Below are 72,089 nucleotides of genomic sequence, written 5' to 3'. Positions count from 1 at the left end.
ACAAATATATGTACCAAAATATAATTTTAAATATATGCACCTAGTCTTGAGATAAATAGAAGAAAATGAAGCAGAAAACAGAACTGAGATTTAAATGTACCATTTAACTTATTTAAATTTCTACATTTAATTGAAGCCAAAGTTTTAGAAAAATAGTTTTAAAGAATAATAAATATTTGTTGACTATTGTAAGCTAATATATTACAGAAATCCCTATTCCCAAGGTTTTTGGAAAATACATTATTATTGATTTTATCTGGAACTTTAGTTCACTGTCTAAGAGGTGTTGATTGAGTGTTAATTCTGCATAACAAATTCCTGTGTATATGTCAGTTTACTGCACTACAATATTGTCTGACACTCTGTGAGTCTACTCTCTATAATAAAATTGAATCTTCTCTTCAGAACCAGGACATTCTCTCATTTTTTCTCACTGAGACTTCCTAAACAACATCTGTCTTTCTGCTTTCCTTCTCTACTTGACCTTCTTTAAGCCGTTTTCTACAATGTAAAACGTGATCATTCTTTAAATACTCAGTTGATCAAAATGCTCCCCTGCACAAAACTCAAATGGCTTATCATTAGTTACAGTGTAAATTCATTCTCCTATGAGCAGGCTATAAATTCAAGTGGGAAAATGTCTTGTTATCTCTCATTATTTCATTTTAACTCGTGGAAAAATATAGATACATACATACACAAATATACTTACATACATACATACATATGCATGTGCATAGGTATGTATATATCCTTATTTTCATTTCTGCATTGCAGACACATGAATTACTTAAAAAGACCCCCTCCCATCTCCTATGAACTTTTTTTTTTTTTTTTTGAGACAGGGTCTTGCTCTTTCACCCAGGCTGGTGTGCAATGGCAAGATCTTGGCTCACTGCAACTTCCGCCTCCCAGGTTCAAGCGATTCTCCTGCCTCAGCCTCCAGAGTAGCTGGGACTACAGGTGTATGCCACCATGCCCAGCTAATTTTTGTATTTTCAATAGAGGTGGGGTTTCACCATGTTGGCCAGGCTGGTCTCAAACTCCTGACCTTGTGATTCGCCCCCCTCAGCCTCTCAAAGTGCTGGGATTACAGGCGTGAGCCACCGCGCCTGGCTGAACTTTTTTATACCTTTGTTCATTCCACAGGTTTTTTTGGTCGTTTCTTATATTTTTATCCCTCTAATTTGACAGATACGTAGTTTAAATATTACTTCTATATAAAATTCATGTCTTGTGTCCCTTTAGATAACTGTACAAGGATTCGTATAAGATGCTACTATAATTATTAATTTTATTATTTTTAATTTCAACGTACTATGAAATTCTAATGGGAAATATTCTTAGTCTTATTTGGAATATTGATATTAAGCAAGCTTTATAAAGTTTAGGATGTTGAAATCAGTGCAAATAAAAGACAAATTATAAATAGATCTCAAGTTTTCAATGCTAATCAAAGAAATAAATGTTTAAAAAACTTAATCAAGAAACATTATGCAATCTTATTAAAATCAATGTAAAAATGAAGCATCTGAAAAATTATTTTTATAATAAATATGTACTATAAGGCTCATTATTTTTATTGTAACCATAAGTTCCTACGGTTGCCTAAACATTGAATAAATAAATACAAAAGTTTAATACAAACCAAATAGATTGTACCTGAGATTTTTCAAATTGCTTTCAAAATTAAACAAAGTTGCTTCTCAAGAGGTTGGACTGCTATTCACTTTGCCTTTTTATTGAAAAATACATTATGATGTTTTTTGTAAAACATGAAATTGCATGTGATTGATTTATTATGTTTTCTATTCAGCTAAATTGAGGCTAAATAGTTAGCAGTAGTCTTTCTTGATGGTACCGTGCAAATAATATTATCCTACATTTCTTACAGTAAATGAATAATTTGTAGTAAATTGGATTATTCACAAATTTGTATGTAAGGGAGTTGGGTTATAATATGGAATGAATTATCATTGTGCTTTGAGGAAGTCTGAGTAAATTATAGGGACTTTTAGTGATATTGTAAGATACAAAAATAGGTTTAAATACATTAAATTTAAGAGTAGTGCATAAGATTGCAATAAGAAAAGAAAGTCATATCCATAAGAGGAATATATAAATTACCAAAGGAAAACTATGCCATTTGATATAGTATAATACCAAATATTTTATTTTAAATAGTGAACTCTAAATAAAATAAGTAGATGCAATTTAATGATTGACTTGAAGGTAGACTTCATTACTGATGGTGTGTCAAATTGGTAACACATTCACCAAGTGACTAACAACAGTAACCAACCAAGAATGATTGCCATCATCTCAGTGACCTGAATCTTCTATTTTGCCTTGTAATAACTGGTTAAGAACTAAAGATCACTTAAGAGTGATCTTTAAGTATTTAAGTATTCTTACTTCACATAATCTACTGAGATTTGAAAATATTATTTGTGTGGAATTTAGATACTGATATGATTATCTGAAATTGTTTCTCGGTCAAATACACCAGGGAATTGATGCTGTGTTTAAACAGGTGACTTTTTTTTAATCCTCAGCTGTACATTAGAGAGTTGACATTTGAAAGTGAGAGAAAGCAAGCAGCTTTACAAGGTAGGGCTTTAGGGAAATGAGGCAGAGTTTTCCAGGAAACAATGATCAGAAAACATTTTGTTTACCTCTAAACCCATTAGGTTTATATGATACTTTACTTCACAGCTACAGAAATAACATATTAGTCTTCATAAGAAAAGGGGCATTTGGTATTTCTTTGAGGTAAACCAATCGAGACACAATTCTAAGAAGTCATGGTTTGTGAAGCTTTTTAAATGTAGCTATTAACATGTGCAATAATAACGGCATATGTACCATACCTAGTGTATGGGAAGTAGAGGATGATTTACTCGGTCTTTAAAGCTTGAACTTTAATAAGCGTCATTAGAAAGGACGAAAACTTGCTCTACTCAGCATACCAACTTTGCTTTTTCAAAGAATAACCACACTAGCTTAAAGCAGATGAAGTATAAAATCAGACAGCACAGCAGAAAATACTATATAAACAGTAATATGTCAAGAGTGGCATTGAATTGGTATGCAGAAACTGGCTAACAAAGTCTCGATAATTGGGAAATTAAAGGACTACCAATACCAGTCACAGAAGGGAATAGGAGTCAATAACAGAACTTCATTTTAGTCATAAAAATATTATTTTATTAATTATTTAATTTTGCTGTAAGAAAATGTATTTACATAACCAAGTTATTGTTTGCAAGTAGAGGAGAAAGAGAGAAAATTACAGCATTTAATACCCCTTTTGTTTTTCTAAAGTCGCAAAGGATTAAAAAAAAATCACGTATTTGGCAAAGAGAGATATTGGAGCCAAGTAAATAAAACATTTGAAATCTAAATTCTTTTTTTTTTAAGTATACTTTAAGTTTTAGGGTACATGTGCACACTGTGCAGGTTAGTTACATATGTATACATGTGCCATGCTGGTGCGCTGCACCCACTAACTCGTCATCTAGCGTTAGGTATATCTAATCTAAATTCTTTTGTCCAGAAAAAAATAGGTGAGAGAAGCATAATGCCTTATTGGATGGTTGCAGAACAGTGATTATCTATATCTTATTTTGCGTTTCTTAACATCAGGCATTGCACCACATTTTCTATCAAATGCAAAAACTAATTGGAAGTGGCCGGGCGCAGTGGCTCACGCTTGCAATTCCAGCACTTTGGGAGGCCGAGGCAGACAGATCACCTAAGATCAGGAGTTCGAGACTAGCCTGGCCAACATGGTGAAACCCCCGTCTCTGCTAGAAATACAAAAATTTTCCTGGTATGGTGGCAGGTGCCTGTAATTCCAGCTACTAGGGAGGCTGAGGCAGGAGAATCGCTTGAATCCAGGAGGCAGAGGTTGCAGTGAGCCGAGATAACACCACTGCACTCCAACCTGGGCAACAAGAGAAAAGCTCCATCTCAAAAAACAACAACAAAACTAATTGGAAACAGTTTCAGCCTTCAGTGTTTGTATAATTATGTAGAAGATATAAAACAGGTCACAGAAAAATAACATAGAATCTGATCAGTGAATGAGAGATTACAAATATTTTATGACATTCTGTCTTGTGTAAGGCAACCAGAAATATTTTACAGCATGAAAAGACATTCAAATTAAGCTTTGAATTGAGTCTAGGATTTCAAGCATTAGACAAGAGGAAGGGGCAAATAACAAAGAATGGAAATCAGAGTATTACCAATATTTCTGCAAAGGTAGCTTAGAGTCAGGAGAGGCCTTGCATTTCAGACCAACACTTGGCCTGTGTTCAACAAGCAAGCAAGAGCTAGTGACATTGAGACTGGGTGTGGTGGCTCCCGCCTGTAATCCCAGCACCTTGGGCTTTGGGAGGTGGAGACAGGCAGATCACTTGACGTCAGGAGTTTGAGACCAGCCGTGCCAACATGATGAATCCCCATCTCTACTAAAAATATAAAAATTAGTCGAGTGTGGTGGCACATGTTTGTAATTCCAGCTACTCCGGAGGCTGAGGCAGGAAAATCTCTTGAACTTGGGAAATGGGGTGTGCAGTGAGTCGAGATCACGCCACTGCACTTCAGCCTGAGCAACAGAGCAAGACTAGGTCTCAAATAATAATAATAATAATAATAATAATAATAATAATAATAATAATAAATAGGAGGTAGCGACTGATGAGTGAAACTCGTTTCTATGATCAGAAGTCAAGTATATTAAACGTATGACATCCATAGTCTTAAGAACCCATGACTTATGGACAAAAGATTGTATAAAATCATTCAAGTGAAACATGGTAAAGATTTGTAATAAAACAGTGGAAGAGGATATGTAGAAGATGAAACAAATGTAATAAAGAAGAGGGAAGAGTTCATAGTATTCGATCACTTACTGAATGTGGGCAAAATAAAGGGATTGGAATATAAAGAAGGGATAAAGGTGGCTGAAATTTGAGTCCATTGCCTGGGCACTAAGATGGTAAAATAAATTGTGTTCAGAATACACCATGATGGATTTTATTGCTAGGAAATATTTGTTGTTACTCATGGCTGTATCTCTAGTATATACTAAAATATACCTATAAATACATAATGTATAAAGCAATATCTAGTTACAAAATAGTATAGCATTGAGGGTGTTAATACTGCAATTATGTTGTTTTATTTTATTTAGTAATTTTTATTATTTTGCTTTATTTTACATACAAACTGTCATTTTATATAACAAATAATATTTAACATTTGAAATTAAGATATTAATATTTTCACCTCTCTTCATTGTATTCCTAGAAGTAATATGAAAATTAACTAAGAAGTAGTGAAATAATTGCTATGTAACTTTCTACGTAAATGAGTGCAATAACATAGATCCCTAGAGTGCATGTGATAAGCAAAGAAATCTGGGTGCTTTGGTTACAAGATTCTAGTAGATTAATGTCTGGCAAATGGAATGCACACAGTAAAATTTTAGCTGTTTTCTGGCCTACAAGACAATATATGTTTTTGCAGATAATCATATCTGCTCTAATTTATATGAAATTGTTTTCTGGAATATTTCAATTAACTTTCTATACCATGCTTGTGAATATGTACACAGTTAAAATATCATTTCATTTTACTAATATAGTATGGCATCAGTTAATATCTACCCAATAGTTAAATATGATTAATAATATTTACCTTTAAATAATATGTGGGCTATTTTGAAGCATTCATTTTGTTGATTTACATATCCTGTTAATATTTTGAAATTAATAACTACTACCAAAGTTAATGAAAAATGTATGCATTAATTCATATAGATATATATACTCAATACAAAAAAGGGAATTCATTTCATTAATATTAGATTTCTTTTTGTTTTCTGCCTCTTGAAACAAAACTCTTGACACTTCTAGAGAAACAGACTAACCAATTTTCTAGACTTTTAATCTCAAATACAAATCGATAATGTTTACCTTTTAGTTGGTTAATTGTGTAATTAATTATTGCAACAATAAAAGTATTGTGATTCTTCTACAGAAATATATTATTTGACAAATCTGAAAGATATTACCGAATCATAATGTATTTATTGCATACTGTACACGAGGTACAAAGAAGAAACCATGTCAAGGACAGGTGTTATATATTGGATAGTTATCACATGTTAAACTAATGTTAAGGGTAAAATAAAATTGGAGAAGTTGTAATGAAAAAATCAGAATAAAAACATAGCTTTTTCTTTTTTCATGGCAATGAGAAAACGCGGCTCCAAACATGTAGATGATTCCTTGTGTAGAAACATGGGATATCTATAAATTATAACTAATGTTTGATAAAATAATAAGCTCAAAGACATAAACATACATAACAGATAATGGAAAGATGGATAATATGGAGACTGATTTTTAGTGAGAGCTTTATTTAGAAGCCATTTTAAATAAAATATGATATGAATTGTTTTGAAAAATATGCAGATTTAAATGAGAAAACCATTCTTGTTGTAATGTAGTCTTGGTGCAGAAATAAAATGAGACAATTTAAAGAGTTTTAGGAATTGATCTTGTCTAGAACAGCTGTTTCTAAAGCTGTGAGATTATCGGAATCACTTGTGATAATATTTAGAATAATGATTCCCAGGCACTAAATCAAATCTGCTAAATAATAATCCCCAGTGTTGGGTGGAAGAAAATTGAGTGTGGAAGAATTGGTTGTTTAGTATTGTATAGTTACTGAGATTATTTCATTTAACTGAATGAGTAAGTTACAAAATGTTAGTATAAAAATTACCATATAAAAATTTTATATTATACAAATAATTCTGATTAAAATGTATATAACTTATGGAGAAGTGAATAAGTGAAGGGAATATAATTGACCTATCATTAATAGAAAGTTATTATATTTAGGTTGGTGCAAAAGTAATTGCGGTTTGGGCCATTAAAAGTAGTGGCAAAAATCTCAATTATTTTGCACCAACCTAATAATTGCATGGTTGAACGATAGCAAATGATGATACAGTATATTTAGTCACTGAAATAACTGAAATAAAGAGATGGCAAACATCTTGGCATTAATATCAGCAAAATATGGTACCTAGCTAGTTCAGGAGAAACAGAAAAATTTTTTAAATGATGTCAAAGTAAATTTTTTCTATAATTTTAATTTATTTATTTTAAATTGATAAATAAAAATTGTTTATATTTATGGTGTACAACTTGATGTTTTGTTATATGCAGACAGCGTGGAATTACTAAATCAGGCTAATTCACACTCCCATTACCTCATGTACTTATCATTTTTAAGGTGAGAATAATTAAGCCCTGTTATAAGCAATGTATCAGGTATCTAATACATTGTTATTAAAAATAATTATCATATAAAATAGATCTTAATGTATTTCTTTTACTGAAAATGTTGTCTCCTTTGATCCACCTGTCCCCATTCCTCTCCCCCAACTCCTGATAACCATCATTCAGCCTTAAAGAAGAAGGAATTTCTATCATTTGTGACAGCACAGATGAACCTGGAGGACATTATGTTAAGTAAAATAAGCCAGGCACAGAAAGACAAGTACCACATAATCTCACTTATCTGTGAAATCTGAAAGTCAAACTCATAAAAACACAGAATAGAATAGTGGTTACCAAGTGTAATGTTAATTTGATTCTGAAACAAGGGCAACGGGCGAAAATTATATTTAAAGTTTCTAGTAATATAGTTGGTAATGATCTGAACACGCTCATTGCTGAATACCTTCCAAAATGCACGTAGAGATTCTATTCAGTCATTGAGGATTATCAGAAGATCAGGGACTAACTCAGGGTAAGCTTAAGGAGAAATAGTTTGGAGCAGCTGAATTTTAAAATGCAGAAGCTGAAGATATGTCTATATATAAGTACCATTTTATTTTTAAAATAGTAGTTTAATAGAGAAAATAAAATCATGTGAAGTTGATATATTTTCTAGTTTACAAATCTATCCACAAGAGATATGTTCTAAGGATGGAAATAGGCAATAAACCATTTAAAAATAAATGAAAAGTTAAAATAAATATAGCAATAAATTGTTAGTTAGAAGGTAACCAGAATGGAGAAATAATAACTTTAGTTATCTCAGCTGAAGTATGTAGGTTATGATGTGCTTGGGGAACAACTTTTCAGTCTAAAACAACAACAACAACAACAACAACAAAATAGGTGGTGCAACTACCTAAAGAAAAGATAGGCTGGGTGTGTCTAAAGAAAATGTGGCTCTGCTGTAATGAACAAGGTGAAGAACACTAATATACTCAGAATAAAATAAAGGAAATTACCAGCAGCCAAAACCAGAGGTAGTCAAGAACCTGATAGTTAAGCATGCCTTAAATGTAATGGGTTTCTGGGAACTTGACATTTATTGAGGTGTCTCTAGATCTTCCGATAATAGAATTAGCAGAATTATGGTATAAAGTAATGCTTATTCTCAAACACATGAAACACAGCTGTCAATGCCAAGTAAAGAGTTGATTAGGTTAATTTGGATGTTAGGAAACGTGTGTGTGTATGTGTATGTGTGTGTGTGTGTTTGCTTGGTTTGTGCAGGCACATGTATGTATGTGTATCCAGATGTTAAAGTTCTAGGTTCACATGTTAACTCATTGTTACTAAAATTATATATATATATATATATATAACAGAGGCCCAGAAAATAACTACAAATTACTCCAGAATTCTAGAAACTAGAATGAAAAAGAGGAGACAAAAATAAGGCAAATTAAATAGCAAGTGAGAAATAGAGAAAAACAGGGGAGTATAATGTCAGGGAAATGGAGACAGAGTGCTTAAAGAGAGGTAATGTAGAAATGCTGGCCAGTGTCAGATGCACATTTGAGGCTTGAGGTCACAGTTCTTTGGAAAAATGAATTAATATTGGGTGATTTTTCTACAACAATATTGAGTTATTTAGGTGAAAATATGAACTTGTTTTGTTTTATTTGATTTTTTTTTATTTTTTTCCGGTTAGCTATAACTTTTATGGCTTTTTTCCGAGATGGATAGTGAATGTTAGAATAAAATAGATGAGCATTTATTTTATACTGATCATAGGGCATTGTTATGCCAAACTGTGGAATCTAATTTGAAAAAGAGAGGGTTTGCTCTAGCATAGAATAAAACTATACTACAAGGCTACAATAACCAAAACAGCATGGTACTGGTACCAAAACAGAGATATAGACCAATGGAACAAGAGCAGAGCCCTCGGAAATAATACTACACATTTACAACCATCTGATATTTGGCAAACATGATAAAAACAAGAAATGGGGAAAGGATTCCCTATTTAAAAAATGGTGCTGGGAAAACTGGCTAGCCATGTGTAGAAAGCTGAAACTGGATCCCTTCCTTACACCTTATACAAAAATTAATTCAAGATGTATTAAATACTTAACTGTTAGACTTAAAACCGTAAAAACCCTAGTAGAAAACCTAGGCAATACCATTCAGAACATAGGCATGGGCAAGGACTTCATGACTAAAACACCAAAAGCAATGGCAACAAAAGCCAAAATTGACAAATGCGATCTAATTAAACTAAAGAGCTTCTGCACAGCAAAAGAAACTACCATCACAGTGAACAGGCAACATACAGAATGGGAGAAAATTTTTACAATCTATCCATCTGACAAAGGGCTAATATCCAGAATCTACAAAGAACTTAAACAAATTTACAAGAAAAAAATCAAACAACTCCATCAAAAAGTGGGATAAGAATATGAACAGACACTTCTCAAAAGAAGACATTTATGCAGCTAACAGACACATGAAAAAAATGCTCACCATCACTGGCCATCAGAGAAATGCAAATCAAAACCACAGTGAGATACCATCTCACAGCAGTTAGAATGGCGATCACTAAAAAGTCAGGAAACAACAGGTGCTGGAGAGGATGTGGAGAAATAGGAACACTTTTACACTGATGGTGGGAGTGTAAACTAGTTCAACCATTGTAGAAGACAGTGTGGCGATTCCTCAAGGATCTAGAACTAGAAATACCATTTGACCCAGCCATCCCATTACTGGGTATATACCCAAAGGAATATAAATCACAAGAACAAAAAACCAAACACCGCATGTTCCCACTCATAGGTGGGAATTGAACAATGAGAACACCTGGACACAGGGTAGGGAACATTACACACCGGGGCCTATCACGGAGTGTGGGGAGCATGGAGGGATAGCATTAGGAGGTATATCTAATGTAAATGATGAGTTAATGGGTGCAGCAAACTAGCACAGCACATATATACATATGTAACAAACATGCACGTTGTGCACATGTACCCTAGAACTTAAAGTATAATTAAAAAAAAAAAAGAAAAAATGAACTGGAAATTTCCACATAATTAAAAAAATTAGTGAGTAAGAAGCAAAGATAGAAAATGTTAGGCACAAAAAGGGTGGTAGTTTAAATCGGCACTTCATATATAATTCTGTAATCAGTAATAAAATGTTCAAGAAATAATCAGTGATGTGGGGTAATGAAGAATAATGGAAGAAAATGTTTTCGTGAGTTGGGGTTAAGAATTTGGCAAATGTATCTGTTGATTGGTCATCTAAAATGGTGATAATAGATGCTATGGTAAAACATATCACAAGTTAACATGTGTAAAGACATTAATCCATATAGTAAATTCCATAATGTGAGGGGATGTGATTGAAAACTCAGTAATTGAAAGTGAGAAGGCATGGTAATACCATAGCCATACAGTATGGAGTCCTCTTCGATGAAACTCAACCTTGTAAATTGAGAAGGAAATCTAGTGTTCTGGATAGAGAAAAGGAGAGCTCTCCTTTTAGGCTACCATACCTAAGGTATGGATAATGGGGGAGATAAAATATTCTCTGCTTGAAAAATTTCTATGTTTTACAGTGTTGTCATGGATATTTTATCTAATTTCCTTCTATTAAATTGACATTTATTCACTTATATTTATTTATTAAATGGATATTTTGTTCTATTAAAGCTTCTACCTTTATCAAAGTACAGTCTATTCTTTCTTTATCCTGGAACCTGGTCATCTTTTATCTTCTCAAGGATTAATCTCTTAAATATCACTTTTATATTTTACTTTAAATATCTCATCTAAACATTAGATAAAGACAAGAAGAAACTTAAAGGAACATTATGGAAATGGTTTAAGACATGAGGAATTTTACTAACCGTAAATGTAATGTTATACAGAGCTGTGAAGATGGAGGAATTCCATGACATTAGTAATTACACAGTAATATGGGCATGGGAATCATGGTCATAGTGGTGGTATGGGAGGACTAGCTTTTTAAGATGTTGGAAACAAACATGAATATTAAGCCTAATGGGAATAATGTTTCTTCTATAAGAAAAAGCATGCCAATCTGTTCAAATTATGAAACTGGGAACATGGCCTGGGGTGAAGTGTTGTCTCGAACTACCTGGGAGAGAATGGTGCAGAGTTTATGTGTGTGTGTGTGTACATGCATGTGTGTGATGTGTGCAATTTTCTGCATGTTTGGACAACTTACTAACCTTTTTGGCTCTAATAAGTAATGTAATAGGACTAGAAAAATATAAAAATCAAGGTTGTACTAATTTAATTTTCTCAATTAAATTTTAAAAAGGATATCAACTAGCAGCCCATCTCTTATATGAACAGATCAAAAAAAAATCACAAAAAAACCCTTCACAAAAAACCCTACACAAAAAGAGGAAAAATTAATCATTAAGAGCCATAATTGCAAAAAGTCTTAAATGTTAATGAGTGTCATAAAATATTTATGAGTCAGATTCAAAAGGCATGCAGATTAAGACTAGAGGTCACAAAAGCCAATTAAGTAATTAAGAAATATCGCTGCAGAATACATTATATAATGTATCAAATGTTGTTATCATCAAAATGGTCCTCATAAAAAGTATGTGATTTGGGTTATAAATATTAATTACTTTTATACAAATATGATAAAAATTTAAAAGTAAGAGAAAAGTCTGCCTACTTTTAAAATAGAAACAAATATTTGATTTGCAAGAAATTCAGAGAGTTTAAAAAATAAACAGCTAGGACATACCAGGAAATGAATAAATGCCAGTACCTAACTCAAATATAAATAGAAAATTAATATAAAAATAAGCTTATTGAGTCAGAAAGATGGCCTTCTTTCCTGTCCTTAATTTTCTCTTTTAGAATATAAATTTCCTTTTTGGAATATAAATCACAGCTTTATATTCTGTGATTTTGCCCTATGCCCACAGCACGTTCAAGAATTGCCAGGCCCTCCCAATGTCAATGAAAAAATATGTGCAAAATCACATTTGTTGTTCTCATAGTGTTATTTCTCATACCCCCAAAAGGAATGTATTAGTCATTGGGAATGCTATACATATAAAGTAAATAAAATAATGAATAAATTTTGCTTTAGATGTATAAAGTTGTAGATATGGAGTATCCATATTTCTGCAACTTTATGAAACAATTTGCATAATTTTTGTAAATATTAAAGTCTTTTCAAATAAGGGGATGCAAATTATTGTTTATCCAATTATATTTCACAGGTTAGGATAATTCCTTAAGAAACTGGCTTATGACGTGTTACCCAGTAGTCTATAATATTTTACAGATAATTTATTATTGAAGAAGTTTCCGATATGTTTAAATTTTCTAATTCTGCACATTTGTCTGTATGTCTTATATGCTGGTTTAGTTACACATCACTCATATGTAGTTAATTCCCTTTTTTATTTCTCAGCATTTGCCATACATGTGTAGAAGCAGAGCAAATACTTTTCAGCTAATGATAATTATGTCAATTGTTCAGCTACTGATACTTAAACAGCAGTACATCATTATGCATATTAAGCCACACATCATTATATCTGTTAGGATTGTAAAGCTGAAAATTTACTAAAAAACAACTAAAAAGTAGCTTGCCAATAAGATAGTCATTTACTCAAGTAACAAGTTTTATGGAAATAGGGTCAGTCCAAGTTTGGATAACTTAGAAAAACAGCAACATTTCAACCTTCTTTCTTTATCACTTTGCTGTGCAATCCTCAGAATGCCCTTCCAGTCTGTTTTTAATATGGTAGCGTGTATATTTTGGGCATAGTGAAAATATGAAAATATCTAAGAAAGAGAAGAGAATATTCCTGGTGAGTTCTACTTTTTTATCAGCAAAGAAATAAGTAATTTTCTAGGACTCTTCCAGTATACTTTCAGGTTTTTAGCAAGAAGGGTCGCTGACGTGGGGAGAAAAATAAAATAACAAAGGAACAGAAAAATCATCATTGTCCTAAGCAAATTATTTTGCAATCTTGATCTTAAAAAAGGGTCTTTCTTCTACAGCACACAGCCACTGACAATGAACTTTCATGAAAAATCATAGCTATGTCAATAAGGACAGGATGAAGGGATAGAATAGAAAAGCAACCTCATTGGGTCATTAAAAATAAGCTATGTGTTTGTTATTGTTGTTTTTTAAAGGATCACTATTTTGGCTTGTATGGTCTAACCCAACTTGGCAGTTATCCCACTTACTTGCTTCTCACATTCTAAGAAACATTGTCTGATCACAGTTCTTGGAGGCTCTGGGTGATATTCATTGCCTTCACAGATTTTTACTTTGTTGGGTTCTAAATTGGAGAAAATGTTATAGCCTTCCATATCCCTACCAAATTTAGAATTGAGGTCAAAATTACACTTACTGCCTAGCAATTCATACTTAAAAAGATTCAAAATTGAAGGGTCTTCCTCAAGAAAAAGAGAGGCTCGTTGAACTTACCCCACTCCATGATGGCAAAAAAGGAATAGGAAAATCACTTCGTTTTCATCATCATCAAGTACCGTTCATGATCCAGCAGGAAACAGTGGCCTTTGGTGTTGAGAAGAGCAATTTATAAATTGTAGACCATCTCAAAAAAATACTCCTTTTAGAAATGTGACAAGTTGATATTGTTTTCTCATTAGTTTTTCCAACTGTATTTATCACTTGTCTTTTGTGAAGATTTTATGGTGAGCAGATTGGTGAGAGGTACCGAAAAATGCTACCAGAGCATTGCTCCATCCTGAGTAGTAAAGAGATAGATCTTTATGTAAACATGAGAACAAAGCAAAATGATTCATCATCATAAATGATATAATTTTTACTTGCTATTTTCAACCAGCTAATTGAAATTAATTTTATATTCCTTCCAAAATGCCCCCATTCATGCCATTTGTCCTTTTACATTTATTTCTGATTTATGAACACATTGTAAAAACAGATTTCTTAAGCTATAATTTAAAGCATACAATTTTGTGTTTTTGGCATATGTATAAAACTATAAAATTATTTCCACCATCAAAATGAAGCACATATCCATTATTCCCAAAAGCTACAACTGTGTTTGATTTTTTTCTAATTTGATTGTCTCCATAGGGCCATTTGTTTTCTACCCTATAACACCTTAACTCATTAATGTTAAATATCTTCTCAAATTTTATTGAGTCTCAGAATCCTTCTGCAAAATATGCCACCCTGTATATAACAGTTACTCATTTGCTAAAGATGCATGAAACTAAGGTAGTTGATTCTCATTATTCACAATAGTAATGCTCTATAATAATGTTCTATACAGTTACCACAAACACTTAAATAAAAAATACTAAACTCTTGTTCCTAGAGGAAATATATATACACATATATGCATACAAATATTTAAATAACTCACATAGATTATAACCTTGTCCTAAAAACAACTCTTTCCTGTAGAGTCTAATTTCTCTATTTGAAAAAAAGAGAAATGAACAAAATTTCAGTTAGATAAAAGACATAAATTCAAGCAATCTTTTCCACAATATGATGACTATAGTTAATAACATACTGAAGCCTTGAAAAAAATGCCAAGACAGGATGGGTGAGGTGGCTCATGTCTGTAATCCCAGCACTTTGGAGAGTTGAAGCAGGTGGATCACTTGAGGTCGGGAGTTCCAGACCAGCCTGGCCAATATGGTGAAACTCCATCTCCACTAAAAATACAAAAATTATCCAGGCATGATGGTGCATGTCTGTAATCCCAGCTACTCGGGAGGCTGAGGCATGAGAATCACTTGACCCTGGGAGGTGTAGGTTGCAGTGAGCTGAGATCATGCCATTGCACTGCAGTCTGGGCAACAGAGAAAGACTGTCTAAAAAATTTAAAAAAAAATTAAAAAAAGAAAATATGCTAAGACAATTATACAAAATGTTCTCCCCCAAAAATGATAACTATGTGGGGTAATGCATATGTTAGTTAGAATTAGTCATTCCGCAATGTATAAGTACTTCAAAATATCATGTTGTCCATGAAGAAAACATACAATTTTATCCATCTATTAAAATATTTTTAAAGAGATATGAGATTCACAAATTTTAGTGAGTAAGTGAATACACAAACATTACTTCATAAATAAGGAAGATAAACTGTGGTGTATTGAGGGGTCTATAAAATGCCACTAATAAAAAGCCATGTTTTAAGTAAAATGGCCAAAATCCATGGCAGTAACCCTATTTATATCACAACTGCTATACCACTTTCTATCTCTAGGATGATTACATAGCATCTCTTAGTGTATTACAGCTATCCCTATTGATCTTGAGTTTGTCACAGTCTTCACATTTTATGATTGACTTTATTGAGGCCAGACCCATTGCTAAGTATAGTGCCCAACCTAGAGCCTGCTTTTGTCCTTTGTTATAACTACTATTTATGATTAAGCCCATGGATTACACAAGATGGTGGTCAAGATTATGATGATGATGATGATGTCATTTTTAAAAAGCATAGCAAATTAAATATTGATTATATTCTAGAATAGAAGCAAATGTTTCTTGGATAATTTCCTAATTAAATTAATTTTATATGGCCACATGAAAATTAATAGATACTTTTTTATTCAATATCTTTTCTTGAATTGTATATAAGCAAAAATGTACAAAATTAATGAGTCCATGCTGCTGAATTCATGAAAGTTTTTCTATAGATTTCAGTTCACCCTAAGGCTGTGGAAAAGAACAGTTAATCACTTATATGAAAGCTTATTTTTGATATAAATTGATATAATATTTTTCTACTTTATTAAACAGGAAAGTCATGGGACATTCCTATTTCTAAATAGAAATTAGGAGATAATAACTACATTTAACTTAGTATATTTCAGTGTGAACACCATTTTCATTTACACCACAAGCTATTATGACAACAAGTACAACCACCACAAAGGTGCAAAAGACTGCTTGTATATTTAGATAGTCCCGGGAGACTGGCGCCTTTTGTTGAGAACCACCATTCTGGACAAATTTATTTTTTACTTTTCTGTTCTTACATTTCTTGATCTCCCATCAGTACTGACAGAGTAAAACACTCAATTTTTGTAACTTTTTTCTGTCTCTCAGGAAATTGCATGTATTATTTCTCTTTTAATTTTCTTCTAACTCCCAATCATGGAATAACCTAAGGCCCTATTCTGATCCTTTTGTTCTTCATCTAAACAGTGTTCTTAATTGATTTATTCTGTTGCATTTTAAATGGTAATTATATACTGATGATTCTTGTATTTATTTAGAGCAGAGCTTAAACCACTTCAGTAAAGAGACTGTAAAATAAAGTTGTTAAAGTAAAAGTGTATTTTTTAATCACCAAAAGTAGTTGAAACCGGATAGAGAGCTCTGATGGTTAAGAAAATCCAGGTCCCAGGCAAGCAGAAGGGTGCACTTTCTAACTTTTGCCATGCGGCCTGTTTTACCATGCTATCAAGCCAGACAAAGATTTCATTGAAAAATGAAACTACAGACTAATATTCCTGTGACTGTAGATGCAAAACTTTTGAACAAAATACTAGAATCTCAATCCAACAACATATAAAAATAGTTGTGTACCATGATTATGTTAGATTTATACCAAGAATGCAAGGGTGGTTAAAAATAAGTAAATAGTCGATGTAAAATACCACATTAGTATAATGACGGAAAAAAGAAAATCACATGATTTTTTTAATTGATGCAGAAAAAGTACTTAACAACATCTAATAAACTATCATGATAAAAACAGAAAACTATGAATAAAGACAATTTATCAAATGATAAAGAGCATTTTTGAAAAGCCAACAGTTAATATCATATTTAATGGTGAAAGACTTAAAGTTTTCCCCTAACAGTCAGAAATGAGACAAGAATGCTCACTTTCACCACCTCTACTCAATGTTGTACTGGAAGTTCTAAAACTGAAAATTCGTAGAGAAAACATAGAAGTAAATATGCATACCATTGCTTTTGGCAATGAATTGTAAATATCATACCAACAACACAAATAAAACAACAAAAGCATAGAAAAGTTGGGGTTCATCAGTGAGATACTTTTTCGATCAAAGACGTTATCCAAAAAGCAAAAAGACAACCTACAGAACAGGGAAAATATTTTCAAGTCATGTAGCTGATAAGTCTAGTATTCAGAATATATGTATAAAGAAATCTCACAGTCCATCAGAGTGAGAAAGGAAAAGGGAATTTACATTCCAGCACTTTCACATTCTGGCACCTTGTGCACCTGGGCAGCCACTACAGAAGCCAAATCCCACACCCAACAGAACAGAGCTACCTCTAAGTTCAGAAGTAGTAGCTGAACCAAAGTGTCCATGGGTCTGGTTAGATCAGAGATGTGTTGCATCAGGAAAGTCAAGCTATCTGGCAGTGCCGGGAAATTAGATGACAGGAATGACAGGCTGGGCTGTTTACTGGAAATCATGCAAAAACTAGGAAACAAGCAAGGCTGAGTAAATTTGGGAAGGTGTGTAAATCTATGCCAAATGTTTTACATCTTTTCATAAAGAATTGTGCATATTTCTATCAGGTATCTTGCTAATACTACAAAATTGGGTCTCTATTATTGAACATCAGTGATCTTAATTGTTCTCCAGATAGTCACAGAATCTTCTTCATAGTTATATGCAGTCACAATGGCCCAGGAAGTCTTCAAGAGTTTTGTGAATCAAGACACATTCTTAGTTCATGCAGTTGGTTTGGAGTCTAGACATGACATCCTTAAATTTTTCATGAACTCTGGTAGAATTGCCTGACTCTCATTCAGCCCTTCTGTAAATATGGTTGTTTGCTTGGTATGTTGGTCCATTTGTCATAAGTTGAGGGTCTGCATTTTTAGTTGCTTTGCACTCTTTAGGCTTAGTTTGATGGAATTTCTCGTTGACAGCTGTAATTTTGTGCAGACTACTAAGCACTATTTAATCCCCCAGGTTCACATATACTCTACCTGTTTACTAGCATATATAAATCTTTTCAATAATCAGGTTCAAATACCACAGTATAATACAACTCAAATGCCACAAAATAGTAACTTTCTCATTGCCTGCTGGCTTACTCTCATGACTGTCCAAAATGGCCAGCTCGTTTTCAGGGCTTAAATACAATGGGATCTTTAATGTGTTTCACTGTGGGTCCCTAATGTATCAAAGTCTAGATTTGCAGATATGGGATGTTCAGTCCAAAAAGGGGTACGTTTTATTGATGGCAAGAGGAAAGTCCCATTTCTACTTTCACCTGTTGATCCTCAGACCTGTGTATTTAGCTAATGAAAACATAGCATCCTATATCAGCTTTTGCTTCATTACACATCATATTCCTGGAGGCAATGTCCCATATTTAAGAGATGTCATTCCATATTTTAGCTAAATGTTTACCAGTTTAACAGCATTTTATAACACAACCACACTGCCTGCTTCTAGATAAACACACCCGTGTATGACCAATGAAATGCATCATTATCAGTTTATTTTGGTATCTCCTTTGCTCTAAAATGGTCTGAAGAACAATGCTTGGCGATGGTTCAGGTATTTTGTAAGCCTTCAGGTGGTGCTGTTTTCCACCAGAGGCACTTAAGGGAAAGAAGAAAAATGCATGTCCAAAATAAGTGTGCATTCTGGGAAGGATGATTTACTACCACCCCACAGAACTTCCCCCGGGTGACTAGATAATCTCCCCCACAAAATGGTGTTCTAATAAATTATCTGCACTGGTCTTTTCTGGAATAATGCACGCAGCAGTGGCTATAGCTAGATCATTTTGGTGAGACAGAGCTCAGGTTTTGCAGCGTATGCTCTCTTTTTTCTTTATTTCTTTGTTTCCTTTTTTTTTTTTTTTTGAGACAGAGTTTCACTCCTGTACCCCAGGCTGGAGTGCACTGGCACGATCTCAGCTCACTGCAACCTCTGCACAAGCCTCAGCACTTCTAGAGGGACAAGAAGTGCTAAAATACTTAAAATGACATAAAACAGTTTTATCATATTGATGAATATATAAAATCATCCTTTCTACATAAACAAAAATCTTTTAAAATGTGTACACGTTATTAAAAAACACCAACAACAAATATTTATATTGATTACTTGAGCATTAACAGGCAAACAAATAATAATTCTTGAAACACATACACATAATTTCCTCAATTCATTCCTTCCTTCCTTCCCTCCTTCCTTCCTTCCCTCCTTCCCTTCCTCCCTCCTCCCTTCCTCCCTCCTCCCTTCCTCCCTCCCTTCCTTTCCTCCCCCCTTCGTTCCTTCCTTCCTTCCTTCCTTTCCTCCTCCCTTCCTCCCTCCCTTCCTTTCCTCCCCCTTCATTCCTTCCTTCCTTCCTTCCTCCCTCCCTCCTTCCCTCCCTTCGTTCCTGCCTCCCTCCCTTCCTCCACCCTTCCTCCATCCCTTCCTTCCTTTCCTCCCCCTTCCTTCCTTCCTTCCTCCCTTCCTTCCTGCCTCCCTCCCTTCCTTTTCTTTCCTCCCTTCCTTCCTTCCTCCCTCCCTTCCTTTCCTTTCCTTTCCTCCCTCCCTCCCTCTCTCCCTTCCTTCCTTCTTTCCTTCCTTCCTTCCTTCCCTCCCTCCCTTCCTCCCTCCCTTCCTTCCTTTCCTCTCTCCCTTCTTTCCCTCCTTCCTCCCTCCCTCCCTTCCTTTCCCTTCCCTTCCTTTTCTTTCCTTTCCTTCCTTCCTTCCTTCCTTCATTCCTTCCTTCCTACCTTTGTTTCTTCCTTCTTTCCTTCCTTCTCTCTCTCTTTCTTTCTTTCTTTCCTTCTTTTTTTTTTTTTTGAGAAAGGGTTTCACTCCTATACCCCAGGCTGGAGTGCACTGGCACGATCTCTGCCTCCCAGGGTTCAAGCGATTCTTATGCCTCAGCCTCCCACGTAGCTGGGATTGTAGGTGTGAGACACCATGTCCAGTCTGATATCTTATTACGTTTTTAATTATGTGTATTTTTATGGCCATTATTATGTGTTGCTCTCTTTCTGAAGAGTGTTTTTTTTATAACTTGTTATTTTGTATACATTTTCTTTTTATAGAATTGTCAGCCTTCTTATTTCATGTTACATTTGATGGTTAATGAGCATGAGATTGTGGATACTTTCAATTGACTTGTTTTCTTAGAACTTAATATTTTAGTCATCTCTTTTGTGCTATAAATTTTATATGATAAAATATAAACGCTTTTAGTGTATAGTTCATTGAATTTTGATAAAATATACCATGTACAACCAGCACCATATTCAAGATGTAGTACATAAGCATAACCTCAGATAATTCCCTTGACATCATTTATTTATTTATAAATCTGCTTTCCTCTATCACCATGGCAACCATTAATATGGTTTATATCTCTATAAAGTAGGTTTGTCTGCTCTAAACCTTACATATAAATTGAATAATATAGTATGCACTCTTTGTGTCTGGATTCTTCCACTAGGCATTTAAAAAATATTCATTAATTTTGCAGAAGGTAGAAGGGCTTCATTCTTTTTATTGTTGAGTAATATTTTGCTATGAAATTATATGAAAGTGTTTATTCAAATGTATATGGACTATTGGTTTGTTTTTCAGTTTCTGGCAATTATGAATAAAGCCGCTGTAACTATTTGTCTATAGACTTTATAAGGAAATAGATTAGGTAAAATACTAGGATTTGTTATTTTATATGGTAAGCAGGCAATTACTTTCGTAACAAAATGCCAATCTGTTTTCATAAGTGGTTTTGTGGATTTGCATTTGGATTTGCATATCATAGGCAATGTTTTAGAGTCTAGTGACTCTACATTATGAAAACGTGGTAATAACAGTCCTTTATATTTTACTCATTCTAATGGGTGTACAGTAGTATGCAATTATAGTTTCATTTTTCATAGCCTTTATTACTAATGAATCTGAGAATCTTTCCATGAGTTTATGTGAATTCATGTTTGCTCTTTTTTTTGAAGTTTCTTCTTCTAATTGTGTCGTCTTCCTATGATTGAGTTTAAATTTCTTAATATTGCCTGGATATTATAAATGTGTCATATATTTGTATTATATATATATTTCCCTCCCTGTGATTTATTTTATTTCTTAACAAAGTCTTTTGAAGGCCAAGTTTTAATGTTACTTAAATCAGATTTATTATTTATTCTTTTTGGTGGGTTTTTCAGTGTTCTATCTAAAAGCCTTTAGAATACCCTAAGGAAATGAATATTTTCTCTTTTTTTTTCTTCTGGAAATGTTGTTTTAGTTTTTAGATTTAGACCTGTAATTCATTTTAATATATTTGCATGTTGTGTAATCTAACAGTTGTAATGATTTTTCTTTTCTGTATGCTTTCTTAAGACTATCCCTTCCCATACACTTGAATGATATGCTTGTCAAAAATCAGTTTCCCATATATCAACTGATGGATCAATTTCTGTACAGTGTATTCTGTTCCATGTTTATGCATGTATACTTTATGCCAGAACCCATTGGTTTGATTTTGTAGATTTAGAGTATGTCTGGAAATCAGTTAGTGTAAACATTCAATTTTATCTACTTAACAAAATTGTGTTAGTCAGATGTCAGACTCAGTTCACTCTCTTTTACATAAATCTGATGGATTTTGATTGAATAAATCTAAAAATAAATTTAAGGAGCAAACACATTTTAAAAATGCTTAGTCTTCAAATTCGTGAACATGGTGCTTCATTAATTGGGTTTTTCAATATTTTAATCAGTCAAAAATTAAAGTTTTGATTATGAATTCCTAGTTCATTACACGTATTCCAAAGTATTTCATGTTTTTGATGCTATATCAAATGATAACATTTGGTAAATTTATTTAGATAAATTAAAATTATGAAGTAATATATTTAAAGTAACTACTAAATAGCAAGTAATTATACAGAACTTTTATGTTCCTGACAACTCCTGAAGCATATTATTTATGTAAGCCTTATTATGATTGTATAGGTGGATTCTACTGTTATGGTTCTCCTTTTCTTTTACCCACCAGGAAACTGAGGCTTTGAGAAAGTAGGATCTTGGTGAGAATTTTATTTTTTTAGCCACTCACTTAGCTTTACCTAAATTTAGTAATATTTCTGGATGTTTTGATCCTGCAAACTAAAAAATTTCTTCTTTTTAAATTAATTCCAATCAATATAATTGGATTTCTTTGTACTAAAAACTGGAAAAATCTTAATGTACAAGGAGGTACATTTTTTAAGGACAGTCAGTAAGTGAGACAGATCTGGAAGTGTGGTGTTAAAGCATATTGTTAGAAATGATGGCAGAGGTAGATTTAGAAATGTGTCTTACAGAAGAATATTTTTATATTCACTGTATCATATTGCCTTTCTATCTTTTACTTTTTAATTCTAGATATCACTGGACTCTCATTTTCTATGTAATATATTAACACAAACATTGTAAAAATTTTGAATATAATGTCTAGTTGTTTTGTATTTAAATATTTTAATAATAGCTGAAATGAAATTAACTTGAAATAAGGTTAGCCCATAAATACAAACGCAAAGAATATAATTTTCCCACATTTTTTCTTTTCACAAAGCAGTACTACAGTATAATAGCAAGGTTTTTTATGAATTCTATAAAAATTTGCTTAAATGATGTTGGGAAGAAATATTATTACTTTTACACATATTTTAATATGTGAGAATTAGAGCAAGGAATACTTTCCTTTTTATATGTTAACTCCCAAAGTACTAAAAATAAATTATAATTTGAAATTAAACTTTTCATATTTCTATGCAGCATAGAGTTTTACCCCAATGAACTTAGAATGTAGTATGTTCAGTTTCCTAAATAGTCACTTTAATAGTATATGGAATAGTCCAGAAAACCTAACTCCAATATAAGCTAAGCAAAACAATGCATAGATAATAGTTTTCCTATTATTTATTGTTTAAGGTAACTAGAGTTTGTTAAGCAATACAATGCTCTACCGAGCACCCCTCCTACATGCATAGCAAATTTTATAATACATATCAGCCTGTAATGGAGGCTTCTAACAAAGAAACAAAAGTTTTGACCTACATGTCATATCAACTAAATACCTAAGTTAAATATGCAAAATGTTGCCAGTGGCAATTTTTCTTTCTGCATTGAGGCATAACTTCAATAACATCTGTGTTTTAAAAATCCATACAAATGAATTTGTCACAGTAAAGGAAATTAAGCAAATTATGAAAATTATCTGTCTAGTGCTTGACATTATAAATAAGAGTCTTGTATAACTAGTGTCATAGATACATTTCCAAGTTCATGAATGTCTGACTGAATGAATCTATTCCTATGTCAAAAATGATGGTCTCTTTGTGACTTATGACCAGTTTTGACCTCTAGTATGTAGGGTCCTGTATCTTTTGACCTCTTTCTCTCTTTGCATCACCTCTTCTATCACTGCCCTACAGCTTTCTATTCCCCCTGCCCTCAGCCAAGTTTCTTTAAATGTGTTTTTTGTACCCACAGGCCCTTGCAATGACTGAAATGGTTTTACTTCCACTATTTCTGCACAATCTTTCCCAATTTAACTGTAATTTATCCTCTCATCTTGACCCAAATATTACCTCCCCTTGGAAGACTCTTTCACTCTTTAAACCCAACCCAAGTCCTTTACTATCTGTTTTCAAAGCAACCTGTCACATTTGCAAGCTTTGTGATTGCTTGATTGACATTTATTTACCCCACTGATAACTCTAAGTTACACTAATTATTAGCACAATGTTTCACTCATAATAGTCCCTTTATAATTTTTTTAAATTTCTTTTTTATATATTTTCAATTTTCATAGAGATGAGGTCTCACTATGTTGCCCAGGCTGGTCTCAAACTCTTGGCCTCAAGAAATCCTCTTACTTCAGGCTCCCAAAGTGCTTGGATTACAGGCGGGAGTCACCGTGCCCAGCCTGTAAATATTTGTAAGTGGGTTTTTGTTTGTTTGTTTGTTTGTTTTTACTTTTTATTTATTTATTTTTTAAGAGAGTGTCTCACTCTGTTGCCCAAGCTGGAGTGCAGCAGTGCTAGCATAGCTCACTATAACTCTGGGCCTCAAGCAATCTTCCTGCCTCAGCATTGTGAGTAGCTGAGACTACAGGAGTGTGCCACTACGTTCAGCTATATTTTTTATTTAATTTATTTATGTATTTTTTTAAAAAAGGCAGGGTCTCACTATGTTTCCCAGGCTTGTCTCAAAGTCCTGGCCTCAAGTGATCGTTCTCCCATCTCGGACTCCAAAAGTGTTGAGATTATAGGCATGAGTGACTGCACCCAGCCCACAAATATTTGTTAATAAAGAAATGATTGTAATGCAAGCCTTAAATTATTAATTGGCATAACAAATCACACAATTGCTTATGTCAGAATCGAGAGACATTGGTACCTCTTTTTCCTTTCTCAGCATCTCTAAGCAACAAGTTCTGTTAATTATAATTCTAAGATATTTAACACTATATATTTCCATTTGCCCCACATCATTATTTTCTAACATAATCTCTCATCTGGACAATTGCAATTTCTTCCTAATTCTTTTAGTAACATTTTCTTTATATCTCTACAATCCATTCTCCATATAATTCTATACATGATTTTTTAAATAACAAGCTATTTTATATCTTCCTATTTTTTTCAGTAAAGACTCATTCAATTAACAACTGTTTTAACATTTTTAAAAATATTTAATGATTTTGCATTATCCTTATCTTAAAATCTTAAATGTTGAATTATCCTGACCTATCTTATGACACTCTTGCACACGCCATATGGGTCTTCTTTCTAATAATTTACCAAGTTTTTGTTTCTAACTCAAACCATTCATACTTTCTGTTTCCTCTGCCACAGACATCTTTCTTTTTTTTTCACCCTTCCAACACTCTCAGCCCACTGTCAAACTACTATGTATGTCTGACTTCTCACACTAAATGAGATCATCTGGCTTTTAAGTATGTATTTAATAGCCAAATTACTTCTGGAAGGCTCACTTGCCTCCTTAAGCTGGCATCGATCTAGCTATAGTCCTTGTCTTCTATACTGAAATTGAAATAGTATAGAAATCATTTATAGAACACTTTTTAAATTTCACACGTATGGGCAAATGATCTTAAAGTTACCTTAGATAAACATAATCTTATATTTTGTGAAAATATTTTTTTCACTTCTTTGTATATCCTCTAAGAAATGTTGCATTTTTTTCTGTGATAAAACTTTCAGGCAACAAGAAGTTATCATTACAATGTCATTAGATTCCTATTTTCATTTCTGTATAAAATATCATAGCAAAGACACTCAAAGATGTCCACAAGCATTGAAACTATCTATGTGGGCCTACTTAAATACATGAGTTCCTAAAAGCAGAGAACCTTCCCCTGCTGAGGTAAGAGTCGGAGAATGAGATGTGACTATGGAAGGAGAGTCAAAGAGATTCACCTTTTCTGGCAAAGAAGACAGAAGAAAGGGCTCATGAGTCAAGGAATGCAGATGTCCACTAGAAAAAAGAAATTCTTCAGCCAGTGGAAGGAGATTTAGGTCAGAAACATGCATTTATGTAAACAAGGGAAAGCGATATAAAAGGAATAAATGAAGGCAAAACAAAATGTTTTATTATTATTCTTATTAACTAGTCTAAAATACAACTGTTTAAATCAATAACAGAAACATGTTATAGGTGATTGTCATACATGTATAATTGAATTGAATGGCCAAAGTGTCATAGAGATGAAAGGGAGGGACTTTAAATACTCTGTTATAATGTACCTGCATTACACCTGAAGCAGTATAGTGTTATTTGAAGGGAGTCATAGACTACTTTAAGTTGTATATTGGAAACTCTAAACCAATCATTATTTTTTTCAGGGTAACATAATTGACTGACAAAAAAAGGAGATAGGAATAAAAAACATGTTCACCTACATCCAGAAAAGGCAAGAAAAGAGTTGGGGCAGGAGATAGAGGAAATAAATCTATAGAAAACAGCTATAAATGTGACACAGATTAATCCGATTGCATAAGTAAATGTATTAAATGAGAATGAAGTAAATATACCAAATTAAAGACACAAGTTGTACGAAAGAATAATGATAATAAATCTAACTATACTGTCTACTATAAACACACTTTAAATATAAAGACACAAGTAGATTAATTGTAAAGGGATGAAGAAATGTATACCATGCTCATACTCATCAAAAGAAAGCAAGATTACCTAATTTATTTCAGAAAAAGCTGACTTCAGAAGGAGGAAAATTATTAGGAACAAAGAGAGGTATTATATAAAGATAAATATATCAATTTTCAAAATAAATTCTCAACTTGTATGCACCTAACAAGACAGCATCAATAAGGTCAAACTAAAGACTGATCGAACTAAAAGGAGGAAACAGACAAGTCTACTATGATAGTAGGGGACTTCAATACTCCTCTTCCAGTAATTGACAAATCAAGCAGGCAGAAAATCAATAAAGATATAGTTGACCTGAACAACACTGTCAATGAACTTGAACTATTTGACATATAAGAAATGCAGCAACCAACAGCCAGAAAAATGCACCTTCTTCTTGAGGTCACATGGAACATTCACCAAATGAAACCATATCCTAAGATGTAAAATCCAACATAAATTTAAGAGAATAGAGATAACACAAGCACATTCACAGATCACAATGGAATTAAACTAGAAAGAAATGCCAAAAAGGTAGCCAGAAAGTTACCAAATATTTCACAATTAATAGACTTCTAAATAACACATTGGTCAAAAAAGAAGACCAGTGAGAATTAAAAATATTTTAACTACATAAAAATTAATATAAGGGCCAGATATGGTGGCTCATGCCTATAATCCCAGCACTTTGGGAGACCAAGGCAGGTGGATCAACTGAGGTCAGGAGTTTGAGACCTGCCTGATCAACATGGTGAAACCCCGTCTCTACTAAAAATACAAAAAAAAAAAAAAATTAGCTGGGCATGGTGGCGGGCACCTGTAGTACCAGATACTTGGAAGGGTGAGGCAGAAGAATCACTTGAACCTGGGAGGCAGAGGTTGCAGCGAGCTGAGATGGCGCCACTGCACTCCAGCCTGGGCAACAGAGCAAGACTCCATCTCAAAAAAAAAAAAAATGCAATGAATACAAACATTCAAATTGGTGAGATCCAATGGCAGCATTGTCAAGATGAAAGTTTATTGCATTAAGTGCGTATGTCATAAAAGAAGATATCTGTAAATTCAATAACCTAAGATTTTACCTTAGGAAACTAGAAAAAAAAGGAACAATTTGAGTCTAAAGCAAGAAGAAAAGATAAATATTAGAGCAAAAATCAATGAAATTAAAATCAGAAAACCATAGAGAAAATCAATGAAATCTAAAATTTGTTCTCTGAAAAGTTCAATAAAACTCCGTCTAGAATAACCAATAAATAAAGGGAGAAAAACGTTACCAGTATCAAAAATGAAAGAAATATCATGACTAATAATTTCATGGTCATTAAATGGATAACAAAAATAATACTACAAGAAAGTTTATGTCAACAAATTTGGTAACTTAGATAAATTGAACCAATTAGACTAATTAAATAAGCAAAATAAAGCAGATAAAATTGAGAAAAATTAGTTCTGGTAGATGTCTGAGTTGTCAAACTTAAATGGTTCTGGTGTTGACCAGGACACAGCAAGTCAACAGGTAAATTTTAAGGGGTTGTGTTTTGAGAGTCCTAAATGGATTTGTGAATTTTTGCCTGAGGTACTCAAAGAGGCAGGCAAGTTAACACCAATCAAATTCAAAGTCTAGAAAGGCTGAAGAAAAATAACAGGAGAAGAGAAGCATATACAAGAAGAATTTCAGAGAATCAGAGAAAGAGTTATCTGTCAGGCTAGAAACATAATTTGTGTGGGAGGAAATACCAGGAACAAGTTTGTTGCCAGCATTTTAAATCAGCTGGTCAGTTTGTTGTCAGCATTTTAAATCAGCAATTGTATGTGATTGGGTCTAGTTTTCTTACAGAACATGAGATGATGGTTTATATAATTTGACTGTGTCCCCACCCAAATCTCATCTTGAATTCCCACATGTTGTGGGAGGGACCCGGTGGGGAGGTAATTGAAAGATAGGACAGGTCTTTCCTGTGCTGTTCTCATGATAGTGAATAAGTCTCAAGAGATCTGATGGTTTTGAAAAATGGGAGTCTCCCTGCACAAGCTCTCTCTTTGCCTGCTGCCATCCGTGTAACACATCACTTGCTCCTCCTTGCCTACCACCATAAGTGTGAGGCTTCCCCAACCATCTGGAATTGTAAGTCCAATTGAATCTCTTTCTTTTGTAAATTGCCCAGTCTCTGGTATGTCTTTATCAGAAGCGTGAAAATGGACTAATACAATAGTAGATCAAAAAAGACCACAAAGAACTTTAGTTTGCAGAAAACCTAAGAGAGCAACTGCGGCAGTATATTTTGCATAAGGTAACATTGTGAAATAATTCAGATGGGAAAGCAGATAAGGAAATGGTTATCATCAGGCTATTACCACCTTAAAGTTTGAGAGCAGACAACAAAATACTAGAAAGGAGTTCAACGAAATACTAGAAAAGAGTTTATCTGGAGCAAAGTAGAGCCATTATCTTAGTCAAAATAATAGAAGAGGCAAGTTACCAAGGCAAAGTCTCACACACATGGAGGTAAGCAGCAAATTAGTTATCCAAACTGGGGCACAAAAGCCAAATGAGTGCACTAACACAATTATATAGTGGCAAGTAACAAAGAATAATAAATTAAATATCCTTGTTTTGCCATGCCAGCATAAAAATGTGTTCTAGAGACAAACGTGAAAATAAATCTACAAAATGGACTAAATGAGTTGTAGCTGTGTGAAGTATAATGTAGAAACTGGAAAATAGGTAGAATACAAAGATAGTCCTGCATTTGTTTAACATTTAAGAAAATCTGGCCTTGATGTACTAATGATTTTTAAGTATAATGTTATATTTTCTGCACTGAATTTGTGGCAATATTTGCACATAAATTACTTAATATAGATACTATCATTACATTGAACTTATCTGTATTGGCAAATAAAGTAATACATTTCATTAAGAGATATAAATTACATTCTATTAATGTAGAATAATTCAAATTTCTACTTTACCATTTTTTCACAATTCTAACTCTCAATATTCAGACATAATAGATTACATGATCATTAATAAATAAAACAATCGAGTAGCTTGCATGACAATAAATTAAAATTGGAGTGAAACTTCATCAAATGGTGTACTGTTGGATGGATTCACAAAAGGCCATTAGTTAGCAACAATTTTCCAATACTCCAAGAAGCAACAATGGAAAAATCATTTCTGAGTGCTTAATTACACTTATAAAGTACTCTTTCATTTCGTATACAGTGTCATTATCTATCCTCTTCTTGTCTGCTCTGTGAGGTAAATATTATTCATCCATAGCTGAAGCAACTGAGCATCATTTCACATAAATGATGATGCTAGCAAAACTAACATAATACTTTAGTGTTGCAGACATGAAACAAAATTGGATACTTTGAATTCATTCACTCGTTAAATAAATACGCACCAGGATCTAACTAAACCCCCATTGATCATATTTAAAGTTCTGTCATATTCACCATTTCATGTGTAATATCTAACACAATGCCTGGCAAATATCCAGTTCTCTAAATAAGTGTTGACTGAATCGATATGCCAGGTATTTTACTATGTCCTCTTTCTTCCTCTTATCATAAAAACTCATTATCTTTCATATCAGTGCAGATTATGTACCAAAGAGTGACTATTGATCCAATACCACAATTCAATATATTTTAGAAACAACTTTTTTTCTAAATACTGAAAAACCTCAAACTCCTATTTTTATTGAAATTTGGGTGTCAATTACGGAGTGATACTTTAAAGCATTTCTTAGGTTATTATTTTAAAGATATCACAAAGTCTGTATTTCACAGCCCAATATGCATATTTTGAAAAATATTATGATATTAAACTTTAATAAATTACCATCTGTTTAGAATAAAACCATACTAACTAGAGGTAATGAACAAAATAGATCTATAATGATGTTGCTATGCTTGTGAATTTAGATTGGAGAAACTTTTCTTTGGAATTTTCTCTAAACCCTACCTTAGCATAATTGTAACATTTTACATTTGCTTCTCATATTATTTGTAACTTATGCCACTATTCTGGATTCATTGAGGAAACTGCAAGGAAGCAATAAAAATTCTTTCTAGCAACAACTGGAAATTTTGGAATTATTTACCTTTTTTTTTTTTTTTTTTTTAAAGACAGGGTTTCACTCTGTTGCCCAGGCTGAAGGGCAGCGGCAGAATCATAGCTCACAGCAGCCTCGAACTCCAGGCATGGGCTGTTATGCCTGGCTAATTATTTTTTTAGAGATGGAGTCTGGCTATATTGTCCAAGCTGGGCTTGAACTCCTGGCCTCAAGCAATCCTTCTGCCTCAGCCTCCTAAGTCACTAAGACTACTGACAGCCACGGTGCCCAGTGGCCGTTTTTTTAACCATTGACTTAGAAGCCCCCTGAATTCAGGGACAGTAACTGGGAAGCAGTTCCTATGGATAACTCTTCAGGGGCAAAGAGAGTGAGGACATTGTCTCCATTTCTCCGTCTCCAATCCTATGAAGAAGAAATATTTTTATAGCCTATTTGTCAATAGATTGAAAACATTTTGCCTGCCTATGATTACATAGGCTAATTTCCTAGGTGTGAAGCTCCATTTGTGCTTCACACATTCAAAATCCTGTCTCCATTTACTCCTTTATTTAAGTTCCCAGATCACTTTAGAATTGCTTTTAATTTACTATGCTTACTGAAGTCTTTATTTCTGCTGAAACTTTTTTTATTAATTCAGCTAAAATTTCTTCTTCCTATTCCACTCCTTCCTCTTCCCACCTCCCTTCCTTCTCCCACAACCCCCAACTGTCCCAGCTCTCACTCGTTTTCAAAACTAACCATTCCATTTCACTCTCTTTTGGCTATTTTTTTGAGCTCTCAATTGAACAATAAATTGAACAATAAATGTGGAAAAATAATTCTGTTCCCAATTTTAAGGAATTCTACAACTCAGGGGGTGATCCACCATCACTAGAAGGCAGTATATTTCTTGGGAATAAGTAATTAAAATGTGTTTATTTGTATTACACAAACATACGGTATAAGGCTCAGGTGTTTTTCTTTATGTTGTTTAAGGCTCAGTTGTTGGAGTTAAAAGCAATGACATTTTAGTTCTGCAATTTAATTCACCAATTTATCTTCTAACTGTGAGCCCCTTCTCTAGTGCAGGCGAGTTTATCTAATTCACTCATTTTTCCTCTGTCTATTCCAATAAAAGCTTTCAATGATTTAGACTCATTAAATAAGTTACAGTCAGATTCAAAATTATTTTAGACTTTCTTCTATTACTTATTCTGATGAGTTAATACTTTGCAACTTTGAGTACCATTGCCTACTGGAGAAAATATTGTTAATGAGAATCCAACCATTTTAATGCTAGAATGGCTTTTCCTCTTTCTAGAACATGCCAAAATCAAATACAATATAGAGACAAATCTCTGATTTCAAAACGTTTTGTTTGGGAAGCAAGAATTGAAGTTTGGGCCATACACACAGACTGGGTGGTACTCAGGATGCCTGAAGAACAAAGAAGATTGGGAGCTTTTTTAAAAAGACAAATGTTAAGTATTGTTTCAAAGAAAAGCTTATTAGCAGTAGAGAAGCTTTAGGTAAAACCAGTCAGGTCAGGTGATTTTAGCAACTACTAGGTAAAATTGGTCTTAGGATTATGTCTGGCCTTTTCAGCAGTGGGGTTTGTAGAAAATTTAATTCTTGCAGCTGGAGCTATGTGCCCTGAGTGCTTTTCTCCCTGGCCTCTTGACCTGATTTAGTTGAGTATGACAAGACTGACCCAGTTTGTATAATCCACTTTCACAAACATTTAAAAAAAAATGTTTGGCACTGATTCTAACAAGTGACATCATTCTCAAGACAGCTCATTCTCATAGCTGTATTCATTGAGAAATAGCTTGTTTCCACCGACTGCCATCTTCTTAATTTATATCCCCTCTTTTTGATACATAGTTTGTTGGGCTTATGTATGTTTTCATTATCGCATGCTGAGTTCACTTCCATGTCACTCTTGGCTCTTTGCACAAGTTAGGTTTTGAAGTCTCAGACTGTTTGACTGAATTTACCAATGTACATCAAGTCTAATGGTATAAGATATATCTAGAGGATTGCCTCAGTTACACTGCAGCTGGAAAGTGGTAAGACAGTCTCTCCATCTCTTAGACACTCCAGAACTTCATGTAGGACCATCTCCTGAATTCCCTGCTTCCCAAGCTTTTCTCGTTTAAGACTTTGCTTAAAAGTCAGGGGCAACTTCACAGTTTTAGCTCCTTATCTCATAATCATTTTCACTTAAACGCCTCACTTTTATCTTAAAAGAACTGTTTTACTTTCCATGTGTGAGTAGAAGGGAGCAGCTAGACAAATGGTCATTATTACAGATCTCTTACCAGTTTTCACCAATTTTAAAACATGCTATACTATCTCACACTGAATTGCACATTATCTGAATTTAGTACAGAAAAATATGGTTGTAGACATGTCCCAAGGATAAATGGAGGGCCCATAATCTAATATACAGATGAGGGTGGCAGTGGGGAAAACATGCATAAATAGCTTGATTTCTCAAGTAATCTGCACATTACATATTAATACTCCAAATGTAAATTGCTATGCCTGATTGTTAAATTTAGACTTTATAATCAGTACTTATCCAACTCTTGAAGTGCCATTGATTCTACCCCTACACCCAGCAGGTATTGCTCTGAACATCTGCTTACTTTTTCCAAAACTTTTAAGAAATTCTTTCTTTGCCAAATACTCTGGATTGTTTGTGTCCTCTCAGCACTCATGTTAGCCTTTCTTCCTCCTCAATACACACTTTGATTTCTGCATTTGTGCATCAATATCCAGGATGAGATTTGACAGACGCATTCTTTCTCTCATGGTAAGAATACTTTATCAGACAATTTCATGTTATGGTAAGAACTTTTTAAATTATTTTTTTCCAGTCCCAATCCATAGCTCTTATTTCCATACAACTTTATCTCAGAGAATCCTGCAATTTCCCAGGGATTACAACTTATTTATTAACAATATGCTGTCTTGCCTTTTTACAAATTTTGTATTTGTTTTCTTTCTGCATTTTCTCTATTTTTATTTCGTTCTTTTACTTTCCTTTTTCTCGTATTCTTCATCTAGCTGGTTTCTATTTTTACTTTGACCTATAGTTTACTTAGAAGTATGCTACAGAATTTCCAAACACAAGGAAAATTTTGTTTGCTGACAACATCTAGCTTAATTAAAATATGTTCAAATAACACATCCTTAAAAATTTCAATCTTTTGTTTTTGTTGTTGATATATGTTTTCTGGCTTAGTATAGTGTAACCTCCTTTTTATATACTTAAAAGGAAAGTACAATAGACGTTCCGTATCTGCTGATACAACCAGCCGCAGATTGAGAACATTTGAAAAAAATAAAAAAAACTATAAAACCATAAAATGTAACACAAGTAAAAATACCAATTATTTAAATATCACTTACATTATATTAGGTATTATAAGAAATAAAGAGTTGATTTAAAGCATACAGGAGGATTTTGTAGATTGTATGCAAGTACTATGCCATTTTATATGTAGAAATTGAGCAATTGCATATTTCAATATTCGCAGATATCTGTGAACTAATCCCTTGCAGATATGGAGGAGTGACTGTATATCATTCAGTGGTAGGAGTGGGATTCTACACATGCCTATTAGCTCATAGTTGTTAATGGTATTGTCTAATGTTTCAGTGCTTTCACTAAGTTTGGGTCTGTTTTTCTTTCAGTTCCCTAAAGAGTGCTTAAATATCTCAAACTATAATTATATTTCACCTCTATATTTTGTCTATTTTTCTTCATATATTTTTAAGTGTTATGATTAGGTTAAAACTACAAACTTACTTTTTAAAATTAAATCACTTGATGCTAGTTTTCACATAAATCTTTTATATAGGCCCTGACCTGGTGAGGGATTCACGTTTATCTCCTGTTACTTAACAGAGATGAATAGATTACTTGCTTTATAACTTAAAGTCATAACATATTGATCACACCAGTTTCTTTCCAATAATCTCAGTTATGCATTTAACATTTTATATACCAATAGATTAGTATATGCACAAGCACTTACAGACAAACACATATGTGTGGCTGTGAATGCCTCTGTGTGTGTATTCTATGTTTAGGTTTTATTTCTTTAGACAAAGGGAAAATGATACACAGTTCAAAACAACCAGGAATGTTGCAGAATTACCCTTCCCCTCCTCAGCAATTTGGCCAGGTTTCTTATTTAAATGTTATTGTGTATATTTGAGGTTTATGACATGAAGTTATGGAATATTTATATGTGGCAAAATTACTACTATAGTGGCCAGGTGTCTTTGGACATATATTCAAACATATTGACATAAAAACGATTCAAGTGATTTTGTAGGAAATTTAAACCACAGACAATAAATCAAGTTTGATTTTAAAATAAGTTGATAATTTTTTAATCATATGTACTGATAATACAAAATTGGGAAAATATGCACATATGTACTTATTGCTTATTTACACAATTTATAAGGCATTATATAGAAATTCATAAAAAGAGAACATGCATTTAAATAAGTCTTTTACAAAATCTGTGACTATCCATAAATATTAATTAAAGTTTAACTATAACTGTTGATTTCATATAACATTAGATATTTTACCATTAAAAGTAATGGCAAGAACTGCAATTATTTTTGCACCAACAGAATATATCAATATTGAGTATAATCTATATAATAGTGCCTACAATTTTCTATAATCTCATGATTTTGAGCTCCAAACCTGACTTCAGTACTTCAAACCTGTACTTCAATTGTCAAAAAAGGAGGCAAAAATCTTTCAGAGTCTTGTATATCAGACACACAGAGAGGGGCACCATGCAAACTATGTATACTTAGACAAAGAAAAAATAATACACAGTTCAGAACAATAAGGAATGTTGTAAAATGACCCTTCCCTTCCTGAGCAATTTGGTCAGGTTTCTTATTTAAATAAATTTTCTTGTATATATTTGATATTTACAACATGAAGTTATGGAGTACATATATGTGGTAAAATCATTACTACAGTGTCCAGGTGCAGTGGCTCATGCCTGTAGTCTCAGTGCTTTGGGAGGACAAGGTGGGAGGATCACCTGAGGCCAGGGATTTGCAACCAGCCTGGGCAACATAACAAGACCCCATCTCTATGGAAAAAAAAAAATGAAGTGAAAAGATCTGATTCCAGGAGTTTGAGGCTGCAGTAAACTGTGATTGCCACTGTAATCCAGCCTGGGCAACAGAGCAAGATCCTGTCTCTCTAAAAGAAAAAAAAAAAGATTACTATAGTGAAGCAGATTAACATATCTATCATCTCACATAGTTACTTTTTTGTGTGTTTGACAGGAGCAGCTAAAAATCTATTTATTTAACAAAAGTCTCTAATACAGTACAATTTGATTAACTTTAAACCAGGTCTGTGATTAAGAAGAGGTTTGCTCTCACTGCAAGAAAGAAAAAAACTTGCGTTTTATGTGAGGGCACATCCAAAGCACTGTCTCTAAGAATTTCGGAGTGGTAAACATGGAGTGTGAATGCTTGCTTTCTACCATAGGAATTCTGAAAGCTAGATTTGGGGATTTTGGCTGAGAGGACCTTTGGTAGCCCAGCACACAAAGAACTTAGTAATGATATGTGATTTCCCATGGGTCAAAGAGTTATCTTGAAATGTAATCAGTCCTCCTAGAGAAAACAAGGGAAGCCTGAAGATTGATGGTCTGACTGCATGCAAGGATTCCAGTAAGAACATTTTATAATAGCATGGAAAACAAAATTAAGTGAATTGGAACTATAATAGTGTCTTTTTGAATAGCATGAAATAGCCAGGTTTGACATATAATTCTGACCTACAGCTATCTGTATTTTCTGACTGATGGATAACGAAGAAAAAGTAAGAAAGGTAAAATTAGGTTATTTCCGTATTTTGTACTTGGGCAAGAGGATTCTCATGATGCTGTGATGCCATTGTTTGAGAAATTGATTTGAAATGAAAAAGACTTGTAAAGAATAAAAAATAAATTTATATTTAGAAATGTTAAATTTATGTTATAGTGATTATTTCTAGTAGAATTTAGGGAAAATTGCATATGTACATGACAGTAACAGGAGGCAGACAAATGCCTAGGAAGATAGCAGCGAGTACCCAGTGAAATCCCACCTCTAAGGCAAAGACCGTGTAAAGCCTGAAAACCAAGCTACAAGTTAAATTCTTAGACTTGGCTGAGAACTTGTCTTCCTATTTGGCATGCCTTCCTCACCCTTCACCTATTTTACAGATACCTACCCTTTACTATTTGGTTTTCTACCCTTTCATGCCCACTTTTGAGTGGTGTCTTCACTTTAACCTTTTTGGCATACTCACAAACCAATCAGCATGCATTCCCCTTCCTGTGCCTATAAAGACCCCAGACTCAGTCAGTAGAAGAGGGGATGTCCTGACTTTGGGAAGGAGATGGCCTGACTTCAGGGAAAAGAGACAGCCTGACTTCAGGGAAGAGACAACCTGACTTCAACAAAGAGAAACTGCTCTTCCAGTCCTCTCTCTAGCTCCCCTATCCAGCTTCCCACTCTGCTGAGAGCTGTTTTCATTGCTCAATAAAATTCCCTGCCTTCACCAGGCTTCAGCTGTCCATGTGACCTCATTTTTGAATGCCGGACAAGTGCTTGGGACTCACTGATTGTAGGTACCCAGAAAGTCTGTCACACCAACCCTTTGCCCTCACTGGTGGGGGGCAGCCACCCCATGCTACAAGGCAAGGGGCCAACTGAGCTGCTAACACACCACCATCCATGGATGGTGAAACTAAAAGAGCACTGTAACACCCACCCTGGGGCTTTGGGGTCACAGGCACCCTCACCTGGGCACTGCTGCATTCCCCAGGAGGTGACACATCTGGTCTGTCCACAGGCCCCACGTGGAGTCTGCTCCTGTGTTGATGCCCAGAGCAGCCAGCTCGATACCACACTCTCTCACTCATGTGTTCCCTCCCACAAGGAGTTGAGCATGGCAGGCCAAGTCGGGGGGACACCCCTGCCATGAGTCCAGTGAAGGGGTAAAGAAAAATCCTGCGTCACATACATGGTCTAGTTCATATCTCTCTCTATCTCCATCTCCATCTTCATCCAAATTTATATCCATACCTACAATATCCAGCTTTTGTTTATTTGATTGATTGTTGAAAATTTAAGTTTTAGTTCAGATGACACCCTGACATTGTGTTAGGGTAATTAGAACATATGTAATTCTAGTGGTGGAAGAGATAATTACCTCTCCTCTTTATGTCAAATAGTTTCCCAATGTTTTGCTGATGCTTTGAATTCCATAATTACATATAATGTTCAAATCAAATGCTCCTAGATAAGTAAAGATGACTGACAACTGAGCAGTTAAACTATTAAACCTGGGTAAAAAGGCAGCATAGATGAAAGTCAGAAATTTGCCTAAGACCAGTCCTCCAAAAAATTTTTGGAAAGATAAATATCTCAATTACATTTTATGTCACAGTAACCTGAAATATGTGTTAGTGCATCTTCCTTAATACAATCTAAGGACCAGATAATTTATTCAACAAGTCTCTGCACATATAGGTATTTAGAGGTAGGCATAAACATAATATCTAGGTTTTGTTTATTTCTAGTCTAAATAATTTTTCTAATTATTGACTGTAACTTTAATATTACCTGTCTTTCATGTAGATTTATAACCAATTATATTTAACGTGCATTATTTTATCTAGAAAACAGCATAAATGGTGAAAAATACATTTTTTCCTTGGTTTTATGGCTTAAATCAGCCTCTGTAATAATTTTATAAGCCTACCAACAACATGCAAAAATACCTTGAGATATATTAGAGATATTAAACCAAGTTTATCAAAGCATCTTGGAGGTGACTCTGATATCCATCTACATATATTATGCAATTCTTCTCAAATATCATTGCATCACATCAATTAATAATACAAATAATGCCAGGAAACAGAAATCTAGTTCAAATGACCAAGGGGACTGGAAACTTTATTTGTAGAAAAATAAAGGCAGGAAGCATGTTGCAAATTATACAAAACCATTGCTAAAAATAATGCCATTAACACCTACAATACTTCTCTAATATCTCTACCCTCTCTAGCATTTACTTGTTTACTTTCTTTAAAACCATAGACCTTGTTGCAGGCAAATTCTTATACAAAATGATTGAACATATTCTCTATGTCCACAATTTTAGCTCTACATATTCTTTCAATTTAGCAAAATCTAAGAATCCATCTTCACTTGAAAGATTAAACTACAGGAATTACAAGTATTTTATATTTCAAAGGTTTTCTTATTGTCTGCCAGATTTACAAATCTATTGACTTGGTGGAAATTATCAATTTGATTAAGCTATTTAAGTTTAATAATAATAATTATTAGTTTTGCTATGTATTATTCATGTATTCATACAGAAAATACTGATTCAGCACCTATCACAAGTTGGCATAATCTACTGTGCACAGGAAGGGAAAATGATGGCAAGACAGATGAATATTCTACCATCGCTGAGCTTAAATTCTAATGAAGTTAGACAATGAATCATATTAAATTTGAAGCATACTTTGACAGAGGAAGAACAGAGTATATTGGAATAAGCAATAGTAAAAAAACACTATGATCTATGGGATGAAAAATTATGGAACAGATACTATTTAAACTGAAATTAAGAAGATGAATAGATGTTGATAAAAAATACTGGTACTGATGACGTTAGAAAATGATACGATATGAGAGGTTAAAAAATTGGAGTATGTTCCTGGGACAGGGATCCAATTCCTAAAGGAAATGACACCTATTCCAGTTATTATGCCTGCATACAAATTACAGCAAAATTTAATGGCATAAATCGCCATTTGCTACACTCAGATTTTGTGGGTCAGAAAAATATTTGACTTACATGTGTGGCAGTTGATGCTGGCTGGTGACTTTGTACTTCAGTTCCTTTCTATGTGGGAAACTCTATTTTCTTTTTACATGGACTCTTTTGGGCTTCCTCACAACATGGTTCTACCTTCTACAGGTGAACATCCTGATAGAGCTAGAGCTAGAGCTAGAGATGAGGAGAAAGAGGCCGGGCGCGGTGGCTCACGCCTGTAATCCCAGCACTTTGGGAGGCCGAGGCGGGCGGATCACGAGGTCAGGAGATCGAGACCATCCTGGCTAACACAGTGAAACCCCGTCTCTACTAAAAAATACAAAAAATTAGCCAGGCGTGGTGGCGGGCGCCTGTAGTCCCAGCTACGCGGGAGGCTGAGGCAGGAGAATGGCGTGAACCCGGGAGGCAGAGCTTGCAGTGAGCCGAGATCGCGCCACTGCACTCCAGCCTGGGCGACAGAGTGAGACTCCGTCTCAAAAAAGAAAAAAAAAAAGAGATGAGGAGAAAGAGACATAGAGGAAATAGTGATGGGGAGAGGGAGACACAGAAAGACTGACAGGAGAGAGAGAGAGGGAGAGACATAGAGAGACAGAGAGCAAGATGTGGAAACTCTTCTATTTTTATGACTAAGCCTTAGAAGAAATCTAGGATCATTTCTACCATGCTCTACCGGTTAGAGAAAGTGCAGGCTCCCACTCACATGCAGATAGATGTTAACAGAAACTGTCCATCTCAACCACAGGAAAGCCAGTCATACATGTAACTGTCTTCTTTGGAAAATGCAATTTTCCATAGTCACTTGAGTACTTTAAAATGTTTAGAATTACTAAAGCATGGTGTGAAAGAGGGAGGGAATTCAGTGATTTACAAGATATATGGAAACATAATTTTATTTGAAGGAGTCTGGCAAGATGTTGATGGGTTTCATGTAGGAAAATGACTTCAGCAGATTAATATGTTACAAAGATATCTTTGTGTGATTACTTTGTTAGAAGGGAGCAAGTCTAAACATGCAGAGTATTGCAGCTGCTTATTTGAAAAACTTGTATAAGTTAGGAGAAAATCAGAGCACCGAGAAATAAAACAGAACATACTTTTAGCACTTAAAATGGGAAGGGTGTGTGATTAAGTAGCCGTAAGGAGTTAGGGAGAAAAAAGAATCTAAATGGCCAACATATGTCTGGCTTAACAAACTTGGTGAATGATGTACCATATAAAGAAAGCAGAAGAGGAGTATATTTAAAGGAAAAATTGTGAGTTGGTGATGTACATCCTTGGTTTTACGTAGAGATTTTGAGCAAGAAATGGAATACTTTGGAAGTCATAAGACAAGATAAAATTGGAAATATAGATGTGAGGAATTTTCAATACACAGAGAGCAATTGAAATCATAGGTGCTTAGAGGTGGATTTCTGGTAGTACATACAAATGGAAGAAAAACAAGTCTATGAATGGTCCTGTGATACGCCGACATTTAAAGGCTGAGAGTGAGAGCAAACATGTATTGGCATTGTTATTTACTACTTTTCAGTCAGTTTCTAATTGCTTTACAATTTTGGTCTTGTGTACTCTTACAATAATCACATGAAGTGAGTGTTATTATTTTTTTTTAATGAATAAGAAACTGAATTGAGACAGGCTAAGAGATCGTGCATGAATTCCAACTTGGACATTGAAGTCCAAAGCCTATGCTTTTCTTGACCACTGTGATGCTAAGAAAATTAATTGAATGAGAGGAGATGGAAAGAATGACTAACAAATGTGCCAGAGTGACAGAAAGAGAACCAGTACTGAACAGTGTCATCAATATGATAGAGAAAGAGCATTTCAAAAAAATAATAATGAGTTAATAGTTTCAAATATTTTTAAAGCCTTCAGGTGATTTGGAAGTTTGGGGCAGATAAACTACAACTGAGAAGAATAAATCTCATTTTATGAAAATTGCAAGACATTAATATTATTTTAGAGATACAAATATATTTATCTTAAATCATTCAGCCACATATTTCATCCTCAAAATTGGAAATAGCTATTTATTTCACACTATAAATAAAATATTTTCAAGAATATCATTTATTTAAAAGTTTAGATCAAACAATAAATTCAAATGACTGAGGATATTGGGGCAACATCTTTTAGTACGTATTTAGGTTCATATATTAATTTGAATATTTTAGGGAGATTTGTTCCCTCTGCTAAGTTATGTTGACATGTTGGTTTAAATTAAAAAACACATTAAATCACTTGCCAAAGTACAAAATTGAAGAGATCCTGTCAGCATCTCTTCAGCATCAGAACTTCACACTAGCAGTGGTTCCCATCTCCAGCTACTTCCATTACTCCTAAAACCAGCCTTCATATACACTTTCTGAGGTGCACACGGTGGATGGGCCACACCTACTTCTCAAAACCTAAATTCTTTCTGCATGTTTTTCTTCTTAAGATGTTCCAGATCTTTTCAATACCCATTTCTGATTCTTTTTTTATGGCAATAAGCCTTTGTTTTTCATACAGAGTTCCACTGCAGCATTTTAGCATGCTGCCTTATTGCATATAGAAAACTGATGAACATCTTCAGACACTAAGATCAGGAAATAAAGTGGGTTAATGCTATTTGTTGATACATTTATGGATCACTCAGCAGTGTTAATACAGGCTCTCTTTACCTGAAAGCAGAATTACAATCAACTCACTCTGGCAGCACAGGGCAATTCTAAAATGCAGGTCTAGTGAAAGGTACATACAACCAGCAAGCAAGCAAGGGACAGATGCCATGTCCTCTTCTGAAGGTAGTGACTGATTTGGAACCAGGGTCTGCAGATTTTAAAAACTGATATAGCCACCTTAACTGCTTAATATTGAGTTTCCCTTATTGTGGATGTTGACAATCAGCAAAAGTGAGAATTTCTAAAATGCGCTAAAGAGGATTAAAAAGCGGAACGTTGTCCATGTAGCAGAATTGCCGCTTCACAACTTTTGCCCAGTTCTCACCTGTTGTCCTGTGAAAACCTCTCCTCTGATGAGTTTTAGTGAAAGCCTCTTGAAGTCATAACAGACTTTTCTCAACCCAGCTCTAGGTACTAAGTATTAGGAACACGTGTCCACAGGAAATGGCAGTGTTTCTACTGGAGGTAAGTGTCACATGTCCTCTTGATGTCAAAGGAATCTGGTCCCATATAATCAGCCTGGCCCTATTCCCACCACTTCTTCTGTTCTTCCAAGGATACAAAAGGCTGTGCCATAGCTGGAATCTCCCCAAGGGACAGATGTGATATGCCTCCTGAGATATCTTCCACATTTACATATGAGCAGGTGTCTTTGACAAGGTCAAATTGTTGACACAGAGGTAAAACATTGGTGGTAAAGATGCTCCACCACAGGATGAGAAACTCTGGATGAATCACATTGGTATCATGGGACTCGCTTTTGACATTTTTTGTTTTGGGATCATAACTATAATTCCATGATTTGGCTCCTTCCAGGAAATGCACAACTTTGGCATTTGCACCAAACGCTTTAAATGCTGGGAGGTAGGAGTATATAGTGATGTTGCTTAGGTTATAAATGAACAGCAGGTGTTTTCTGATTATCTGTTGTTGCCCAGATGCTTAAAAAATGTGTTCAGTAAGACTTGGTCTCCACTGTCAAAACTACCTTGCACAGAAGTAAGATGCAACAGCTGATTATGTTTCAGCTGAAGGCTGATAAACAAAGATTCAGGAATTGGAGCACTTAGGCCACCCTTAGTCTGGTGCTGCTGACAATTCTTCTTCCTCAAAAAGATCATCAATATTTGCTAGGATCAGAGTATCTGCATCCATGAATACACATTTTGAATACTGTGTTAAGTGGCTAGGCGTGGAGCTTTGCCAGCGTGGCATCCAATTCTGGCCCCTACATTACGGTTAGATGAGCAGAATCGCTGCTGTCCAAGACATTTACCATGATGACTTCGTCAAAGACTGTCGCTAAAACTTTTCTCATGGAGTTTGAGACTTGCACGGTGGCGAATATGACCAGGCTTCTGGTGGTCTTGTGCTGTTTTAGAGGTGAGCCCCGGACCGGGGCACCCCTTTGGTGTAGGCATAGTTTGTGGTCAATGTCACAAAGGCCTGATCTGTCATGGTGCTGCTCGGGGGTGCAGGTGGCCGGGGCAGCTGCGGGTTGGTGGCTCAGAGAAGCCTGTGCCAGAAGGCAACAGGGCCAGCGAGGGGGTGTGGCCTCTGAATCTATTCCATCTACCCAAGGGATAATAATTGCTTCTTGCAGTAATTTCTTGGTCGCTCTTATTTCCTTTCTTTTTGCTTTTTCCATCTTCCGTATAACCTGTTATTTATACCACATACTCGCTTTTTAAACATCTAATGTTTCTGTGTTACTGACTGGACCTTAGTAGTAAATATTGAACAATGCTTGCTGATTTGTTTTTCTGTGGTCTCTTCAAGGATTCCCCACAATCCAACAATAAAGACTTAATGTTTCATAAATGTTTTAGAAGTAGTGCCTAGAAGGCTTAAATATTATTACCATGTATTATAAGAATGGTGATTTAACTTTTAATTTAAAATTAACATATTTATTTCCTGGATATGCCTTAGTGGATCTATGGTCATATATAGCTATTTCCTGATTGCTGCTTTAAAGAAGTTGCCCCTAATTGAATGAGTAAACTAAAATGACAGTAAATCCTATGGTAATCTTATCATATAAAGAAGCTAAATAGTCTATCACCATCTTACTAACTTCTAAGGAATTATTTTGTTGAAGATTTGATGAATGACTTTTAGTGCTTTTCTAACAATTTAACATTATGCCATGTTGGAAACACTGTATAGGAAAGTAAATGATTAAACGTTAAAGTTACCTGTATGTACTTATAATTTGCTCATTTTACTACATTGCGATAACAAAATTTTATATAATTTTACTCCTTATAAATACCATAGTATACCTTATTAATTAGGCCAATAAAGTGTCACATTGATTTTTTGTGACCACTAACATATCATTGACTAATATTCATGGGTGTGTGGATCTTTTGGAAAAGGGAACTAACTAAAAAACATTTCTTGAAGACAAGATACTTCTGAAGTAATGTACTACAGAATTATTGAAAGAATCTTTAGAACTGGGAAGTTATATTGAGATGCTATTTTGATACTGATAGCATGTAAAATGTATTAAATTTGCAATGACATTTTAAAAAAGAATGAACTTCCTATTATCTGAACTGAAGGGCTTTTATGATATAATGCTCTTATTTCTAAAACTATGATTAAAACTATACTTCAAAAGTCAAATCTTTTCAAAGAAACTCTAAATTACCAAGTAAAGAATTTGAAAATCTTATCTAATGTTCTCACAGAAAAATTCTCTTGACCTTTGGTTTGACATTGAAGAGCATTCTTTTTTTCCAAAAGCCTCTTTTGCTCTATTCTTTTCATGACAACAAATTCATAAGGAAAAAAATCTAACAGAAAATATTTGCTCCATGTAATATGAAAGTAAAAATTTTTGTGTTTGTGTATGTATAAATGAAATTATGCATATGTATATATTCAGGCAATATTATTATTGAGAATATATTATATAATTAGTATCCAAAATATTTAAATCAAAAACACTCTCCTAATTTGCCTTGCTTTGCACAGTATATATAAGAAGTAGATTTCTCAGACCATGGTTTTCTTTTCTTTTATTTATTTATTTTTTTTTTGAGACAGAGTCTCGCTCTGTCGCCCAGGCTGGAGTGCAGTGGCACCATCTCGGCTCACTGCAAGCTCCGCCTCCCAGGTTCACGCCATTCTTCTGCCTCAGCCTCCCGAGTAGCTGGGACTACAGGCGACCGCCACCAAGCCAGCCTAATTTTTTGTATTTTTAGTAGAGACAGGGTTTCACCGTGTTAGCCAGGATGGTCTCAATCTCCTGACATCATGATCCGCCTGCCTCGGCCTCCCAAAGTGCTGGGATTACAGGCATGAGCCACAGCGCCCAGCGGGATACTTGCACCTGTTAGTAGAAGAATTAGTGTGATTATTTTATGTTAAAAGAAAGATATTATAGAATTTAAAATATGAGCTTTGTAATTATATTAACAGAACAAACTTTGTAATGGGTTGTTTAATTTGTAGAAGATGTGCATTGCATCTGGTGTGCATTAGAATCTCAAGTCTTCTGATCTGGTGACAAAGAATTAAGACTTGGATGGGGGCATTTCTATTTAAGCATGATGTATTGTCTATGTTAACTTCTTATTTTCTAACCCAACTGAAATTAAGTAATAATAAAAACAAAGTCAGTGGTGGGAGAAATTTCACCAGAAGAAGGTTTCAAAGAGATATTTTAGATGCAGAAAATTGAAAAGGGAGAGTTGATTTTCATGCAGAACAGGATAGTAATGAGAATAGAAATAATTACTTCATATAGCCCTTGAGAGTCTCAGAATTTAGATAAATTTGGAATGATGCAGGTAGCTAAAAACAGGTGGGTTGTTAAAAGCCATTGATTGCCCTTTGCCTCTGCCAGATGGGATACTGATCATTTATTTTGTGGAAAATGTAACAAAAGGTGCCCCGGATTCCAGAATTCAAGTACAATAGAAGAGGCCTGGGAGAGAAGCACAACGGTCCAAGCTTTTTTTTTGCCATTTCGTTTCCAACTCATTATTTTGTATGAGCTCTGTAAAAAGGAAAAGATTGCCATCTAACCCTGGAGTATATGCCAAGTCTTCCTGGAACAAGAAAGGGTTGCAGGGAACCACTGTGCTGGGAAAAATAGAAGAATAGAGTACTCTAGAAGCAGGATAATAAAAGCAGTAAGAGAGATTTTTATATCTGCCACTTTTTATTACTAGAAATAATTTATACCATGGTTTGCTGTTTTGCACTTTTTGTCATGAAGGCAGCAAGGCCAGACCAGCTTTCGGAGAGAATAATTTATATGAAAATATAGCTAAAATTGATCTTACTAGAAAATGGGTTAAGCATGCATACTTAATAGTGATCTCAGACAGCCTCTCAGTGTGCCCACCCCTGAGGATAAGGTGTTCAATACTTAGGGAGACAGTTCTTTAAAAGAGCATCGTCAGGGTAAATATGGAGAGTTTAACACTTGAAGATCTCTTGAATGAACTCTGTTACCTGCATTTTTCTAAAATTATCTACAAGAGCATAATCTAGTAGAGTGACAGCCTTGGCATTATTTCCATCTCATGTTATCACCTGCTGATGAATTTTGCCTGGGGATCTAGAGCTTACGAAGAAAATAAATTAAACACATAGGTTTTCAATCACTGTAAAGAAAAATAATAAACTGAAAAACATATATATGCTGATTACTCTCTGTCAACCCCCTCTTTATTCTTCCTCCATTCTGCCCCTCCCTGTACCCTAAAACAGTGGTCCTCAACATTTTTGGCACCACGGATTGGTTTTGTGGAAGACAATTTTTCCTTGGATGGAGGGGGGATGGTGTCAGGATGATTTAAGCACATTAAATGTATCATGAACTTTATTTCTACTATTATTACGTTGTAATATATAATGAAGGAGTTATATGGTCATCATAATGTAGAATCAGTGGAAGCCTGAACTTGTTTTTCTGCAACTAGATGGTCCCATCTGGGGGTGATGGGAGACAGTGACAGGTCATCAGGCATTAGATTCTCATGAGGCATGCACAGCCTAGATGCCCGCAGTTCACGACAGGGTTCATGCTCCTGTGAAAATCTAATGCCACTGCTGATCTGATGGGAGGTGAGCTCAGGTGGTAATGCAAGTGATGGGGAGCGGCTCTAAATATAGATGAGGCTTTGATTGCTGGCTTGCCTGCTGCTCACCTCCTGCTGTGCGGCCCAGTTTCTAACAGGCCATATAGTGTGGCCTGTGAGTAGCAGTCCATGGCCTGTGTGTTGCGGACTCTGTCCTAAAAGAAAACAAGACCATAGATTGCCTTACCATAATGTTTTACGATCAGGTTTTGAATTAGGTTCTGCTAGGGAGATACGGATTTCTTGTGCTTTTCAGTATAATAATGATAGTGTTTCCTCTAGGACAAGAGACAGACAAGTTTACGTCCCATTATAAAAGATTCTGACTCGCTAAACTCAGGCTACTTCTTTAATTCAACATATTGCATGCAGAGTGCTGAAGTTGTCTAGTAGATTCTCTGCAATAGTCTGATTTGTATAATGGTGTACAATTAATATCTTTCTATAAGCTAGATTATTTTATAGCTCTGTACAGGGAAAAATTAAGCAACAGAAAATAAAACCTATGCAAATGTTTGTTGATTATTGCACTACAAATAATTTCTGTCTACAGCAATGTGAATGAAACTTTAGAAAACATACATCTCTCCATGTCAAATTCTCATTTAAACCATTTTTAATATATTGTTGGCATCCTGTTTAATTAATGAGTTAAATAAAATCTTTGACACATTAATTTTGTATTTATATGAAAGACATGTTTTTACTTTTTTAAACTGTTAATAGGACTTCATATAAAACACTGATTAAAGAAAAGTTTCTCTAAACACATGTATATATCACTAGGAACTGACATGCATTTATTACCCTGAGAGTATATTTTATTATGTCTTGTTAAGTAAAGAGTAAGTCAGGGATTGTGTTCTAGGATAAAAATGGCTCAGTAGTTATATATCTAATGTCTGATTTCTATTATTGCTATTTAGGGAATTGTCATAAATAGGCCGAGGAAATGGTAAGGGACTTACATGATTTATATTTTTATGTTAATAATACAATATACAAAATTTCTTTAGGTATCATCTCAGTTACTAAAATGTCTTAATTTATGTCTTATTTTCAAGAAAAATGCTAATATTTAGACTTTCAAGAATTTATTTTATGAATCTAAGATTATGAAACAAACAAGCTGTGGTATTTTTTTTCTTTTTTCTTTCCATTACTCCTTTAAGTGCAATGCACATGTGGGCAGTCATGATAAATACATTTATTTGTTTCTGGCAGACTCTCATCTTAAATGTGTATCAAGTTAACTCACTAAAGCAGAAAATCTTACCCAAATGTTAGTCACCATAAAATGCTTCTATGGCTTACATTAAAAATTGATAATAATTGAGACCTGGCATACATTATTTCAGCTCGTAGTAAATTTTCCCAGTATGTGAGATTTTCTGAATTTAACATATTTAATGATATAATGTATAGTCTCTTTTAATATTTCTTTAATAAGCTACTGTATGATGTAATTATGCATGTTGAAAGATTTGTTACAATTGTCCACAATCAAAATATATGAATGATGTAATTACATATGTAAAGATGTTCTTTGATTATCTATGTTTAATACTTGCATGGCTATATTTTAAATTATGCTGAAAATTAAACAGCTAAAAAATATGTGTCTTTTTATGGTATCCATATAGAATATTATTTTATTATCTTTGGTGGAAACATGCTGTAGAAACTCTCAAGGCATAGTAATTAGATAAGGATTAATAAAGAAAATGACAAAATATTTAAGGAGAAATTAACTCCAAATTAGAGATTGATTCAGATCCCCCAAAAATATGTTTGACATAATTGGAATAAATCCTACAGATTCAGAAAACTCTGTGTTAAGTTTAAAGAATACTGAGATTTCTGTCATATTTCTTGCCTAAAAGGAAAATGACATTAATAAGAAGGGATAAAAATGTTAATAATAAAAGAGAAAATGGTAAATGGCATGGGAGAATTGTTACTATTTAATACACTTATGTATTACAAATGTGTTGTAAAATTCTATTTCATTCTGTTTTATGCTACTGTAACAATATCTGAGACTGAGTTATTTATAATAAAGGGAATTTATTACTTTCATAAGGAGAAGACTTCTAGTAATAACATCACTTGACGTATCTGTCAGTTACACACACTATGGTTTACAGGTTTAATTTCCATGCCCTAGGCTTTCTCTTCTATCTGCTTTACTATCTTATTACAACTCAGACAAGATAAACAGATACCACTACCTTTTTTTTGAAGATGAGAACTCACAGTTTGAAAAATTATTTATCTGTGAGAATCAATCAGGAAATTAATGAACAGTTTAATTGCAATCTCCAGGGTTGTGTTTTGTTTTTTAGTATTGTGTCACTTTCCCATGTACCCTTTGTCTGTTATGGTAACCTGCATTTAACAGGCACTCAATTTTTACATTTTGAGTTATTAGTGTTAAATGCTTAAATTTTCTCTTTTCCAACAAACAAACTTGGTGAATATATAACTAAGGCATTTTGTAATATTTGAGAATTGTCATGTAACTATAATAAGCAACTATAAAATAATAGCAATAAGTGGAACTGATATTTAGTTTAGAGTGTAAAAATTTCAAAATTATTTACATGTAGTAAAAGAGAAACATCAAGAAGCAGATGGTATATATTGATTTCTTTGCGGTCAGAGATTTAGGCGCTCTCTCTCTCTCTCTCTCCCCATATGTGTACTTAGCATCTGTCATGCAATAGAGCAAATTTTTAAGTGCAGAAATTTTTCATGAGAACTAAAATATCTGATGAAAAAATGATAGCTGTTTTGTCAAAGGCTTTACAACTGCCTACTCAGATACAGCAATGCATTGTAGTGCTCACATAGGACAGAAGGAGGAAGTTTCTAAAGGGAGTAATTTTACTGATAGAAATGCAAGAGCTGTTAAAACATGACAGATGCCAAATTTAGAAACTTAACTTTTAATACAACAAAAAAATTTATTCATTTTCAAATATGTGTTTCATGAAAGAAAATAGAGAAATGGATTATATAGGATGCTAATAGAAATTTGGCTGGACTATGGCAGTTACCTAACAAAATTTTTGTTGTATCATAGTTTATTTGGTTAGTGATGCTGTGTCATCAACAAAGTTATCTGAATTAAAAAGTGATTTTAAAATTACCAGACTATGATTATGCCTATGTAGAGGCCAAGGAGAACTCTTGGCCCTCTGAAATTTCACTGAAAATTCAACTTGGAAAAGACAGATTAATAGGAGAAAAAGCATACAATTTTATTTAACATGTATACATGGGAGCCTTCGGATTGTAGACCCAAAGATACAGGGGAAATTGTCCATTTGTATGCCTATGTTAAATAAAGTATGGATAGCCATGGAGAAATATGATTGGACGAAACTGTCTAATCCAATGTTAATAGACTGAGTGGAGAAACCCAGCAAGACCTGTCTACCTAGATTTTTCTTTAGACCTCTGAGCATGCATGTCTTCCTTCTGGGTGTGGGGCAGGGCCTTCTCTGGAATGAGGATCTTATGACCTACAGTCAAGCAAGGTAAGTCAGATAATATTTTTATGGCCAATTTTTACACAGAAAGGCAGAATGAAAGTTGCAGTAATAAGTTTAGGTTTTATGGCTGACTTTAGAGAAAAAGTGTTCTATGACCTGTCTTGGCAAGAGGGATTATAGTTTCTATGGCTAACCTTGGAAGAAATAGGACTAAGAGACTCGAGGGCAGGAGTAGGTCAGATAAAAACTTTTGCTTTTGATGCTTTTGTTTTAGTGTATTGTTTCTGAGTCCCAGCACTGGAATTCTGCAACCTAGTATGTTAAGATGGCTAGAGCTTTATAATTGGCTTTGTGAAATATTACAGTGACCTGCAAACAAGCACATGACCTCTTCCTTTCAATTTATGTTTGTCAGGCCTATAAATTTGCATCTGAAAGAATGTTTTATGTCTCATTTAACTGGATAGTACCATAATCACATTTAATACTTAAAAGAACTTTCTTCTATAGAAACCCTAAGGCAAAAAGTCAAAAGGATCCAGAAAGATCTGCTAGAAGTCTTCCACTCTTTTGACTAGAATTTTGTGTACAGAAAAACTGTTCTTCGGAAAAGAGAGGCCATCACTGCACTGGGCGAGACACTTTCAAGTGCTGCCAATCATTCACACGGCTAGCAAAGTGAAAACCAACAAAACAAAGCAATACTGGCTTTGTGTTCATCATTTGATGCTTACCACCTCAAGAATACTGGTCTATAATTCCTACAAATGAGTTAAAACTTATTTTTTTTAGGTTAACTGGTAGTGGTAAAAGCAAAAGGAAATATTCTAGCAAAATAACTAATATGTCATAGATTGCCTTTGTGTCTTATTCACAGTAGTTTTATTTCAATTGCTTTATTGAAAATCACATTTTCTTATAAAACAAATATATCATTTGTTACATTACTATATTCTTTCTGTAACTCCAGTAATAGTTCCCACACTCTCTTTTCTGATCAGCTATAAATTACAATCCCAGTTTAAGAGAGTGTAGACTTTTTAAAAAAAATGCCATGAGATCTGCAGCATAAAAATGTACAACTATTTTCTATGAAAAAGCAATTTTCAGATTGGAGAGCCTCAGCCTCCAATGTAAAATGAAAATGTGCTCTGAGAGGGGTTGGAGAGTTAGAGATTATAAATGCAAAAGCAGCAGAGCAAGAAAGCGGAGTCAGGGAAGTGAGGGGCAGAGTTTTAATTGCACCACCTTTAAGCCTAACATCTCCAGTCTCTGTTAATTGGCTGGTTCCAGGAAGTCTGTGGGTTGGTACCAGGTGGTCTGTTAGTGGTCATCTGGGAAATTTTTAGTTGCAGTCTTGATATTGCATCCACAATAATAACTGGTTTGGCTCCATTATAGAAAGGGATGTCCTTGGACATACTCATAACATTGTTGCAGGACTGCCAGGTTCATATGCCCACTGCATAGCAATATACCAATACACTGAGACAGCAGGGCTTGCAGCAAATTACAAGTTTAAAAATTGCCAAGCCTTCCGAACAAGGAAATGGAAGGAATTCTCAAGCATCAAGTCCATTTTCTCAAGGGGTTCTGGGCAAAAGCCTTTAAGGAGATTGTGGAGCGTCAGGGGCTGGAGAATTGAGATTGCTGATTGGCTGGGGTAAAAGAGGTGAAATTTGCAGGGTGTGGAAAACACATTCTTCCATGGGTCAGCTTCCTACTGGGCCCTTCAGAACAGCTGGCATCAGTAGTTTTCTCATATGCAGAACCTAAAGGAGGAACTCGACTAGAATGCTTATCATCTCACAATGCCTTAGATTTCATCTACAGAAAGGAAAAGGAATAAAGAGTCCTGTGACAGGGCTATGTTTTCCTGGGGTACTGTATTAGTCCATTTTCATGCTGTCGACAAAGACATACCTGAAACTGGGCAATTAAAAAGAAAGAGGTTTAATAGACTTACAGTTTCACATGGCTGGGAAGGCCTCACAATTATGGTGGAAGGCAAAAAGGAGCAAGTCACATCTTACATGGATGGCAGGAGGCAAAGAGAGAGTTTGTGGAGGGGGTGACTCTTCTTTTTAAAACCATCAGATCTTACATTTACTAAATAAAAACATAAGACTTAGAGTACACAATAGTACATTTATTGAATAAAAACATAAGACTTAGAGTACACAATAGTACATTTGCTGAATAAAAACATAAGACTTAGAATACACAATACTACAATAGTACATTCACTAAATAAAAACATGAGACTTAGAGTACACAATACTACATTTACTGAATAAAACCATCAGATCTCACGAGACTCATTCACTATTGTGAGGAAAGCGTAAAAAAGACCCATACCCATGATTCAATTACCTCCCACTGGGTTCTTCCCACAACACATGGGAATTGTAGGGGTTACAATTCAGGCTTAGATTTGGGCGGGGACACAGCCAAACTATGTTATTCCTCCCCTGGCCCCTCCCAAATCTCATGTTCTCACATCTCAAAACCAATTATGCCTTCCCAACAGTAGCCCAAAGTCTTAATTCATTTCGGAATTAACTCAAATGTCCACAGTCCAATGTCTCATCTGAGACAGGCAAGTCTCTTCTGCTTATGGTGGAGAAATTGGCCAAAACAAAGGGGCTACATGCTCCATGTAAGTCTGAAATCCAGCAGGGCAGTCAAATCTTAAATCTTAAAATCAAAATGATCTCCTTTGACTCCATGTCTCACATACAGGTTACTCTGATGCAAGAGATGAGTTCCCATGGTCTTGGGTAGCTCCACCTCTGTGGCTCTGCAGGGTACAGCCTGCCACCTGGCTGCTTTCACAGGCTGGTGTTGAATGTCTGTGGCTTTTCCAGGTGAATGGTGCAAGCTGTTGATGGATCTACTATTCTGGGGTCTGAAGGATGGTGATCCTCTTCTCACAGCTTCACTAGGCAGTGCCCCAGCATGGACTCTGTGTGGGGGCTCCAGCCCCATATTCCTTTTCTGCATTGCACTAGCAGAGGTTATCCATGAGGGCCCTGCCCCTGCAGCAAAGTTCTGCCTGGGCATCCAGGCATTTTCATACAGCCTCTGAAATCTAGGCAGAATTTTCCGAACTTCAATTCTTGACTTCTGTGCACTCACAGGTTCAACACCACGTTGAAGCTGCCAAGGTTTGGGGCTTGCACTCTGGAAAGCCACCACCCAAGCTCTACGATGGCCCCTTTTAGCTATGGCTGGAGTGGCTGGGATGCAGGGCGCCAAATCCCTAGGCTGCCCACCCTGGGCCCAGCCCATGAAACCACTTTTTACTCCTACACCTGCGGACCTGTGATGGGAGGGGCTGCCACTAACAATTCTGACATGCCCTGGAGACATTTTCCCCATTGTCTGGGGATTAACATTCAGCTCCTTGTTACTTACTAAATTTTGCAGCTGGCTTCAATTTCTCCAAAAAAAAATGAGATTTTATTTTCTATCACATTGTCAGGCTGCAAATTTTCCAAACATTTATGCTCTGTTTCCCTTTTTAAAACTGAATGCTTTTAACAGCACCCAAGTCACTTCTTAAATGCTTTCCTGCTTAGAAATCTATTTCACCAGATACCCTAAATCATCTCTCTCTAGTTCAAAGTTCCACAAATCTTTAGGGCAGGGCCAAAATGCCACCAGTCTCTTTGCTAAAACATAATAAGAGTCACCTTTGCTCCAGTTCCCAGCAAGGTTCTTATATCCATCTGAGACCACTTCCGCCTGGACTTTATTGTCCATATGGCTATCAGAATGTTGGTTAAAGCCATTCAACATTCTCTAGAAAGTTCCAAATTGTCTCACATTTCCCTATCTTCTTTGGAGCCCTCCAAACTGTTCCAACCTCTGCCTGTTACCCAGTTACAAAGTCATTTCCACATTTTGGAGTATCTTTACAGTAGCACCCTACTCCACTGGTAAAAATGTACTGTATTACTTAGTTTTCATGCTGCTGATAAGGACATACCCAAGACTGGGCAATTTACACAATAGAGGTTTAATGGACTTACAGTTTCACATGGCTGGGAAGGCCTCACAATCATGGAAGAAAGCAAGGAGGAGCAAGTCACATTTTATGTGGATGTTGGCAGGCAAAGAGAGAGTTTGTGCAGGTGACCTCCTCTTTTTAAAACCGTCAAATCTCTGAGGCTTATCCACTATTACAAGAAGAGCACAAGAAAGACGTGCCACAACCCCCCATGATTCAATTACCTCCTACAGTGTCCCTCCCAGGATATGTAGGAATTATAAGATTTACCATTCAAAATGAGATTTGAGTGGGGACACAGCCAAACCATATCAGGAGCTAATCATTGATCACCCTCAAGGAAGTGGGCCAAAAGGCAAGTTGGCTTAAGGATTGTTGCTGTTTACCCTGCAAGCCAACTTAAATTTTATTTTATTGACCCTTAATTGATTTCATAAAATTTTATTTGGGACAGTTTTAACCTCTTTCTGAGAACACAGAGCACATGACCACTCCCTCCCCAAACATGGCTAATTCTACTGACCTTTGGCAGCCCCAGGTAGCCTTGGTGATATAGTTTGGATCTGTGTCCCCACCCAAATCTTGTCTAATTGTAATCCCCAGTGTTGGAGGAAGGTAGTGATAGGAGGTGCTTGGATCATGGGGGTAGAGTTTGTTTGTTTGTTTGTTTGTTTATTTGTTTATTTATTTATTTATTTTACTATAAGTTCCAGGGAGGTGTTTGGATCATGGGGGTGGAGTTATTACAATTTATTTATTTATTTATTTTACTTTAAGTTCCAGGATACATGTGTAGAATATGCAGGTTTGTTACACAGATATACATGTGACATTGTGGTTTGCTGCACTTATCAACCTGCAACCTAAGTTTTAAGCCCTAGATGCATTAGCTATTTGTCCTGATGCTCTTTCTCCCCTCCGACCCCTGGCAGGCCTTGATGTGTGTTGTTCCCTTGCCTATGTCCATGTGCTCTCATTTTTCAACTCTCATGAATGAGAACATGCAGTGTTTTGTTTTCTGTTCCTGTGTTAGTTTGCTGAGGATGATGGCTTCCAGCTTCATCCATGTTCCTGTGAAGCACATGATCTCATATGTATTTATGGTTGCATAGTATTCCATGGTGTATATATACATTTCCTTGATTCAGTTTATCATTGATGACCATTTGGGATGACTCCATGTTTTGCTATTGTGAAGAGTGCTGCAATAAACATGTATGTGGATGCATCTTCATAATAGAATAATTTACATTTTGGGGGATATATGCCCAGGAATGAGCTTACTGGGTCAAATGGTATTTCTGGTTACAAATCCTTGAGGAATTGCCCCACCATTTTCCACAATGATTGAACTAACTTACATTCCCACCAACAGTGTAAAAGCATTCATATTTCTCACAGCCTCTCCAGCATCTATTGTTTCTTGACTTTTCAATAATTGTCATTATAAATGGCATGAGGTGGTATCTCATTGTGGTTTTGATTTGCATTACTGCTCTAATGAGCAGTAATGATGAGTTTTTTTTCATATGTTTGTTGGCCACATAAATGTCTTCTTTTGAGAAGTGTCTGTTCACATCCTTTGCCTATTTTTGATGGGGTTGTTTGTTTTTTATAAATTTGTTTAAGTTCCTTGTAAATTCTGGATATTAGACCTCAGTCAGATGGGTAAATTGCAAAAATTTTCTCCCATTCTGTAGGTTGCCAGTTCACTCTGATGACAGATTCTTTGGCTGTGCAGAAGCTCTTTTGTTTAATGAGATCCCATTTGTCAATTTTAGCTTTTGTTGTAATTGCTTTTGGTGATTTCTTTATAAAATCTTGGCCCACGCCAAGAAACCCCATGTCCTGGGGTTTCTTCTAGGGTTTTTATGGTTTGAGGTTTTACATTTAATTCTTTAATCCATCTTGAGTTAATTTTTGTATCAGGTGTAACAAAGGGGTCCAGTTTTAGTTTCCTGCATATGGCTAGCCAGTTTTCCCAGAACTATTTATTAAATAGGGAATGCTTCCCATATTGCTTGTTTTTGTCAGGTTTGTTGAAGATCAGATGGTTGTAGATGTGTGGTCTTATTTCTGAGGTCTCTATTCTGTTCCATTGGTCTATATATCTGTTTTCATACCAGTACCATGCTGTTTTGGTTAGTGCAGCCTTGTAGTATAGTTTGAAGTCAGGTAGTGTGATGACTCCAGCTTTGTTCTTTTTGCTTAGGAGTGTCTTGGCTATGAGGGTTCTTTTTTGGTTCCATATAAATTTTAACTTTTTTTTTCTAATTCTGTAGAGAATGTCAATGGTAGTTTGATGGAAAAAGCATTGAATCTATAAATTACTTTGGGCATTCTGGCCATTTTCATATATTGATTCTTCCTATCCCTGAGAATGAAATGGTTTTACATTTGTTTGTTTCCTCTCTGATTTCCTTGAAGAGTGGTTTGCAGTTCTTGAAGAGGTCCTTCACTTGCCTTGTTGGCTGTATTTCTAGGAATTTTATTCTCTTTGTAGCAATTGTGAATGGGAGTTCATTCATGATTTGACTCTCTGATTGTCTATTTTTGGTTCATGGGAATGCTTGTAATTTTTGCCCATTGATTGTGTATTCTGAGACTTTGCTGAAGTTGCTTATCAGCTTAAAAAGTTTTTGGTCTAAGACGATGGAGTTTTCTAAATATAGGATCATGTCATCTGCAAAGACAGGTAATTTGACTTCCTCTCTTTATATTTGAATACTCTTTATTTATTTCTCTTGCCTAATTGCCCTGGTCAGAACTTCTATTACTATGTTGTATAGGAGTGATGAGAGAGGTCATACCTGTCTTGTGCTGGTTGTCAAAGGAAATGCTTCCAGCTTTTGCCCATTTAGTATGATATTGTCTGTGAGTTTGCTATAAATAGCTCTTATTATTTTGAGATATGTTCTGTCAATATTTAGTTTATTGAGAGTTTTTAACATTAAGTGAGGGTGAATTTTATCAAAGCCCTTTTCTGAATCTATTGAGATAATCATCTGGTTTTTGTCATTGGTTCTGTTTATGGGATGGATTGCATTATTGATTTGCATATGTTGAACAAACCTTGCATCCCAGGGTTGAAGATGACTTGAATATGGTGGGTAAGCTTTTTGATATGCTGCTTGATTTGATTTGCCAGTATTTTATTGTGGATTTTTTTGTCAATGTTCATCAGGAATATTGGCCTACAGTTTGTGTGTGTGTGTGTGTGTGTGTGTGTGTGTGTGTGTGTGTGTGTTTGTGTGTGCATGTGTGTGTGTGTGTCTGCCCACTTTTGGTATCAGGATGATGCTGGCCTCATAAAATGAGTTTGGGAGGACTCCCTCCTATTCAATTGCTTGGAATAGTTTCTGAAGAAATTGTGCCATCTCCTTTTTGTACCTCTGGTAGAATTCAGCTATGAATACATCTGGTCCTGGGCTTTTTTGGTTGGTATGCTATTTATTCCGGCCTCAATTTTAGAATTTGTTATTGATCTATTCAGGAATTCAGCTTCTTCCTGGTTTAGTCTTGGGAGGGTGTATGTATCTAGGAATTTATCAATTTCTTCTAGATTTTCTAGTTTATTTGGGTAGAGGTGTTTACAACATTATCTGATGGGAGTTTGTATTTCTTTGGGGTCAGTGGTGATATCCCCTTTAACATCTTTTATTGTGTGTCTACTTGATCTTCTCCTTTTTCTTCTTTATTCATCTTGCTAGTGGTCTATCCATTTTGTTAATCTTAAAAAGAAAACAGCTCCTGAATTCATTGATTTTTTTGAAGGATTTTTTCATGTCTCTATCTCCATCAGTTCTGGTCTGATCTTAGTTATTTCTTGTCTTCTGCTTTTGGAATTGTTTGCTCTTGCTTCTCTAGTTCTTTTAATTGTGATGTTAGGGGGTCGAGTTGAGATCTTTCTAGCTTTTGGATATGGGCATTTAATGCTATAAATTTCCCTCTTATCACTGCTTTAGCTGTATCCCAGAGATTTTGGTACATTGTCTCTTTGTTTTATTGGTTTCAAAGAACTTCCTGATTTCTGCCTTAATTTTATTATGTACCCAGAAGTAATTCAGGAGCAGTTTGTTCAATTTCCATGTAATTATGTGGTTTTGAGTGAATTTCTTAATCCTGAGTTCTAATTTGATTGTGCTGTGGTCTCTGAGACTGTTTGTTATGATTTCAGTTCTTGGCATTTGCTGAGGAGTGTTTTCCTTCCAATTACGTGGTTGATTTTAGAATAAGTGTCATGTGGCACTGAGAAGAATGTATATTCTGTTGTTTTGGGGTGGAGAGTTCTGTAGCTATCTATAGGTCCATGTGATCCAGAGCTGAGTTCAAGTCCTGAATATCCTTGTTAATTTTCTGTCTCATTGATCTGTCTAATATTGACAGTGGGGTGTTAAAGTCTCCCACTATGATTTTGTGAGAATATAAGTCCCTTTGTAGGTCTCTAAGAACTTGTTTTATGAATCTGTGTGCTCCAGTATTGGGTGCATATATATTTAAGATAGTTAGCTCTTCTTGTTAAAATGATCCCTTTACCATTACATCATACTCTTCTTTGTCTTTTTTTATCTTTGTTGGTTTAAAGTCTCTTTTGTCAGAGACTAGGATTGCAAACCTTACTTTTTTCTGCTTTCCATTTGCTTGGTAAAATTTCCTCCATCCCTTTATTTTGAGCCTATGTGTGTCTTTGCACATGAGATAAGTCTCTTGAAAACAGCACACTGATGGGCCTTGACTCTACCAAATTTGCCATGGTGTGTCTTTTATTTGGGGCATTTAGCCCATTTACATTTAAGGGTAATATTTTTATGTGGGAATTTGATCCTGTCATCATGATGCTAGCTGGTTATTTTGCACACTAGTTGATGCTGTTTCTTCATAGTGTCTTTATATTTTTTTTGTGTTTTGCAGTGGCTGGTAGTGGTTTTTCCTTCCCATACTTAGTGCTTTCTTCAGGAGTTCTTGCAAGGTAGGTCTGTTGGTTATGAATTCTCTCAGCATTTACTTGTCTTGAAAGGATTTTATTTCTTCTTCACTTATGACTTAGTTTGGCTGCATATGAAATTTTGGGTTGAAAAGTCTTTTCTTTAAGAATGTTGAACATTGGCCTCCACTCTCTTCTGGCTTATAGGGTTTCTTCTGAAAGATCCACTGTTAGTCCAATGGGCTTCCTTTTGTAGGTGATGTAGTCTTTCTCTCTGGCTGCCTCTAACATTTTTTCCTCCATTTTGACCTTGGAGAATCTGATGATTATAAGTCTTGGGCTTGATCTTCTTATGGAGTATCTTAGTGGGGTTCTCTAAATTTCCTGAATTTTAATGTTATTCTCTCCTGCTAGGTCTGGGAAGTTCTCCTGGATAATATTCTGAAGTGCGTTTTCTAACTTGTTTCCATTCTCCCTGTCTCGTTCAGGTAATCCAATCAGTCATAGGTTTGGTCTTTTTACATAGTCCCATATTTCTCAGAGGTTTCATTCATTCCTTTCCATTCTTTTTTCTCTAATCTTGTCTGCCGGCCTTATTTCAGCAAGATAGTCTTCCATCTCTTATATTCTCTCTTCCACTTGATTGATTCAGATATTGATACTTGTCTACACTTCATGAAGTTTTTATGCTGTGTTTTTCAGCTCCCTGAGGTCATTTATGTTTCTCTCTAAACTGGTTATTCTAGTTAGCAGGTCCTCTAACCTTTTATCAAGGTTCTTAGCTTCTTTGCATTGGGTTATAACACGCTCCTTTACTTCAGTGAAGTTTGTTATTACCCACCTCCTGAAACCTACTTCTGTAAATTTATCCATTTTATCCTCTGTCCAGTTCTGTGCCCTTGTTGGAGAGCTGTTATGATCATTTGGAGGATAAGAGGCACTCTGGCCTTTTGGGTTTTCAGTGGTTTTTCATTGATTCTCTCTCATCTTCATGGGTTTGTCCAGTTTTGATTTTTGAGGCTGCTGACCCTCGGAAGAGGTTTTTGTGGGACATTTTGTTGATGTTGTTGATGTTGTTTTCTGTTTGTTTTTCTTTGAATAGTCAGGTCTCTCTTCTGTAGAGCTGCTGCATTTTGCTGGGGATTTTCTTCAGGTCCTATTCAACTGGTTTCCTTCTGCACCTGGAGATGTCACTTGAGGAGGCTGAAGAACAGCCAAGATAGGTGCCTGCTCCTTCCTCTGGGATGTCTTACCTCAAGGGACACCAACCTAAAGCCAGTAAGAAGGCTTCTGTATAGGAAGTCTGACCACCCCTGTTGGAGGGTCTCACCTAGATGGGTGGCATGGGAAGAAGGGCCCATTTAATGAAGCACTTTGGCTATACTTAGGCGGAGGGAGTGTGTAGCACTAAGGGGAACACACTTGTCTGGGCTTCCTGGATTCCTCAGAGCTAGCAGGAGGAAAGACTACATCTGCTGGTCCACAGAGACTATAGTCACCCCTCCCCATAGGGGCTCAGGCCCAGGAAGATCAGAGTTCTGTCCCTGAGTCCCTGGCTGGAGTTGGAATTCCTGCAAGGAGGCCCTGCAGTTGCACTATTCGCTGCTCCCCCTCCCGCAAGGAGCTCAACTGGCTTAGACAGCAGGCAGCTGCAGCAGTGGTGACGGCCATCCATTCTTCTGGGAATTCTGCCAGCTTAGGCTGATTCTAGCTGAGTGAGAATCTGCACAGCTCCATGGTTGAAACCCAAAGCACCAGTGGCGTAGGCTCATGAGTGGCTTCTTTTGATCCACGGGTTGCACAGTTCCGTGGAAAAAGCATAGGCTCCCAGGCTGGGTAGCACACTCACTTACTGCCTCCCTTGGCTGGAGGCTGGGGCTTCCCTGCCCTGTGTGGCTCTCAGGTGGGCTGCTGCACCACACTGCTCTTCTTTCTTCTCTGTGGGTTACACTAGCCACCTAGTCAGTCCTAATGACAGAACCTGGATACCTCGGTTGCTGGTGCAGGATTTGCACACTGTTTTGGATCTTTACCATTGGATCCTCAGAGCACCACAACTTCTAGTCAGCCATCTTGTCCCTGCCTTGGGATGGAGTTTTCATGAATGATATAGCACCACCACCCCAGTAGTACTGCAAAATGAGTGAGTTCTCATGGGTTGTTTAAAAGTGTGTGGTACCTCCCCCATCTCTTTCTTTCTTCTGCTCCACCCATGTAAGGCATGCCTGCTTATTATTCATCTTCTGCCATGATTATCAGTTTCTTGAGGCCTCTCCAGAAGAAGCTGCTATGCTTTCTGTGCAGTCTGCAGAACTGTGAGCCTCAGGTATTTCTTTATAGCAATGCAGGAATGGGCTGATACACTTGGGGAGTCCATTTTGTCTGTTGGCCAGGGGCATACTTTAACAACTTAAAAATTCTGATTATCCAAAAAGTAAAAGTAGGAACCATATCCATTGTTATATTTGATAATAACAAAGTAAAAGTAATCGATATGCATTAGGCACTCAAGCCCTAAATTTGATACAAAAATATTTTGGTAACTGGTTTGATTGGAAGATTTGTGGGGGATTAAAAAAACATACAAATACGAGTAATAGACAAGTAGAAATCTGCTAATTACAGTGAAAGAAACAAAAATATTTTACCACAAAATATGTTATTGCCTTGACATTGTTTAAGATAGTTATTCCGATTGGCTGGAAATACAAGAATAGCTAAAAACCTGTATTTTGTGGGGTAGATTTGCATCTGTAGTGAAAATCTGATTGACATAGCCAGGTCTTCCTTTGTGTGAGTTTAGGAATATTAACTGAAAGTCTGACACTTTTAAAGGTCTGAAAAACCATTGATCATCTATTGTCTCTCAGGGCTGCCACCAAGAGAGGTTTCATTGACATAAAAAGACTACCTTTTCCAGCCAGGTCTCATCTTTCTCCCCTTCCCATAATCTGTTTTGTCATGATGTAAACTCTCATCTTTCTGTAACCTCAAGATTGTATAAACTTCTGCATCCCCTTTGAGAGGTTGTGGTAATCATTCTGTGATTCCTCCCCACCTTGTCTTTATATGTCTTTCCTTTTATTAATCTGCCTTTTGTCAGTTGATTTTTCAGTGAACCATTAGATGGTTAAAGGGAGGCTTTCCTGTGATCCCTACAATGTATAGAGTACAAGACAGGTCTTATATTGCTCAAAGAGCTTTGAGACACAAATTTTCTCCTGTCCCAGTATAGGTAGATAAACAAAGGTGGATGCTTGTTATTCACAAAAGTTTTAACTGTTTTAATGGTGTAATTATATATTTAGGTCCAATGTAAACACACTACACAACACAACACTACACTACACTATGCTACACTACACTACGATGTAATGCCATACAACATAATACAATAAAGATAAAAGGCAGATGTGTCCTCCAGACTTAAAACAATTAGAGCTATATGCATTAAACATCAGAAGTTCAATCAGTACCTTTCAATGGGTGCTTTATTATAAGACTTTGATACTGGATGCCTGCCAGGATGTCTGGCATTTCACAACTGGGCAAAATTACTTAAGAAGACCAATTACTAAAGGGCTTAAATTGTCATGCTGATGTAATGATATGTGATAGACTAACACTCAGGAGACATTCTTTAGGCCTTGCAAGTAAAACCCTTTATTAAAGGTTATAGGCTTCCAGAATTTAAGATCCTGTTTAGGCTTGGATTGGGTAAGGATTTACATAAAACTAACAGTAAGATTTAAATTGCTAATTATTTAAAATTTAAACAACACAAACATGACAAATTAATATTTGACTAAAACGTTTTATACATTGCTAGGATTATGATTTGTTGGGTTTTTTGGTATGGTAAATTCAAAAGTTATCTCTCTGATGCAAATAATGTGCTGACTTTTAAAAATAGCAATTCTGTTATTCTATCATAATTCTGATAATTGCTTTTCTATTTTACTGTGGACTTACTGGATATTTAGACTCCTGCAACTTTCACCCCAAAAGGTAGAAGCAATTAGATAATTGTAACATCATTATTCCGTGATATCACAGGAAGGAGATTGTAAGGGCAAATACAAATAAAAAATGAAGGCTTAATCTTTCTTCTTGAAAATAAGGGAAGATACTTTCACCCATCCCTGTTCTTAGAGCACTTACTGTAAAAATTTGTAGTTTTAAGATTTTTCTTTGTCTGTTTGAAGTATATGTAAATTTTTTCAATAGCTAAATAAACCTATTGCCAGCTTTAAGACGCTTGACTGTTTTTCTCAAAGGCCTAGGAACCATCTCTTTGATACAGAAACATCAAGGAAGACTGTCCTTATCTCCAAGTTTCTGTGGGAGGGTAAGAGCATAGCTTCAGCTGGCACCTTACTCCACATTGCAAAACTATCAACTAGTCATAAAAGATATGAGAAGTTTATTTTCCTCTGGATAAAGCCAAATAACTAACCTAGATGGGCACTCCAAAAACTAAATGAGTTTAGAAAAAGCTATGTGTGACAAATGGTGCTGTCAAGTTCTCTTATTGAAGAATAGTTATTTTTTTATCTTGAGAATATGTATATCATGGTGTATTAGCCAGAGTTCCTCACAGAAATAGAATCAATATATGAAAAGACATATTATAAGGAATTGGCTCATGTGATATGTGAGGTAACAAGTCCCAAGATGTGTATCGGGCAAGTTGAAGACCCAGAAGAGATGATGTTGTAGTTATAGTCTAAGACTGAAGTCTGGAGAACCAGGAGAATTCATGATCTAGTTTCAGTCTGAATGCTGGCAGGCTCAAGACCCAGGAAGAGCTGATACTTTAGTTCCAGTCAGAATGCATGAGAAACAAACAAACAAACCAAAATTATGCACCAGCTTAAAGGCAGTGAAGCAGGAGGAGTTTCCTCTTACTGGTGTGAAGATCAGCCTTTTTGTTATATTCTGATTTGTTATATTAAAGCCTTACTGGTTCATTATATTAAAGCCTTACTGGTTTAATGGGACCTACACACCTTAGGGAGGGCAAGCTGATTTACTAAATCTACTAATTCAAATGTTAATCTCATCCAGAAACTCCCTCACGGACACAGCTAAAATCATGTTTTACCAAATGTCTGGGAAACTTTTGGCTCAGTCAAGTTCATACATTAAGTTACTTATCACAAGTGGGTTGCATTCTGTTTGGTTATGTAAAGAAGAGTTTTTTATTTGTCTCTGCCTTCTCTTAGTAGATTGCCTATGATGTGCATCACATTATAGTTTAATGGTTAATTAATATTAGAATTATGTTCTTTCTTTTTTACCTTTATGGAGTTTCTGGGTTAGAAGAAGATTTCAGTTTAATTATATTTTCCCAACAGTATACATGTGAGATTGTTTCTGACCTTAATTTACCCTGTTGGTCTATAATAGTGCCTTGGTTTAATTGCTGTAGTTTTCATTATACTTTATTATATCTGCTAGAGCAAGTGCTCTTGAGTTGTCCTTCAAGAGTTCCCTGGCTTTTTATTTAATTTTGCATATATTTACATATATTTTAATATATATGAAAATTTTAATTTACATATACTTATATATGGTTTTCAGTTTTCACCATTCACAAAAATAAAAACAAGAATGCCTATAGATAATTTTATTGAGATAACATCTCTTTAAATAAATTTGGAGAAAATTGACCTCTTTTACTTAATGCTTGCACTAATTCACAAACAACTCATAAACTTTCTATGTTATTATTTTAAATATATTTTGATATTATCTTTTACTTCATAAACAGAGGTTTTTTTTAACATACTTTGTTATCTTTTATATACTATTGCAGTCATACACCATATAATAATGTTTTGCTCAATAACAAACCAGGTATAGAGTCATGATCTCATAAGTTCATAATAGAACTAAACATTTCTGATTGCCTAGTGCCATTGTAGCCATAGTAACTTCAAGCACAATGCATTACTTACATGTTTGTAGTGATGCTGGTATAAACAAACCTTCTGTCTTGCCAGCAGTAAATGGTATAGCATGTACAATTATGTACTGTGCCTAATACTTGATAATTATAATAAATGACTATGTTATTGGTTTATGTATATACTATAATATTCTTTATATCATTATTTTAAATTGTGTGCCTGTTACTAATGAAAAAATCGACTGTGTTAAATCAAGTTTAGCTTAAAGCTGCCTTCTTACATATTTTAAGTTCAGCTTAAAGATTTCTCTGTAGATCTTGAACTATAGCCTAAATGGAATGTAAACAGACTGTAATCTACTCTTGTGCCAATCACTGAGTTTTAGCCAATCCAATGTGGCCAACTGTTCAAATCCTGTTCCAATAAGACAAACACTGAGGTATAGCCAATCCAGCTGTTTCTGTACCTCACTTCCATTTTCTGTGCTTTACTTTCCTTTTTCTGTCCATAAATTCTCTTCCACCACATGGCTGCATGGAGTTCCTGAGCCTCATCTGGCTTGGGAGGATGCCTGATTCATGAATCATTCTTTGCTCAATTAAACTCTTCTAAATTTAATTTGGCTAACGTTTTACTTTTGACAACTGCAAAACAGTCCCAGGCAGTTCCTTCAGCAAGTATTCTAGAAGAAGGCATTGTTAGTATAGGAGATGCCAACTCCATGCATGTTATTGCTCATAAAGACCTTCCCATGGGACAAAATATGGAGGTGAAAATATTGATGATCCTGGCACTGTGTAGGCCCAGACTATTGTGTGTGGTTGTGTCTTGGTTTTTAACAACAATGTTAAAAGAGAAGGAAAATAAAATTTTAAAAATAGAAAAATGCTTATAGAATAAGAATATCAAAAATAGGTTTTTATAGCTATACGATGTGTTTGTGTTGTAAGCTAAATGTTATTCTGAGAGTTGAAAAGTTTGAAAGAATAAAAAAGTTTATGAAATCAAATAGTTATGGTAAGCAGAGGTCAATTTATTAAAGAAGAAAGAAAAATGTTTAAATAAGTTTAGTTTAGCCTAAGTGTGTTTATAAAGTCTATGGTAGTGTACAGTAATGTTCACATTCACTCACTACTCAATCACTCACCCAGAGCAACTTCCAGTCTTGCAAGCTACATTCAGAAGTGCCCTATACAGGTGTATCATTTTTTATCTTTTGTAAACCAAAAATAATATTTAAAGACCACCAAACCATTCTATATGGTCTCTCTCCTTGGCCAGGGCACTCTAAAATTTAACTTGAAAGACTGGTTCAGGCCATGACAGAAAGTGGGGATCAGACAGGCCTTATTATACCCCATCCAGCATTAACATCAACACAGACCTTAAACCTAATAAGAAACATTTAATTAACAGTCTATTCTCTCTAAAGCCTGCTTCTTGGAGGCCGCTTGTGCATGATAAAACCAAGGTCTCCACAATCCCTTATTTTAACCCAGACACTTCTTTCGACTGATAATAACTCTTTCAATCAATTACTAATAAGAATGTGTTTAAATATACCTATGACCTGGAAGCCCCCACTTTCAGCTGCCTCACCCTTCCATATCAAACCAATGTAAATATTATATGTATTGATTGATGTATTATGGCTCTCTAAAATGTAAAAAGCAAGCTGTACCCTGACCACTTTGGGTACATGTTGTCAGGACCTCTTGAGGCTGTATCACACAGGCAGGTCTTCAACCCAGGCAAAATAAATGGTCAAAATTGATTGAGACTTGTTTCAGATGCTTTTTGGTTTACACTTTTATATTCTATTTTTACTGCTTTTCTATGTTTAAGCATGTTTAGATACACAAATACCATTGTGTTACAATTGCTTACAGTATTTAGTATGGTAACACGTTGCACAGGCTTGTAGCCTAGGGGTGATAGGCTATACCATATAGCCTAGGTGTGTAGTAGACTATAGCATCTAGGTTTCTTAAAGCACATTCTATCATGTGCATACAGCAAAGAAATTACCTAAGGACACATTTCTCAGAACATATATTCATGGTTAAGCACTGAACTACTGGACTTACACACCAGTATAAAACTAACACTTTATGTTACATGGTAAGTGAATAAGACTAAAAAAAGATATTTGATTAATATATGTATTAATACATATACACACAAACATATTCATAACAAAATAAGGAGAAAATTTTATGATAAACTATTTCTGGAGCCAATTACATAGTTGTAGCTGTGCATAAACATAGGATTTATAACTACATTTGTCTAATACCTATTCTATATTCATTTTGTTTTCATTAAGCATCTCAGCTGGTCATGATTCTTTACCTGTGTGGTAGGAAAAAAAAACCCTTCATTCCTGAAGAATCTGTGCTATTAATAGTCCTTTCTAGATTGTTTTGTTGCAGTTTTTCACTGACTTTAATTACATAGCTTGGTAATACTAAGAGATGCTCTAAGATATATCTGATACTATGTCTCAGACATACCCTTCCTTACCTCCACTGTGAAGTAATAATATCTTAGTCCATTTTGTGTTGCTGTAATAATACCACAGATTTGATAATAAACAATAGAAATTTATTTGGATCATGGTTCTGGAGACTGAGAAGTCCAAAAGAGCATGGCGCTTGGGTCTGCTCAGCATCTGGTGAGGGCCCTTTTGCTGTGTCATGTCCTGGTGGAAGGATAAGTGCAAGAGAGCACATGTTCAAGAATGACAGAGGAGGGAGAAGGGAGTTGAACTCATCCTTTTATCAGGAAACAACTTCCATGCTGACTAACCCACTCCCATGATAACAATATTAACGTAGCTCATGAGAGTACAGCCCTCATTACCTAATCACCTTTTAAAGGTCCTACTTTTCAACACCACTGCATTGGGGATTAATTTTCTAACACATAAACTTTGGAAGACATATTCAAACCATAGCCAATAGTCCAATTTCCCCTTAGAGTCAGAATCAGTCACCTCAATCAACACCAAAACTCTCTTCTTTCCTTGTTGATTCAGAGGCATCAGGAGCTCAAAATGACTGATTGTGATTCTTAACATCCAGTTCAATTGAAGCATTGTTGTGTCTCTTGGAGTAATCATTTCTCGCTGGGGAACTAAGCCCTTCAGGCCAGCAGAGCATAATGTAGTGGAAACAGAAAGCAAAAAAAAATTGCTGGTGGGTTACTAGAGGTTACAATAAATGATGCTACTCCCATTTTCACCCCTTGATTCTTGGATCCATGAGTTCTGGCTATCGAAAATACAGTACCAAATATTAGACACAAATTCAGAGCAAAAAAAAAAATTGAATCTAGTTTCCATTCTGCAAGTTATTGCTACCTAACTGGTGCTGTAACCAAGTCTTCAGAAGGACATTCCACCACTTAATCAAGTCAGATGTTTCAGTATGATGAACATGGTGAGCCCAGTGAATTCAATGATGAGCATGGGCACAATGCTGCACTTCTTTGGCTGTGAAGTGAGTTCATTGCTAGGAGCTATGCTGTGTGGAACAGCATAATGATGGATAAGACATTCTCTTAGTCTGTGAACGGTAGGTTTAGCAGAAGCAATATGTACAGGGAAGGCAAGTACGTATCCAGAGAAAGTGTATCTATTCCAGTAACAGCAAACACTACCTGTATTAGGGTTCTCTAGAGGGACAGAACTAATAGCATGGATGTATACACAAAGGGGAGTCTATCGACTCACATTGTCACAAGGTAAATTCCCATAATAAGCCATCTACAAGTTGAGGAGCAAAGAAGCCAGTGTGAGTCCCCAAATCTCAAAAGTGGGGAAGCCGACAGTGGAATCTTCAGATTGTGGCCAAAGATCTGAGAGGCCCTGGCAAACCCCTGGTGTAAGTCCAAGTGTCCAAAAGCTGAGGGACTTGGCATCTGATGTTCGCAGGTGGGAAACATCCAGCATGAGAGAAAGAAGAAGGCTGGAATACTCAGCAAGTCAAGTCCTTCCATGTTCTTCTGCCTGCTTTTATTCTAGCTGTGATGGCAGCTGATTAGATGGTACCCACCTAGATTGAGGGTGGCTCTGCCTGTCCCACTGATTCAAATGTTAATATCCTTTGGTACCACCCTCACAGACACACCCAGCAAGAATACTTTGCATCCTTCAATCCAATCAAGTTGACATTTAATATTAACCACCACTCTGCCCATTCCATGATGGATGCAGTTCAGTGTAATCAAGCTGCCACCAGGTAACTGACTGATCACATAGGAAATGATGTCCTCTTGGGGGCTCAGTGTTGGTCTCTGCTTCTGGCTGACTGGGTGCTTAGTGGTGGCCATAGCCACGTTGGCCTTTGTGAGAAATTCATGCTACTGTGCCAACAAATAACCTCTATTATTGACACTGTGGCCACTTTGTTCATGAGCCTATTGGCTAACAGTGGTCATTGGGGAAAACAGGCTGACAGGTATTTGCAGAACAAATCATCCTATCCACTTGATTATTAAAATCCCCATCTGCTGAGGTCACACTTTAGTGAACATTCACATGACACACAAATATCTTCATGTTTTTTGCCCATTTACAACGGTCTATCCACCTACCTCTTCCTTATTTTCTTTGTCACCAATTTTCCAGTGGTGCTCCTTTCAACTGCTTGCCCATCCAGCTAAAACACTGACTACAGCCTGTGATTTAATATATAATCACATATTCACCATTGTCCTTCAGGGATTTCTCAGAAAGGGGTTGTCCTGCTCTTGCTGTCCACTTTGAGGGCAGCCTGAATATTATGCACAGTTATTTGTAAATCAGGCTGTAGTCTTCTCTTTGTTTGTCAATCGAATGTAAAGAATTCTCCACAAGGCCAGTGATGCAGGCCTTTCTGTTTTGGAAAAGAAAAGACAGCATAGCAGGAGTGGGGACCATGGGCATTTGAGCCACTTTATGCAATTTGTGCGTTCAGGGCCTACTCAGACATGGCTATGTATATACTATTTCTGGTTTTGTTTTTTTTTTGTTTGTTTGTTTGTTTGTTTGTTTGTTTTTATGTGCATTCCCAATTATGGCTTCGTAGGTCAGATATCACCCAGTTCATGATGGACAGCTCAGGCTGTCTGGTAACTTGATGGCCCATAGTCAAATATTTAGTTTCTAAGGCCCAATGGCCAGCCAAAAGCTATGTCTCAAAAGGAAAGTCATTTTTAAATTTACAAAGATTAGAAACAAGCCAAAATGCCTGTAGAATATTGCAGTGATATAATATACCTTTAGATAAATTTGGGGAAAATTGGTTTCTTTCATATATATCAATCTACAAACATTTCATATTTTCTAGGATTACCGTACATTGGGTGGCTTCAACAACAACAAAAATTATTTCTCAGCCGGGGGCAGTGGCTCACACCTGTAATTCCAGCACTTTGGGAGGCTGAGGTGGCCGGATCGTGAGGTCAGGAGTTTGAGACCAGCCTGGCCAGCATAGTGAAACCCCGTCTCTACTAAAAATACAAAAATTAGCCGGCTATGGTGGCATGTGCCTATAGTCCCAGCTACTCAGGAGGCTGAGACATGAAAATCACTTGAACCCGGGAGGAGGAGGTTGCAGTGAGTCAAGACCGCACTATTGCACTCCAGCCTGGGTGACAGAGCAAGACTCTGTCTTAAAAAAAAAAAAAGAATTATTTCTCACAGTTCCTGTGACTGGAAATCTGAGATCGGGTTGTCAGTGTAGATGGATTCTTGGTGAAGGCCCTGCTCTGTCTTTATAGATGGCTGTATTCTCTTTGTATCTTCACATGACACACAAAGAGAGCAAGCTCTGCTCTCTTCACTTATAAAAGCTCTAATCTCATTCATAAGGGCTCCAACTTCAAGACCCAATTATCTCCCAAAGTCGCCACCTCAGAATACCCCACACATTGGGGATTCAGTCTTCAACCTGTGAATTTTGGAAGAACACAAACTTTAGGTCAATAGGAATCTCCTTCATAGATAATATTATTATCCTGATTTCTAATGTCATCAATTGTTTCTGCCTTTTTTTTTCTCACACCAACCTACAATATAATCTGTTTCGTGTCGGGATTCTTTTGCTCAATATTAAGTTTTTGAAATTGACCGATGGTATTACTTGTGGTATTACTTTGTTGATCCTCAAAGTTGCATAATAACTACACAATTTGTTTAATCATTCGAACATTGAAGAATATTTTGTTTTTAGTTTGGGGCTTGTGAAATAACAATAAATATATATATATATAGGTCTCTGTCCTGAGTAGTTGACACAGAGCTCCTAAAACTTTGTTATTTCCTGAGCTACAGGAGTGCTAGAAGAATCTTCTGTTTTAATGTTTGGTCTCTGCCCCAGTTATTGAGCAACCAATACCCTTGTAAATAGAGGTGCTCAGAGAATGTTTTGTTCTAATATGTGCTCCTTCACCCTGATTCCTGATACAAAACTTCTACGTCCCTTGGAATTTTCTGGCCTGATTGGAACATCTCTTGTAGTGAAGCAAATCTTGCTGGGCTCC

At 35.4% G+C, this 72,089-nt stretch overlaps 1 pseudogene; it reads right to left on the bottom strand.

Annotated features, from left to right (window-relative positions):
* Positions 1 to 42,573: 42,573 nt before the first annotated feature.
* LOC101153199 (glycogenin-1-like) lies at positions 42,574 to 43,575 on the bottom strand (annotated as a pseudogene).
* Positions 43,576 to 72,089: the final 28,514 nt, after the last annotated feature.

This window comes from Gorilla gorilla, chromosome 14 (genome assembly GCF_029281585.2).
Source record: "Gorilla gorilla gorilla isolate KB3781 chromosome 14, NHGRI_mGorGor1-v2.1_pri, whole genome shotgun sequence".
NCBI classification, from domain to species: domain Eukaryota; kingdom Metazoa; phylum Chordata; class Mammalia; order Primates; family Hominidae; genus Gorilla; species Gorilla gorilla.
Note: the sequence above shows the minus strand (reverse complement) of the source record. Positions and strands in the feature narration are given on the sequence as shown.